This window comes from Pseudophryne corroboree, chromosome 1, assembly GCF_028390025.1.
Source record: "Pseudophryne corroboree isolate aPseCor3 chromosome 1, aPseCor3.hap2, whole genome shotgun sequence".
Lineage (NCBI taxonomy): Eukaryota > Metazoa > Chordata > Amphibia > Anura > Myobatrachidae > Pseudophryne > Pseudophryne corroboree.
In genome coordinates, this window is record NC_086444.1 from 783,784,110 (window position 1) to 783,856,198 (window position 72,089).

The 72,089-nt window shown below is 43.6% G+C and overlaps 1 long non-coding RNA gene across 2 annotated transcripts; it reads right to left on the minus strand.

The window, feature by feature from the left end:
• Positions 1-4,016: 4,016 nt before the first annotated feature.
• Positions 4,017-51,835, minus strand: LOC134945199 (uncharacterized). Of its 2 annotated transcripts, XR_010182080.1 has the most exons (5): positions 51,705-51,835; positions 23,181-23,279; positions 22,964-23,090; positions 5,082-5,190; positions 4,017-5,001 (listed from the first exon to the last, which is right to left on the minus strand). It is a non-coding gene; the product is annotated as an uncharacterized LOC134945199 (long non-coding RNA). The 2 variants fall into 2 exon arrangements; XR_010182075.1 differs by lacking the exon at positions 23,181-23,279 and having other exon boundaries at positions 4,384-5,001.
• Between the last annotated feature and the right edge of the window lie 20,254 nt (positions 51,836-72,089).

Consider the following 72,089-nt stretch of genomic DNA (forward strand, 5'->3'; position numbering starts at 1 on the left):
TTGAGCAACTGGCTCCCATATTTGTGGGTCTCTTCTAATACCTTTTAAAAAATTCCCACAAACACCAAAATACTCAATAAAAGTAGATGGTGGAAGTATACCTGAGCGCCTTCCACTTGCTCGCGCCCACGCTGGCCAATACAATGATACACTGTTGATAGCGGATCGCAATGTACCCAACTTAGGGCTCTTATCAGACCTTACACCGTAATTTCTTTCAGTGGAAGTTCTGTTTGGAAATTTTCCTGAGAGAGGCAGTGAAAATTTCCTTTTCGGTATCTTTCAACTGGAATTGTTTGTAGGGTGAAAAACAGAGAAATTAGATAACTATCCTTCACCCTTTCCAGTGAAGCCCACCAGGGAGATTTTTCCCGAAGTTATCAAAGAAAAACCCCTTTGTCTATACAATCACGTCTGCGTATGCTCTTCCACAGCAAATGTGACACAATAATATCACGTTGCGCTATGCAGAACAAACGGACAAGTGATGCAATAGCACAGCCTATAGATACTAGTTATGTATATGCCCTACGATTGTTATAGACCACCTAGTAGACCACCTAGAGTTGTATGGGATACCACTCAGTCCACCAAGACCACTTAGTCCACTTAGTTAATTAATGCAAGGCTGCGAACCCTACGCCACCGGGCCTCTACTAACCCAGTGTGTCCACCTAGACCAGCTAGCAATCCACCTAGTCCACCTAGTTCTCGGGTTCAGTATCCACTCACTCCTGCACTCGCTCACTCAGATACACTTTATATTTCTGTACAGAAAATTATCATTCAGACAAGCAGATTTACTCCCAGAGGCAATACAGTAAATAAGGGTTTTATACTAAACTTTGGAAACTGGGCAATCTTGTGTTATTGTAGCGTGGCTACTATCCCACCTTTAAAGTATACGAACTATCGTGTGGTTTTATTATGCACACACAACACAACGCAAGCTTGCGTAATTACGCAACCGTGCGTACCTTTATGCCACGTGTGCGGCCTTGCGCTACGTGCACGTTTTGTGTACGCTGTCCTCACATTCCGTACCACATGTACCAATGTGCAGACGCAATAAAACAACTCACACAATTTCTATAAATGTGAGCAATATTAACTATAATCGCTCACTTAACACGCCACACAGTTTCTCTGTATAAACCTTTATAACTAGGCCAGACTGCGTTTGTGTTTTACACTTGCTTCCTTAATATTTATATTATGAATCTAGTAATCTGAATGTTATGGCAACAATGTGGGAGAGTATGCACAGGGTATGGGTGTACACTTTTGTTGTGTACGCATTTGGCGGCAAAAATAAATTCACAGATTTTAAATAGCTTTTTTCCTGCTTACCGTATGAGTTCTACCAGCATCCCTACAAACCATACAGAGCAGACACCGTCTAATCAGCAATTAAGTAGGGTTTTCAGTGCATCCACCGACCAAGAAAAGGATACGTAGGATCCCTGTCCACCCTTATGCTGATAGATTGAGTCTGCTCGTGACCTGTTAAGCAGTAAAAATGTGGAAGACTGGAGAGCCCCCAATTGATAAAGCAGATTATCTTTACAGGAATTAAAGCTGTGCCTTAAACATACCTTAAATACACTTTAAACCTTTAGCCGCTGCGGCCGCTATTCTTAATTCACACTCTACGCACCTTTTACGCTATTAGCGTACAGAGTCCCATACAGTGTACGGACTTAGCGTACACACGCCGCGCTGACAGTACAAAGTACTCACAGCGCGAACACACCCAGAGATACACTTTAAACCTTCTACAGCAATGCAATGATAATACGCTTTAAACCTTAGCAGGGCAATGAGGACACGACACCAATTGTGATTTTACCGCTGGGTTCCGACACCACAGTGGATTATTTCTGAAAGGGGGTTTACAATACAAATTATACACTACAATACAAGACAATATATAACAGAATAATGGCTAAAGTCAATGTACATACGTGATTATATTCGCGTGCGCTTCCCGGTCCGGTCCTCCGTCATCAAATAGACAACGTTGTGAGTCTTGTGTCTGGTCGGGCTGCAGCAGGCTTTATTTATACAATTCTTCCAAAAGCAATACAATGGATACTGTAATCCCTTTGTCCATTGGACACAGGAATGCACTTTTACAGTACAGGAGAGGTCATAGGTTGATTTGAAAAGGTAGGCGATGTCTTTCTCAACTGCTCTTGTGGGTGGTCTCCTCTGGATTCCCGCCGCATACATAATATACAGTAAATACAGTTTATATCTATATTCTGCTTCTGCACATAACTATCCGCAGGAACATGCGATCTTCCATAGACCAACACCGGAATGTTACCCTTAAAAATATCCTACAGCTGGATACCAAATACCACCTTATAATCTTAGTCTGTCCCCTCTTATCCTGTAAAGGTGAATACCTTTGTTCTGCAACCATTTAAACAGCTATAACTTTCTGATGTGGTGCAAGGAGACTATGGCCAATATTTACTAATATTCGTGTTTGTGTCGGATTGTGTAGTGTTTAAACTCGTCTTGTATCGGGTGCATTTTCATGCAACTTTTTGAAACTATATACGCCAAGTTACGAAGCAGTCGACTTTATGCTTTTCGTGTTTTCCGATGTCGATGCCAGTCGGGGGTTTTTTGGCCCATTTGCGGCCGTCATTGTTGTTTGCTTACGTGTTTTTATTTTTTTTGGTGTTTTTTTTCTACGTTAAACGCTGCAGGGTAATTTTTTTCCCTCGGTCGCATTTTCACTTTTAGTTTCATTTTTCCTCCCCTTTCGTGATTGGTTGTGTTTCAGATGGTAGGAGTGTCTGTGTGAAACCATATAAATACGCCCCAAACCGTCCGCACCTCGTGGGTTTAGTTAGTGGTGAGGAGGGAGGTTGTGCTGTGGAGGTTGGTGAGTAGTTGGTTTGGTGAGGAGATTTTTGGGCGATTTCTGAGTGTAGTATTGTGTTTGAAAGTAGTCTTGTCATTCTTGTAGTTTTGTTTTTTGTGGTTTTGTCTCATTTTTGGTCCAAGGTTTTTTTTTATAGTCCCTTGTCACTGTTTGTGTGTGTGTGTGTGTGCGTGTGCGTGTGCGTGTGCGTGTGCGTGTGCGTGTGTGCGTGTGTGTGATTTGTGCAGTGGTAGTTGCGGAGTGTGTTGTTTGTCTTTTTATTTTTCTGTGTTAAGTGTTTAGACACACAATTATGTGTGACTCACAGGTGGGTGAGGTGGAGGGTGTGAGTGAGGGGGAGGAGGTCGGTCAGGTGGAGGAGGTGAGTGTGAGTGAGGTTAGTGAGGTGGAGGAGGTGGGTGAGGTTGCTGCAGCAGCCTCAAGTGACAGTGATAGTGACAGTCAGAGTGCTCCGCAGCCACGCACCACTACTAAGACTGGGCGGAATGTCAAGTTTACTTATGCAGAAAATGTGGCATTGGTGCGGGAGCTGATGAAGTATCAGCGGCAGCTATTTGGCCCTGAGTCCACCAAGGTGCCAACACGGAAGAAGACGGTGTTGTGTGCGAAAGTTGTTGCTGCTGTCAATAGTGAGGGGGTGGTCAAGCGGACGGAGGACACGTGCCGCAAACGGTACTAGGACATAAAGCGACGCGTCAAGTCCAAAATGGCCAAGGAGGCAAAGTCGGCTCGAAAAGCTGGTGGTGGCCAGCCCTATATTGCAAGATATCTGGAGTATGAGGAGCTCATGCGGAGTGTAATACCTCCTGAAGTAGTCTCTGCAACCCATGTCCGGGATTCAGATAGGCCCAGGAAGAATGGTGAGCATGTGTATTTGCATTAACATTCTATGTTTTTATTTTTATTTAATTCTAATGTGTGTCATGTGACGTTGCATATTACTCCCATCTTCAAGTGTGTGTTAGCAAATACCTTGTTTTTGGTTATGTTTTGTACAAAAGCCAATGTAACATCTTACTTTACTGTATGTCATGTTTTTTTTTTCACTATATTTTCCATGTGTAGTTTGGACTTGGTGTGTCATAGAATTGTCCTGCAATAATGTATTCCTTTTGCACATTTTGAAAGTTTACATTTTGACTAGGTTTGAGATTTATGTTATCCATGTGCAATGTTGTTAAAACTGTGGTTATCATGTTAGAGGCTGGAGTAGTGGAAAGTGGTTTTAAAACCACTTACATGTGTAATGTCCTTATTACTGAATGTTTTCTTTTTTGACAAAAAAACACTATTTGTTTGTTCAGTTTGAGGCTGTATTTGTACCCAGATACAACACTGTTTTTTTTTTTGGTGTTGTATTTTTGGTTGCCTCATATAGTGGTAATGTGTGTATGGAGTGCCACATCACAGAGCAATTTCTATATTGCATATGTAATATTTGACCTTTCATTACCAAATGAAGATGTGTGTGCTTTTGGTTGTTATTGACTGTATTTTGACTTGTGTCCTATGTCTGTGTCCTGTACATGTTTTCCTGTGTTGCACTTTCCATAGTGCATATGGCTATAGGACAATCTTTATTGTTTTATGTAGTGGTTTATTGGTTTACGGTCCTTATGTTTTTTTAAAATGCAAAACACGCTCTTTTTATTTAATTAATGTTTATAAGCATAATGGGTGGATGTATCCACAATAGCATGATTACATGATTTCTTATTTTGGTTTTACAGTGTTGGAAAAAAGCAGTACTGGTTGTCCGACAGTAACTCCCATTACATTTGATGATGTTGACTCGGCGGAAGCAGGTAAAGTGTCCATTGTAGTATAGGGTATGTTTGTAAAGGAATGGTCATAACAACATTTCACTTTCAATACTAGGTCCATCAAAAGAAGTCTGGAGCAGCAGAAGTTGGACTTCAGTAACACAACAGGCAAAAAAAATGGGGCAGCAAAGAAAGCAAGGTCTGATGTCCAGGGCCAACCACAGCAGGCTACCCCGCCACAAAGATTATCGACAGTATGTTCGGGCCCCACACTCCAAATTTTGGACACACCTCCAAGACGTGAACCACACTCCCCTCAGCTTGATTGTGAGTATCAAACTGTAAAAATTAAAAATATATTAATCAAACTTTTACTTAAACGCATTAAGTCCAAACACATCAAAATATGATATACTTACCAAAGTCAGTAAAAGATGAAATGGAATCTGAGCAAAATGGCCTTGTCCACATCCTGTAAATATATGTATGTCCACTTCAGCCATGCAGTAGCACATTGTGTGAAAGATGCTGCAACAGAAACTCATGTTTATTTTGTGAAAATAGTACGGTAATTTTACAATTTAACACATGTGTGTTTGAACTAACACGGCCAAATACATATAAAAACATTACTATGTTTGTTTAAATACAAATATAAGGTAACACATTATGGATTTCAAAGTGTTTTTATGGTGGAGTATGTGTGATCTACAAGAAAACTAATGTGTTTGCTTTCACAATGAAGTAACCAGACCCATTTGCCACACACAGGCATATGTATGTATTTAAGTTATGAGTGATGATGTTGCTATGCAGGATATCTGGAAGCAACAGTCAATGACATGTGTTCCATGTGTAGTGATTTGTTAGAATTGATCAAACATATGGATAGCTAATGTGTTTTTTTTAAATTTCTGCTTCTAGTCCTGGTAACAGCATCCCTCCGTAACATCAGCAAACAAGCAGCAGTTCTGGTACGACTACTCCAAATATCACGCCAATGTCATCACCACCAAGACGCTCCACCAGAGCACGCCAACGTGACAGTGGTAAAGGCAAAGGGCAGGACAAGCAGCCAACCAAAATCAATTAACATTGAAAACTCACATTTTTTATTTCAGAGAAGTAAATAAAAATACTTTGTACGTGTATGTTTGTTAAAAAAGATATAACACTGAGCTCCTTGACAATTTGAACAACATCATTAATTAGAAGTGGTAGAAACAGCAACAGGAATTCGTATGCACATTTATTCTTTACCATTTTTGCCATTTTTTGGAGGAGGGAAATGTTTTTGATGCACATAGATGTTAGCAGGAAGTAACCAGACCACTTGTTTTTTTTCTAATCATTACTCTTTCTAGATTCTAATCATTCTCCGATCCTGCACACACAATCATTGCCAGGCAGCCACATAGATGTTAGCAGGAAGTAACCAGACCACTTGATTTTTTTCTAATCATTACTCTTTCTAGATTCCAATCAATCTCAGATCCTGCACACACAATAATTGGCAGCCAGGCATAATCATCCATGACCAATGCAACTTACAATGTGAATTAAAACTGGTTCACATTTCTTCTGTAGACGACTTTACAAGAAAAACACAATAGAGTTGTGTAAAAGTGTCCTAATATGTTTGTGTACATTTATAATTTTTCATAACCAAAATGAATGACATTATTGTTGTGGCATATTTGTGTGTGTAAAAAAGGAGTAATCATATTTAAAAACCTGAGGCACAACCTACAAAATAAAAAAGATTTTAACTTTTAACACTAATGTGTGTAATAATGGATATATGTTGAAAAATGTGTATTGACTTTTAAAAGTCCAAATTTACTACAGCAAACATAAGGCAATAAATTATTTTGGATGAGACAAGTTTGTGTCCCTTTTATAGGCATGATAAGTCAGGTGTGAATGATTTTTAAGTGTCAGCACATGTAAACACGGCTGAAAAAAGCAGGTCTATTTTTTTGCAGATTTTTTTAACGAATCGCATAAAAATACGACCGCATTTGACCACTCAGAGACTAACACCCAAATACGAATGAATAGTGAATTCCCGTATTGTATGAAATAACAGCCGCGTTTGACCGATGGTCTATTCATTCGTATTTCTGAACTTTGCTAATCAAACCATTACGAATAGTCAAAACACTGCCGAGATTGGTGCTTAGTGAATTCCCGGATTGGGACTTAGAAAAAAAAAACACAAATCGGACAAACTCGAATTCTTAGTACATTTTGGCCTATGTGTACATTGTGCACTATTTGGATTAAATATGTAATGTGTTTTGATGGTTCTCCATGCATACATAAACTCTGCCGTAAATACCCATACCACGCGCCGATGCGCAGGACCGTGGGAGCGACCATACGCAAATTGCGGATATGTGCACGCATGGCAGAACAAGTGCACGTGCAGTGGGCATGTGTGTGCAGTTTGTACGTGATGTGTGTTCTGCAATATTTTTCGACTTTGACAATAGCCTTTATCAGGGGATCTTCCAGGTACGGGAATATGTTGACACCCATCATGCGCAATTGCAGTATCATCTCCGCCATGACCTTCGTGAATACCCTTGGGGCTGTGGAGAAGCCAAAGGGTAAGGCATGAAACTGGAAGTGTTGGTCCAGTATTGTGAACCATAGGAACGCCTGATGAGGCGGCCATATTGGGATATGCAGGTATGCATCCTTGACATCCAGTGATACCAGGAACTCCCCTCCTTTAGACTTACTATCACAGCTCTCAGTGATTCCATCTTGAATTTGAACACTTGAAAATAAGGGTTCAGGGATTTGAGGTTCAGGATCGGCCGTACAGAGCCATCCGGTTTCGGGACTACAAAGACGCTTGCATAACACCCCTTTGTGTGGAGTTGAGGAGGTACTGGAACAGGTACTCCTGTTGAAAGCAGTTTTTGAACTGCCTCTTGCAAGGTAAACCTTGCTATAGGTGAAGCTGGTAATCCTGACCTGAAGAATCTGAGAGGTGGGAGTTCCAGGAATTCCAGCCGGAATTCCTGGGATATGGGATCCCTCACCCAGGGATCCCGGCAGGACTCTGCCCATATGTGGGCAAAGTGTTGAAGGAGAGCCCCTACCTGAAAATTGCCTTGCTGCTGGGGTCACCCATCATGCGGAGGGCTTTGTGGAAGAGGCTCCTGAGGCCTGGTCCGAAGTTTCAGCAGCCGCTGGTTTACGGAACTTACTGCGAGCTCCTATAGCAGCATAGCAGGCACCTCTGGCTTTGCCTCTAAATCTGGCAGCATGAAAAATCTGCAGACAGGGCCAAGGATAGGGACATCTAGCAGGTGGCGGAGTAGATGGCAGATATGTAGATTTACCTGCAGTCGTCTGAGATATCCACTTGTTCAGTTATTCTCCCAACAAGGCACCGCCTGTAAAAGGAAGGATGTCTACCCTTTGCTTAGAATCGGCATCTGCTGACCATTGTCGCAGCCACAGAGCTCTACGAGCATCTGCTGACCATTGTCGCAGCCACAGAGCTCTACGAGCCGATACTTCCATAGCGGAGGTATGACCGTTAATGATAAAAGTTCCTTAACAGCCTCACTCATTAAGTTTGCAGCATCTTGGATATGTTGAAGCAGTGTAACTATCTCCTCCTGAGTTAGTGCATGCAATCCTTTTAAAATAACATCAGACCATTTGACCATGGCTCTGGAGATCCAGCCGCACACTATGGTAGTGTGTTGGGCTTTACTTGCCGCAGAATAAATAGACTTAAGAGTGGTCTCTATTTTGCGATCAGCTGGGTTTTTGAGAGAAATAGCCCCCCAGTACAGGTAGAACAATTTTTTTGTGACAGCCTGGATACAGACATATCCACTGCTGGGGGGGATTTACCAGATCTTCCTATCCTCTATAGGAATTGGGAAGGTATTTAGTATCCGTTTAGCAGTGTTAAACTTTTTATCAGGATTTAACCATGCTGCATTTGCCAGAGAATCTAATTCCTTAGAGACTGGGAAAGTTGCAAAGGATTTAGGCTTTACATTAAAATGCAATTCCTTTGTAGGTTCTGTTTCCTTGTCTGGAAAACTGAGAACCTCCCTAATAGCAGAAATTAGGGCCTCAACTCCCGGGGACAGGGAACAATCCTCATCCTCCCCTAGCTCTTCCTCATCAAATTCTGGTAATTCAGAATCAGAGTCAGACTGCAATATCTGAGGGAGGGTCCGTTTATAAGAGACCAATGTGGGGGGGGGGGGCTGAGGAGTCTGTCTGTGGTCAGTATTGGTTAATATGAATGTGTCTGCTGACTGTTTCAGGGTTTGCCTTTCTTGTTTAGCCATGCCTAACTTTTGATTTATGTTTGCAATCATTTTTTTAATGGAATTCATCCACTCAGGTTCCTTTCCATCACTACCCTGAGAGAGTAGTGAACATTGGGTACACATTAGAGACCCTTGTGAGGAAGGAGTAAACCTAGCCTTGCATGCAGTACACACAGACTATTGGTAGACATGCTTTTGCAGAAACAGAGTGAAAATGGAAATCAATGTGCAGACAGCACACTTCTAGTAGACAACCCTGAATGGAGTGAAACAGAGAGAAGGTTGGACCAGCACACGATACTGCAATCAGAGCAGCACCCTGCTGGGTATGTATATAATGTAATTTACCTCACAGCGGTTTAACCGCTGATACTGCGCTGCCCCCTTCACTATAACCCCCTGGTACCAGTTTCATTGGTGTTACAGTGGGTCCTGTGGAGGAGCAGCCCACCAACAGCTTGTTACAGCAGCTGCAGCAGCAGGAAATGGCACCTCAGAGCCACTGGTCCCACTCTCCGGGAAGTCCCACCCCTGTAATGGCGCGCGGTTCCTCTCAGAATTTTATACTGGTGTCTCCTTAGTATATAATAAAAATGAGTGTGGCACCCTCTTTATGGTAAATCACCAGTGTGGGTAAGCAGTGAGCACCACAGCCCATAGCTGGGTGAACACTGTCCCTTTATGCCACCATTTTGCGCCGGGGACCCGCTAACCGGGAACCCGGCATATTACTCACCCCACCACATCTTCAGCATCTGTTAGGGGTGGAGGCATGCTGCTGGTGTGGGCTCAAACCCGAGGGGTATGAGATCAGCACCTCAGGAGCTCAGTTTCCTGTCAGCGGGGATATGAGCCATTAACTCTTTAGGAAGTTGGATTGATCCCCCTCTAAGTCCCACGATGCAGGCAGACTGGTTGCCAACCAGTGTGCCTGAAAAAACTAAAATAAAATACATTTCTGAAGAGAACTCTCTGGAGAGCAACAGAATGCACCCAACTCCTTGGGCACATTTTTCTAAACTGAGTCTGCTAGCAGGGGCATAGAGGGTAGGAGCCAGCACACACTATTGATTTCTTAAAGTGTCAGGCTCCAGTGGACCCAATCTATACCCCATGGTATTCTTCAATTCCCAGTATTCACTAGGACATTAGAGAAATAACATTACACTCCCCCTGTATGCTATAAAAATTCAGGGATGCAGTTGTTAAAAATTAAAGGCACACTGCTCCTGTATGCTTTCAAATATATGGATGCTGCTGTCAAAATAACATTACACTGGCCCTGTATGCTGTAAAAATGTAGGGATGCAGTAAATTCAATGTACACTGGCCCTGTCTTGTATGCTGTAAAAATTCAGGGGGGCAGTGAAAATAAATGTACACTGGCCTTGTCTTGAGGAAGTCTCCGGTTGCCTAGGAGACGAAACGCGTTGACGCCCACTCCATATCGGTCTCTGTGTGGTCTCATTCGTCCGTGGAACGGACCTACCGCTGCACACAGCCACAGCATTTATCCGCACGCTGTACACCGGGTGCTCCAGCTGACTGCCAGCCGCAGATCACAATCCGAAAGGCAGAAGTCCAGAGCTTGAAGTCGGCGGTGTCCTGCAGTACTTCACGTCTGTCTCTTACCATCACAAAAGCCGGCGAGTATCAGCTAATTACCGCATACGGCTGTCTGCAGCGGCTTCAATCTCATCCGTTTCTCCATTTGATTTCACCGGGTGTCTGCCTATGTCCTCCGCAGTGGGGTCAATTACCCGTGGTGTGGAAGTAATCACAGCAACTGCCTGACAAGGCCATCAATCAGTGAAGCTGTTTTGCGAATGGAACGGTAACTCTATTCTATCAATTATCCACATGTGCATTTTACTGCAAAACGAACCCTGCATCCAAACAATCCAGGAATCAGCACATTGGTAATTATCTATTACAACTAATATATATTATTCACAGAGAGACTGCATTATCATATTTGCGGGACTTTTTATTATTATCCAGTTTTTTGACACTGGGACGCCAGTGCTTAATAATCCAATTTCTACCAAACAGAGCCAACAAGTTATTTTTAGAATATATAACATATTGTTTATATTGTCTATATAGAGAGCAATATTGCTACAAAGTTTATGTATGTATGTATGTATGTGTATGCTGCTAATTTTTAAGATCAAATATAAAAGTGGATATTTATAGTTGAAGTTGTACTGAGTCAATCATTATACATGACAGACTGCACACTGATATAACATAGTGTTTTTTTGGCGCAGAGTAAACTTTTTCTTTGTTTTGTATGCTGTAAAATTACAGGGGTGTTGTGAATATACAGGAGTGCTGGCACTGTCCGCGGTTGCAATGTCTAAACCTGACCTTCACAACACTGTATGGGAAGAGGAGGCTCCTACCACCATTTGCATGCCCCCTGGGGATGAAAAAGTCCATTGTCATGCCTGGGCAAAATTCCAAAAAATCCACCTCTTCGGTGTTGAATTATTTCTCCACCAATCTGGACAACAGCTGTCAAGCCATCTGTTGCCTTTGTCAATCCATAATAAGTAGGGGTAAGGACGTTAACCACCTAGAAACATCCTCCCTTATACGTCACCAGCAGCGCATTCATCATAAGTCATTGTCAAGTTCAGAAACTTTGGATAATAGCGTAAGCAGTCCACTGACACCGAAATGATGTGGTTTGTTTGTTTGTTTGAATAGTATTTCCCTGTGAGGATGAGGATGACATCTTGCCACTGTAGAGCCAGTTTGTGCAAGGAGAGATTAATTACTTCTTTTTTGGTGGGGGGCCCAAAGCAAACCAATCATTTCAGCCACAGTCATGTGGCAGACCCTGTCGCTGAAATTATTGGTTTGTTAAAGTGTGCATGTCCTGTTTATACAACATAAGTGTGGGTGGGAGGGCCCAAGGACAATTCCATCTTGCACATCTTTTCTATGTCTGCCACATAATTCCAGGGGTGCTGCCCTATATGGGGTGCTGCCCCTCTGCCCTATCAGTCCAGGGGTGCTGCCCCACTGCTGTTTAAGTCCAGGGGTGCTGTTGCCTGTCTGCTGTGCTATCTAATTCTCCAGGAGTGCTGCCTATGCTGCATAAGTACTGGGATGTTGCCGTATAACTCCAGGGGTGCTGCTATACGTGATTCTATGTTTTAATGAAAGCCTAGAGCAGATATGAAACAAGCCTCAATGTCACAGATTTGTGAAAACTAGCCGCAAAGGTGGAAATGGAAATTGCCAAAGTGTTTTTAAATAAAGTGGGGAGAGACCACATTTGTGGCTGAAGTCAGTGTGACTCAGAAGAGACTGAATCATAATACAGCCCAACTGCTGGAGAGGTAAAAGTGAGATTTTCTGCCTGAGCATTAGAGAGAGGTTCTTCTCAATTATTTCATGATAGGAACTCACTCAAATGAATGGTTCCAATTAGTCAACCTTATTTTTGATTTATTATTGATGTTCCACAATATGGGATTATTTATTTAGAAGATGCGCATTTGTTGTACAGGGATCTTCTTTTCCTAAGGGCATGGTAGGGTTATCACAAGACCTCATGGTGTTAGAAGAACAGTTTCAGTGATCTTGCATTGCATCAGCTTTCCATTGCCCTGCAGCACTAGATGGACCAGGAGCTCCTGTGAGGTACAAACAGTTACCGAATAAGGCCCAGTATGGAGTCTCATGGTGGCTTACAGCCAAGAAGACTGAGGCATGCTGTGGGTACAGAGGTTAGCATTGCTTCCTCCCACAGTCCTACTTATAGTATGAAATGAGTTTAGCTGTAGAGTGGTAAGTTCCACCAAGGCAGGGGCTCAATAACAAAAAAATTCACTGCACAGTCGTGCTTAGTACTTTACCAAACCCACCCAAACTCAACTTGCCCCATCTGGGGCTGCTGTGGGGGCTCAGGAGGGGCTGCTAAAACATACAGTATAAGGGACTGCTTTGCTTAAAAATAAAATAGGAATAAAATAAGACACAAAGGTATGCTCATGTGTGTGTAACTGGTACACACAGGTATGCACACATGCGTGTAACTGGGAGCTGTGAAAAACAAAATAAGTCATCTGCCACAAAATATGTAAATAAAAATGCAATACAAAAATGAAAAAAAAAAAAAAAAAACACGAGAATTTCACAAAATAAATCTCCAGACTGTCCAATCTTGATCCTGTAGTATACTCCAGTTTATTTGCATCCCAGCATTAAATCCGAGACAATCTTAATCCCTGAACATGGAGAAGGGGGTTACAATTTTGGAGGCTTTGGCCCCTAGTTTTCAGTTTGTCCAGTAATGTGGCAATTAATAATTATATATTTGCTTGGTTGAAGTCCTTTCTGTTCCACACCAATATAGGAGTGGAGGTGAAAGCCTGTGTGTTATTCCTGATTGCGTGTGCCTCTCTAATTTTTAATCACCTTCTTGACACTGTCCTCTTTCTCTTGTCTCTTCTCATAATGTGAAGTCATCAAAGAAGGAGGTGGTATGTTTGTAGCTAGCTATGATTCTGAGAACTTGGACTGAAATGGGAGAGAAAGAAGGCTCTTGTGTGGGCGCACTCTGTATAGGAAAGCGTTCCTATGAATATATCAAGAATTATTTAAAACATAACTTTTATTGATATCAATGTAAACATAATTTACCCATCTAAATGATCCATGAAAAAATAGGGAATTGGAAAAAATGTTAAAATGTTCTGGTCTCTTGTTACAAAGAGTGATTGGAAAGGTTGTAGACACGGAATTGTCATACCACCATTTCCCCTGACCAGTACAGATTTCTGTATTAATCGGACCGAGGAGTGGTCAAAGCATTGTTGTAAAAATATCCAACTATGATCACTAGTATTAAGTGGATATGTTACTAATCAATGATCGCCAGACTTTAGCACCTGAATCGTTTGACAAGTGTCACAATTGTGAGTAGAAGAAACATTGAACTGCACTGGGCATTAACTGACTAAATAAAGAATTGTAGAATAGAAATAGTGGTGATACTGCTGTTGGCGTGTTCTTCTCACACAGAGAGGAAACAAATTCTGAGAACTTGGCAAGCTTTTTCCAGGGGGACCACCTGTCGCTGAAATGATGGGTTTATTAAACTGTGCATGCCCTGTTCAATCAACATAAAGGTGGGTGGGACGGTCCAAGGACAATTGCATCTTGCACCTCTTTTTTTCTTTGCATTATGTGCTCTTTGGGGCCTATTTTTTAAAACTGGCATCCTGTCTGCAATTGTAATGCCACTCCTAGATGGGCCTGGTGTTTGTGACGCCCACTTGTGTCGCTTAGCTTAGTCATCCAGCGACCTCGTTGTACCTCTTTTTTTTCTTTGCATTATGTGCTCTTTGGGGCCTAGTATTTAAAACTGCCGTCTTGTCTGACACTATAGTGCTACTCCTAGATGGGCCAGGTGTTTGTGCAGTCCACTTGTGTCGCTTAGCTTAGTCATCCAGCGACCTCGGTGCAACCTTTTGGCCTAAAAACAATATTGTGAGGTGTTCAGAATAGACTGGAAATGAGTGGAAATGAATGTTATTGAGGTTAATAATACCGTAGGATCAAAATTACCCCCAAATTCTGTGATTTTAGCTTTGTTTATGTTTTTTTTTTAATCATCCAGATTCAAAACCAAAACCCAAAAGGGTGGATTTGGAAAAACCAATTCAGATCCAGACAGCGGGGATCCAGATCCAAAACCAAAACACAAAACACGAAAAGTGTCCGCCGCACATCTCTACTTAAAATACATTTATAAAAGTTTACAAACAGTGACCTAAGTGCAGTGCAAACAGTTATTTTTTTTATTGGATAGAAACAAACAAACAAACAAACAGCAAGAAGTGCGATGAAGAGATCACTCAGTCTCTCCAGTTTACAAAAGAGAATTTAATATGCAATACCATAATACTGTAACACCAATTCATTGAAATGGCATATATTATCCAGCATACAGTATAATCAAACATGGATTGAGAAAGCACATGCCTTTGATCTCAGGAGAGACGTGGAATCTAAAATATTAAATTATCTATAAAAATCATATACATTTCAATATGAATTGCAATATGACAAATAAAAGACTAAGAGGCTCAGGTTACAGACTGAATAATAATCAGTTCCAGCAAGCAAAAAATATTTAAAATAAAATACTTTTTCTGAGCCGTGCCACATAAATTTATTAACAGACCTAATGCACAAAATGTATGCATAAGCCATACTGACCATGACATTTTTTTAAATTATTACCTGAAAGTGATTTAAAAAAAAGGAAATACCCTCAAAAGATGGTACAGTCATACAGTTCATTCAATTATTTTGGCTGAAAAGTATTCCGAAATCTAATCTAAAAAGTTTTTTTATTTGGATAATTTATTAAGCATATCACCCCCTCTTGTCTTACAGCATCAGTTCAATGGCTTTATACAATATTTGAAAGATTCCACGTTACCACTATACACTTGAAAAAACAAAAAAACTTCTAGGAACACAGTGGAAAAATTCATAATATACTTAACATAGTGTTGCCTTTTTTATGTTTTCCAAATAAAAAAAATCAGGGTTTATTCATATGGGTTCTGCTGGCGAAGTTATCCCGCGCTGTACCCTATTACATAAATACCATAATATGGGAATTACAATGCAGTGAAGGCATGCACGTACAACTGCTATTATCCTGACAGACACAACTATTCTCTGTAATCAGCCATATCATAGCAATAAAGTGTTTCCTTTAAGCTAAAGGCCCCCATCCACTAGTGCGATATGGCCTGTTTTTATGCGATTGAGATGAATTGCTGAGACGGATTGCATGAAAAGTGTCACATTGCATGTCCTTTTCATGCAATTGCAATGAGAGGTGCACTCCCGTGTGCCTCACATCGCAGTTGCAGATCACACGGGCTGACCATGATATTTATCTCAATCACACAGAATAGGTCTAATAACGTTAGATTGCATGAGATAAATCACATGTAAAAAATAATCTCAAGTAGCAAATCGCAGTTACAGGGCTCCTGGGAAGCTCCTAGCCAGATTGCAGGAAAAATGGATCCAACTCATTGCTGAGATAAAACTTAGCCAACCACCCCTCCTCTCCTACCAAACAGCCGGAGACCATGCGTATGCCACCATGTGATGTTGATCTGACCTGGCCTGGCTTGCAGGCAGTCTTCTATGCCCAGCATGCTCTTCTGCCCACAGTGTCAGACACCGCTACAGTGAGTCCAGTCCTGCCGCAGCCTACCCCTCTGAAACCGGGACGCTTGGGCATCCTGAACTTTTTGGGATGCAAATCCCAATTCTTTTACTTTCCCAGTATAGCATCCCTATCTTACATCTTTAGTCAGAGGCATAGCAAGAATTATGTGGAGCCCGCAGCAACATTTTGAAAGGACCTCCACCATAACTTGTTTAGAAAGAGGCCTTTCTTGGCTGCAGTTGTTCATTTTATAAACCATATTTCCCAATATGCCACATTACAGAGCTGCCAGTACACATTACACCATACAGTGCCCACACAAAGCCCCCAATTCACATTATGATATACTGGGTCCCAAGAAATTATATCACTTAGTAGTGCCCCCAGTTCATGATATACTGTACCACCTTGTAGTGCCCCCAGGTCATATTATGCCACATTGTAGTGGCCCTATTCATATTACTCTATATTCGATTGGCCCCATTCATATTATACCACACTGTAGTGGTCACAGTTCACACTGTGCAATATTACAGTGTCTCCAGTTCATATTATGTAACATTACAGTGGCAAGTAGAGATTATGGCACATTACAGTTTCCACTTTCCATTATACAGATGGAGCCACGCTAGTCATGGCTGTGTCTGTGCGACTCCGGCTGGCCGGGTGACTCCGGCTGGCCGGACGCGCGCACTCATGATGGACAGCATCTCTGATGCACGCCTCGACGGGGATGCTCGGATGGATGGATCACCTAGTCATCCCAGGGGGTGCACGCCTGTGATGGAACAGCCTCAGATGAGAGTCGCTCCTTCTGTAACATCCAGTACACATGCCACTCATTGAAAATGGAATATCATTCCAATTAGACCTGGCAATAGGCCAAACCCAGTCACTAAGCAGCATAGGCAAATGCAGAGGAGGTTTCCATTTGCCCAGAAACCCCTCTTCCCCACAGCCCGGCCAGCGATGACTGCATGAAGTATAAAGGGTGAAATGGTGCTGCTGCACATTCCCAGCGGCAACAGTTTGTGCTCTAAGTCTGCTTTGTGTGTCTTTGTATTGGAGTGCTCAATCATCTCAACAGAGAGGGAATCTGGTAGGTAGCTTGATCGTGATTGTTGGGCCTGAATATGTCTAAGGAACTGTATTATATAAACTGTACTTTGTTTGGGTCAGACTATTGCTTGTTACATGGTAATTATTAGAGATGAGCGGGTTCGGTTCGTCAAGATCCGAACCCCCCCGAACTTCACGTGTTTTACACGGTCCGAGGCAGATCGAGGCCAAATGTCATCATCCTGCTGTCGGATTCTCGCGAGATTCATATTCCATATAAAGAACCGCGCGTCGCCGCCATTTTCACTCGTGCATTGTAGATTGAGCGGAGAGGATGTGGCTACGTTCTCTGCCTGAAAAGCTCAATATCTGTGCTCAGTGTGCTGCATTGTGGTGACCACCAGTATAGTAGTACAGTACAGTAGGCAATTGCTGTATCTTGCAGCTCTGTGTCACTTCTAGTATCCATATCTGTGCTGCATTGTTGTGCCCAGTATATAGTAGTACAGTGCAGCATTGTGGTGACCACCAGTATATAGTAGTACAGTACAGTTGGCCATTGTTGTTTCTTGCTGCTCTGTGTCACTTCTAGTATCCTGATCAGTGCTCAATATCTGCTGCATTGTTGTGACCAGTATATAGTCGTACAGTGCAGCATTGTGGTGGCCACCAGTATATAGTAGTACAGTACAGTTGTCCATTGCTGTATCTTGCAGCTCCGTGTCAGACTCAGTTCTATTCTCCGGATCAGTTCTCAATATCTGTGCTGCATTGTGGGGACCAGTATATAGTAGTACAGTGCTGTATTGTGGTGACCACCAGTATATAGTAGTACAGTACAGTTGTCCATTGCTGTGTCTTGCAGCTCCGTGTCAGACTCAGTTCTATTCTCCCGATCAGTGCTCAATATCTGTGCTGCATTGTGGGGACCAGTATATAGTAGTACAGTGCTGCATTGTGGTGACCACCAGTATATAGTAGTACAGTACAGTAGGCCATAGCGTTATCTTGCAGCTCCGTGTCAGACTCAGTTCTATTCTCCGGATCAGTGCTCAATATCTGTGTTGCATTGTGGGGACCAGTATATAGTAGTACAGTGCTGTATTGTGGTGACCACCAGTATATAGTAGTACAGTACAGTTGTCCATTGCTGTATCTTGCAGCTCCGTGTCAGACTCAGTTATATTCTCAGGATCAGTGCTCAATATCTTTGCTGCATTGTGGGGACCAGTATACTACAGTACAATAGTCCAGTGCTGTTCTCACTGCTCAGTGTCAGTTCTCTGTAGTATCATCAGTGATCAGTATAATCAGTTCTCAGTATAATCAGTGCGCTGTTAGACATGCGCCTGTTTTCCGCCATTAGTGCATTGGGATTTAGACAATTGATGAAGTTATTGTGTCCCCTGTACAAAACCCCATCTAGATTCCACTTCACTAGGCAGGCAATAGCGAGATTTTACCAATTAATATCAGTGATTTATAATTATTAATTACAGTGATCTTGCCAAATAATTCCAGTGATTTTGTCATTTTCTTCCAGTGATTTGGACCAATAATACCATTGATTAGAATTAATAATTCTAGTGATTTTGTCATTTTCTTCCAGTGATTTGGACCAATAATACCATTGATTAGAACGAATAATTCCTGTGATATTGAGGTGTTTGTGTTGCTTATCTTAGCCATCCAGCAACCACAGTGCACCTCTTTTTCTCTTTTCTCTGCATCATGTGCTGTTTGGGGCCAATTTTTTTAAGTGCCATCCTGTTTGACACTGCAGTGCCACTCCTAGATGGGCCAGGTGTTTGTGCCGCCCTCTTGGGTCGCTTAGCTTAGTCATCCAGCGACCTCGGTGCAAATTTTAGGACTAAAAATAATATTGTGAGGTGTTAAGAATAGACTGGAAATGAGTGGAAATTATGGTTATTGAGGTCAATGATACTATAGGATCAAAATTACCCCCAAATTCTATGATTTAAGCTGTTTTTGAAAAAAAAAAAACCCGAATCCAAAACACACCCAAATCCGACAAAAATTTTTAAGGGAGGTTTTGCCAAAATGCGTCCGAATCCAAAACATGGCCGCGGAACCGAATCCAAAACACAAAACCCGAAAAATTTCCGGTGCACATCACTAGTAATTATGCATCCGTCATGGGCTGGCAACAATCGTTCTCAAATCCCACTTTTGGACCCCCCCACCCCCCATACATCCTGCGTTTGCCCCTGAGAAGGCACTACCAGAAACTTGGTAGACAAATATTATGACCTTTAAACCTCTGGACTCCATAGCAATAGCTCCCACTATAGCTACACCCACATCTTTAAAGGTACTCTGTTTTGGTCTTTCCTATATATTTTAGCTTGCAGCTGCATTTTAGCATGTATACAACTAAGGTAGTATTACAATAAACTAAAAAACATTTTTTTCTTTTGAATTGTCCAAGCCAAAAATAAGGTGTTAGCTCAATATAAAACTTACAAATCTTAAATATTTATTATCACAGTAAAAATACATCTTATTTCTTTAAAGGTGAGAATTTAAGGTTTTAGGCTTATTAAACACAATATTATTGTTTTACAAAATAAGATCTGAGAGGGCTGGGTCCATTTTTTATTATTCGACAGTGGTTGCTCACATTTTTTTTCCATTTTCACTTTTTAGCTATTGCATTATGTAATTAAAGGGCAAACACCAGTGCTCTTTACAATACCTTATTAATGTGCCAGTCAATTCTATTGTTTAAAGAAGTGGTTCCCAAACGGTTTGCCTAGGCACCCTGGTGTGCCACAAGGCTCTTGCAAGGGTACCTCGGGTTGGTGGTCCAGGACCAAATCAAATTATTTACAGTCAAAACTAGTGCTAGTGGCTACCAGTCATAAAATATATGGACATAATGAATCACATCTGTACACCACCACATAATGTAACTGAACCTAAGGATGACAGGTAGGCACAATTTACTTAACTTAATATATTTTTCCAAATTTATCAATAAAAATCTTTTATCGTAGGGTTGCTGTGAATAAAATGCTGTTACTCGTTACTCTAGGGCGCAGTGATTCAAGAAAGTTTTGAAAGTTGAAACCAATGGTTTAAAGTGATTTGATTTGTTTTTACAACTGACTGATTCTCAACATATCTAAATGTAGATGTACTAAATGTACCTCAAACTAATAAACTGAAAATATGGAAAATTTCACTTCCAGCTGCTATAATAACAGCTGGAGTATTCCAAATAGCTATTGCTAGCTACAGTCTTAAAATGTATAAGTATCAATGTTATTCTCAAATTATCTATTTAAAACTAAATTCAAGAACAGAATTGTATCTACACTAAAATTTGAGATAAATGTAATGTTATACACATTAAAAATAAAGAAATTAAATTGCCCCCTAGAGCAATTCCATATAAATAAGATATTGCCAATAACTCTTCTATATACCACTTTGTCTTTAGAAAAGTATTTTTCTTTCACTATATTTTCATATTCCCATCATCCTACTATACATTATATATGATTTTCTAACTAGGTGTAAAAATAATTCCCATAACTGTCCTACATGTTTGGAAATAACACTGGGGGTAATTCCAAGTTGATCACAGCAGGATTTTTGTTAGCAATTGGGCAAAACCATGTGCACTGCAGGGGAGGCAGATATAACATGTGCAGAGAGAGTTAGATTTGGGTGGTGTGTGTTTAATCTGCAATCTAATTTGCAGTGTAAAAATAAAGCAGCCAGTATTTACCCTGCACAGAAATAAAAAAACCCACCCAAATCTAACTCTCTCTGCAAATGTTATATCTGCCCCCCCTCCCCCCCACCCTGCAGTACACATGGTTTTGCCCAATTGCTATCAAAAATCCTGCTGCGATCAACTTGGAATTACCCCCACTGACCCACAAATTTTAAATTATTTTCCAAAATTAATGTAAAACAATTGTACGCTAGTTGGCTATTTTTTTCAAATATTCAGAATCGCATACCAAATATTTTACAAAGGCTTATACTTATTTTAAATATGGAATTGTGGTGTACAAGATTGCCCATTCTACATAATTTATAACCTGTACTTAACTCTAAGTTATTTAAAATATATTTGACATGTATGGAGACCTGCATTGAAATGCAATTCTAACATGTATGTCTTGGAAAAAATATCCATATATTCCAAGATTCTATTTCATACCTATCCCCAACACAGTTGGCCATTTTTAGACCTTTGTGACGCTGCAAGTTAGATCAATGTCACTAAGCTGAGGTAGCTATAATAAAGATATTAATATTCATAAAAAGTCATACAGTATACTGTAAGCCATACACTTTCTTTTGGAAGGTTTTAATATAATTTAAGAACCAAGACAAAACTGTAGCTTATATTCTGTAGGATTTTTAACCTTCAAAATTCTATGCAAGCCTGATATATTTTTCCCAGTCACAATTTGGACACAGTTGCATTTTAGTGACATGTGAGTGTGCACTAATTAATCAAAACCAAACTACCAGACCTGTTAATAGTGAATGAATCACCTCTTTAATATTCCACACACACCCTTACTCTATTCTGCCACCAATAAGACTGGTTTTCCCAAAACTAACATCTATCTTGACAGTCTGCTATTCACCAACACTTAACTTACATGAATCAGTTGTATTGTTACACTAACAATGTCTGCCTTAAAATGTAACATTACCAGAATACCTAACTGTTCTCCTGTGAATGAGTATGTTAAATAACACAACAAAATTAACTAAATTACAGTAGGTTTAATATGACAAAAAGCAGTCACAATGCTTCAAATAAAAGTAGATAAAATATGGTCCCTGACAAATTTCCACTGGCGTTTCTATAATGGGTGCAGTGTGTGCGGTGCACATGGGCCCCTGAGTCCAGAGGGAGCCCCCACCGCACACGCTGCACCTATTTTCTAAATACTCACCCCTCCAGAGTCCCGTGCCAATGTTCGCGGCGGAGTTAAAACGCCATGAAAATGCCGCAGTGGCCATTTTCAAGGAGCTCTGCACATGCGCGGCACAAAAATCACCTGGAAAATGGCCGCCGTCCCATTTTCCCGGATTTCAGCGCATGCGTAGTAGAGTCTGAGCGCTCTAGTGCTCAGATTCTCAGCGCTGCCGGCAGAGAGGAGGGGGCCCAAATGGAGGAGGCTGCACCCGGGCCTCCTCCTCTCTTAAAGCGCCCCTGCAAACTTCACTCTATTTATTCTTCAGCCTCAGACCTTTGTTGGCGGCAATGTGGACAAAAAGTTTCATACTGTCACATTTGGTGGGAATGTCTAACGATTTCTACATTTTGAGATGACATATTATCACTGACAGACAGATTGCTTCATAAGGACCGGTTGCATGTTTTGTTATGTAAACCATTCCCAGACACTTCTACACCATGTAATGAATTATGTGGTCACATATTTAATGCTGCTAAACTTCTTATTGCTACCGTCTGAAAGCGGTCTGCCGCACCTTCTATTGCTGCTTTAATCAATAGAGTTTGGTATACTGCTTCTATGGAATATATTACTGCCCTCCTCTATGACAAAATCCCCAAACTTCACGAAGTATGGACTCCTTGGTATAATTATAATAGGCACATACCTCGCCTTGAATACTTTTTCTTGCAGTTATTAGGCATTCCTTATTGATTGCTTAAAGTCCAGAGTCTACTTGTCTATGTACAGTATTTACCCCTTTTTACCATATGATTAGTGCTTTCGTGAAGCCGCTGCATGGTGTTCCCCGTCTTCTTTTTTTTTCCTTTCTCATCCTCATTTACTTATTTTACCTTTTCTCTGATGTTTTTGTTTGTTGTGATTCCTGTGTTCCTACAAAACAGACAAAATTGGTAGTAGGACAATATTTACCAATATCTGGGTTTGCGGATACTATTATTTATGTAGCAGTTGTATGGTTACCTATATTGCCAGATATTTTTTATTCTTTATTGCTATGTTCTGTTAGAAGCAGTTATATGTTCTTTGACTGTACAAATGTCCTTTTTGTTTATCATCTACCTTTACAAATGAAGAGAATGAGAAAAATAGATAACAAAAATAGACACAGTAATAGATTGTAAACATTCGTAATGAAAAAAAGGGATATAAAACAGAATATTAATTGACATTTAAAGTATATAGCTTTTGCCTAGGAAGAGTGTTCAAAGCTGATGGACAGCCAAATCTTTTGATACAGTAGATTTTGCCAGAACGGACCATTTATTTTAGCAGAAATTTAGATTTATACTAGGAATGAGTGGGTTTGGTTCCCAGAGAACCGAACCCCCCCTCCCAAACCCAGGGGATTCGGGGTGATCAGAGCCACATCTTGGATCTCTCTGCCTGCCGCAAATCCCCAAATCGAGGCAAAACCTTAGGATTCCGCTGTCGGATCATGAGGTTTTGCATCGGACGCCGGTCTCCATAGTAACCTATGGAAGACATCTGAGAGAGCTGTCTGTCACGAATCTCAGTCAATCAGCGGGTCTACATAGGCTACAATGGCCCCAAGATGGATGCCCCCACAGCACTTAATAGCGCCACCTGCACTGTCAACACCACCACCCGCACTGCCGACACTTCTGCCGCAGTGCCGATACTCCCTCACTGTCGGCACCCCCACACTGCCCACACTGCTGGCACCCTGCACTGGGAACACTGCCAGCACTCCTGCACGGAGGACACCACCTGCACTGCTGACACTGCCGGCACCCATGCACTGAGGAAACTTACAGCACTCCCACACTGCTGACACTTCCGGCACCTCTGAACTCCTGCACTGAGGACACATCCAGCACTCCCACATTGCCGACACTGCCAGCAAAGCTACACTGAGGACACCTCCGGCACTCCCGCATTGCTGACACTGCCAGCACCCCAGCACTGAGGACACTTCCGGCACTCCCACACTGCTGACACTCCTGCACTGAGAACTCTGCTAGCACTCCTGCACTGAGGACACCTCTGGCACTCCCGCATTGCCCACACTGCTGACACCCCTGCACTGAGGACACTTCCAGCACTCCTGCACTGAGGACATCTCCGACACTCCTACATTGCCAACACTGCCAGCACCCCTGCACAGAGGGCACCTCCGACACTCCCACATTGCCGACACTGCCAGCACCCCTGCACTGAGGACACTTCTGGCACTCCCACACTGCTGACACTACTGCACTGAGGACTCTGCCAGCACTCCTGCACTGAGGACACCTCCAGTACTCCTGCATTGCCGACACTGTCGGCTCCCCTGCACTGAGGACACTGCCAGCACTCCTGCACTGAGGACACCTCTGACACTCCTGCATTGGCGACACTGCTGGCACCCTTGCACCGAGGACACCTCCAGCACTCCTGCACTGAGGACACCGGCACTCCCACAATTGCCGACACTGCCAGCACCCCTGCACTGAGGACTCTGCCAGCACTCTTGCACTGAGGACACCTCTGGCACTCCCGCATTGCCGACAATGCCGGCACCCCTGCACTGGGGACACCTCTGGCACTCCCGCAATTGCTGACACTGCAGGCATCCCTTCAGTGCCGACACCGCTGGCACCACCACACTGAAGATGCTGCTGACAACCCCGCACTGAGGATCCTCTGTCACAGTAAGTGCCCCAACAGGTGAAGTCAAAGGGGACACCTATAACGTGCCCCAAGGATTAGAGGGGCCCCAGGTATACACCACTTAGTGCCCGGCAGGAATGTGAGATGTCATGTCCAGATAGGGAAGCTAGCTATAGGCGGTGTGGGCACCACCTCAGAGTGACAGTAGCCTCTCACACACAATGACTGTGCAGTGCAAGTGTGCAACCGCTCTAATGGGTCCAACTCTGTTGCAGGCAGTAATGGGACATGGCACCAGCTCCACTGGCCAGGATCCATGTGCCCTGCACCGACCTTTTCTGGTGGGGTGTGAAGGATGCATGTTACCTGATGTGCGGTGTTCGGGTCAGGATACTGGCGAGTGTAGCACAGATGAGTCACAGGGTAAGAGTGGATTGGTGAAGAGATACAGGGCTTTGGGATGGGGTGAGGGAGCTGGGAATGAGGCATAGAGACTGGAGAGAGATAGACTGTGGGGTGTGTGGGAGGAAGGAGAGAGGGAGACACAGACTGTAGGGTGTGTGGGGGAGGAGGGAGAGATATACATATTTATATTAGAGATGAGCGGGTTCGGTTTTATTCGGCTTTACTTGGATTTAACTGAATCTCCTTATTGGCTATCAAATGTCACGTGTTTTGGTTAGCCAATAAGAAAAATCCAGAAAATAAGAAATGGAGATAAATCTGGCGTTAAGAACCGAGTAAATCCGAACCTGCTCATCTCTAATTTATATATGTGTATAGATAAATATATATATGAACACTTTCTTGAATAGCTCAACAAATTCCGTTGCACTTTAATATATAAACATAAATATAATCTGAGGGGGCCCCAGAAATGGGATCCGGTCTGAAGATCGACAGTGTCTAGGTCGACAATGTTTAGGTCGACCACTATAGGTCGACAGTCACTAGGTCGACATGGATGGAAGGTCGACAGGGTTTCTAGGTCGACATGTGCTAGGTCGACAGGTCTAAAGGTCAACATGAGTTTTTCACATTTTTTTTTTGGGGGGGTTTCATACTTAACGATCCACGTGGACTACGATTGGAATGGTAAAGTGTGTCGAGCGAAGCGGTAGCGGAGCGAAGGCACCATGTCCGAAGCATGGCGAGCGAAGCGAGCCATGTGAGGGGACGCGGTGCACTAATTTGGGATCCCGGTCACTTTACGAAGAAAACGACAAAAAAAACCCCAAAAAATCCTCATGTCGACCTTTAGACCTGTCGACCTAGCACATGTCGACCTAGAAACCCTGTCGACCTTCCATCCATGTCGACCTAGTGACTGTCGACCTATAGTGGTCGACCTAAACATTGTCGACCTAGATACTGTCGATAAAACGAACCACACCCCCCAGAAATATCACTGTACAGGGCCCCAGGATTTCTGTATCTTACTTTCACTGTATCCAACCTGCACTGTAACTAGGGATGAGCGGCTTCGGTTCCCTGAGAACCGAACCCCTCCAAACTTCACGCTCAGAGCCTGAATCCGAGCCTGGCATGGGACTTTCGCCAGACTCGGATCCCAGAACGAGGCAAAACATCATCATCCTGCTGTTATATTTTTGCGTGCTTTTTATCCCATATAAACAGCCGCACGGTGCCTCCATTTTCACTCTGGATTTGGAGAGTGAGGGAGACAGACTTCTATCTCTCTGTAGGTGGTGGCATGGGGTTAGTGTGTGCTCTGTTGGGGTGCTGCTGCAGTCACTGTGGTTTATCTGTGCTGTGTTAGGGGTGCTGTACTGACTGTCCCTGCTGTTCTGGCTGTCAGTGGTGTTACTGCTGGGTGCTGCAGCTGTACCAGTGTGTTACTGTCCTGGCTGTCACTGTGTTGTACAGGGGGCAGGGGCACTGTGAAATATAGTGGTGCTGGTATCTTAATAACATTACACTGGCCCTGTCTGCTATAAAAGTTTGGGTGCAGTTAAAAATTAAAAGCACACTGTTCCTGTATGCTGTGAAATATAGGAGTGCTGATGTCTTAATAACATTACAATGGAACTGTCTGCTATAAAAGTTTGGGTGCAATTAAAAATTAAAAGCACACTGCTCCTGTATGCAGTGAAATATAGGGGTGCTGATGTCTTAATAATATTACACTGGCCCTGTCTGCTATAAAAGTTTGGGTGCAGTTAAAAATGAAAAACACACTTCTCATGTATGCTGTGAAATATAGGGGTGCTGATGTCTTAATAACATTACACTGGCCCTGTCTGCTATAAATGTTTGGGAGCAGTTAAAAATTAAAGGCACACTGCTCCTGTATGCAGTGAAATATAGGGGTGCTGATGTCTTAAAAACATTACACTGGCCCTGTCTGCTATAAAAGTTTGGGTGCAGTTAAAAATTTAAAACACACTACTCCTGTATGCTGTGAAATATAGCGGTGCTAATGTATTAACATTACTCAGGCCATGTCTGCTATAAAAGTTTGGGTGCAGTTAAAAATTAAAAGCACAATGTTCCCGTATGCTGTGAAATGTAGGGGTGCTGATGTCTTAATAACATTACACTGGCCCTGTATGTTGTATATATTCAGGAGTGCTACTGCTGTTAAAATAACATTACACTGGCCCTGTCTGCTATAAATGTTTGGGAGCAGTTAAAAATTAAAGGAACACTGCTCCTGTATGCTGTAAAATATAGGAGTGCTGATTTCTTAATAACATTACAATGGCACTGTCTGCTATAAAAGTGTGGGTGCAGTTAACAATTAAAAGCACCCTGCTCCTGTATGCTGTGAAATATAGGGGTGCTGATGTCTTAATAACATTACACTGGCCCTGTCTGCTATAAAAGTTTGGGTGCAGTTAAAAATTAAAAGCACACTGCTCCTGTATGCTGTGAAATATTGGAGTGCTGATGTTTTAATAACATTACACTGGCCATGTCTGCTATAAAATTATGGGTGCAGTTAAAAATTAAAAGCACACTGCTCCTGTATGCTGTGAAATATAGGGGTGCTGATGTCTTAATAACATTACACTGACCCTGTCTGCTATATAAGTTTGGGTGCAGTTAAAAATGAAAAACACACTTCTCCTGTATGCTGTGAAATATAGGGGTGCTGATGTCTTATTAACATTACTCTGGCCATGTCTGCTATAAAAGTTAGGGTGCAGTTAAAAATTAAAAGCACACTGTTCCTGTATGCTGTGAAATATAGGGGTGCTGATATCTTAATAACATTACACTGGCCATGTCTGCTATAAAAGTTTGGGTGCTGTTAAAAATTAAAAGCACACTGATCCTGTATGCAGTGAAATATAGGGGTGCTGATGTCTTAATAACATTACACTGGCCCTGTCTGCTATAAAAGTTTGGGTGCAGTTAAAAATTAAAAAGCACACTGCTCCTGTATGCTGTGATAATATAAGGGTGCTGATGTCTTAATAACATTACACTGGCCCTGTCTGCTATAAAAGTATGGGTGCATTTAAAAATTAAAAGCATACTCTTCCTATATGATATGAAATATAGGAGTGCTGATTTCTTAATAACATTACACTGGCCATGTCTGCTATAAAAGTTTGGGTGCTGTTAAAAATTAAAAGCACACTGCTCCTGTATGCAGTGAAATATAGGGTTGCTGATGTCTTAATAACATTACACTGGCCCTGTCTGCTATAAAAGTTTGGGTGCAGTTAAAAATTAAAAGCACACTGTTCCTGTATGCTGTGAAATATAGGGGTGCTGATATCTTAATAACATTACACTGGTTCTGTATGTTGTATATATTCAGGGGTGCTACTGCTGTTAAAATAACATTACACTGGCCCTGTCTGCTATAAATGTTTGGGAGCAGTTAAAAATTAAAGGCACACTGCTTCTGTGTGCTGTGAAATATAGGGGTGCTGATGTCTTAATAAAATTAAAATGGCACTGTCTGCTATAAAAGTTTGGGCGCAGTTAAAAATTAAAAGCACACTATTCCCATATGCTGTGAAATATAGGGGTGCTGATGTCTTAATAACATTACACTGGCCCTGTATGTTGTATATATTCAGGGGTGCTACTGCTGTTAAAATAACATTACACTGGCCCTGTCTGCTATAAATGTTTGGGAGCAGTTAAAAATGAAAAACACACTGTTCCTGTATGCTGTGAAATATAGGGGTGCTGATGTCTTAATAACATTACCCTGGCCATGTCTGCTGTAAAAGTTTGGGTGCTGTTAAAAATTTAAAGCACACTGCTCCTGTATGCAGTGAAATATAGGGTTGCGGATGTCTTAATAACATTACACTGGCCCTGTCTGCTATAAAAGTTTGGGTGCAGTTAAAAATTAAAAGCACACTGCTCCTGTATGCTGTGAAATATAGGAGATACTGATGTATTAATAACATTACACTGGCCCTGTCTGCTATAAAAGTTTGGGTGCAGTTAAAAATTAAAAGCACACTGTTCCTGTATGCTGTGAAATATAGGGGTGCTGATATCTTAATAACATTACACTGGTTCTGTATGTTGTATATATTCAGGGGTGCTACTGCTGTTAAAATAACATTACACTGGCCCTGTCTGCTATAAATGTTTGGGAGCAGTTAAAAATGAAAAACACACTGCTCATGTATGCAGTGAAATATAGGGTTGCTGATGTCTTAATAACATTACACTGGCCCTGTCTGCTATAAAAGTTTGGGTGCAGTTAAAAATTAAAAGCACACTGCTCCTGTATGCTGTGAAATATAGGAGATACTGATGTATTAATAACATTACACTGGCCCTGTCTGCTATAAAAGTTTGGGAGCAGTTAAAAATGAAAGGCATACTGCTTCTGTGTGCTGTGAAATATAGGGGTGCTGATGTCTTAATAAAATTAAAATGGCACTGTCTGCTATAAAAGTGTGAGTGCAGTAAAAAATTAAAAGCACACTGCTCCAGTATGCTGTGAAATATAGCGGTGCTAATGTCTTAAAATTACTCTGGCCATGTCTGCTATAAAAGTTTGGGTGCAGTTAAAAATTAAAAGCACACTATTCCCATATGCTGTGAAATATAGGGGTGCTGATGTCTTAATAACATTACACTGGCCCTGTATGTTGTATATATTCAGGGGTGCTACTGCTGTTAAAATAACATTACACTGGCCCTGTCTGCTATAAATGTTTGGGAGCAGTTAAAAAATTAAAGGCACACTGCTCCTGTATGCTGTGAAATATAGGGGTGCTGATGTCTTAATAACATTACCCTGGCCATGTCTGCTATAAAAGTTTGGGTGCATTTAAAAATTAAAAGCACACTCTTCCTATATGCTGTGAACAATAGGAGTGCTGATGTCTTAATAACATTACACTGGCCATGTCTGCTATTAAAGTTTGGGTGCTGTTAAAAATTAAAAGCACACTGCTCCTGTATGCTGTGAAATATAGGGGTGCTGATGTCTTAATAACATTACACTGACCCTGTCTGCTATAAAAGTATGGGTGCATTTAAAAATGAAAAGCACACTCTTCCTATATGATATGAAATATAGGAGTGCTGATTTCTCAATAACATTACACTGGCCCTGTCTGCTATAAAAGTTTGGGTGCAGTTAAAAATTAAAAAGCACACTGCTCCTGTATGCTGTGATAATATAAGGGTGCTGATGTCTTAATAACATTACACTAGCCCTGTCTGCTATAAAAGTTTGGGTGCAGTTAAAAATTAAAAGCACACTCTTCCTATATGCTGTGAAATATAGGAGTGCGGATGTCTTAATAACATTACACTTGCCATGTCTGCTATAAAAGTTTGGGTGCAGTTAAAAATTAAAAGCACACTGCTCCTGTATGCAGTGAAATATAGGAGTCTGGATGTCTTAATAACATTACACTGGCCTTGTCTGCTATAAAAGTTTGGGTGCTATTAAAAATTAAAAGCACACTGCTCCTGTATGCAGTGAAATATAGGGGTGCTGATGTCTTAATAACATTACAGTGGCCCTGTCTGCTATAAAAGTTTGGGTGCAGTTATAAATGAAAAACACACTTCTCCTGTATGCTGTGAAATATAGCGGTGCTAATGTCTTAACATTACTCTGGCCATGTCTGCTATAAAAGTTTGGGTGCAGTTAAAAATTAAAAGCACAATGTTCCCATATGCTTTGAAATATAGGGGTGCTGATGTCTTAATAACATTACACTGGCCCTGTATGTTGTATATATTCAGGGGTGCTACTACTGTTAAAATAACATTACACTGGCCCTGTCTGCTATAAATGTTTGGCAGCAGTTAAAAATTAAAGGCACGGGGCGTGGCCTGGCAGGCAAGCAGGGAAGTCGTGCCTGTGGAGAGCTCCTGCACAGTACAATAAAATATAACTTTTCTGGCCCTGTTTCACCCTATATTCACCCCTCCCTGCTCCCTGCATTACGCCCTTACCTCCCCTGTTCCTGGTGTGTGAGGTCCCGGAGCCGGAGGGGGCCTCCTGCCTCCTTGCGGGATGGGGCCTGCACACCCTCCTGAAGCAGGGGGCTCAATTCCCGCTACGCTCCGTGCCTGGCGACCCCTGACGTGGAAACCGCAGCTGCACCTGATCTACCTGGCCTCCTATCGTCCGCGGCTCCCTCCACCTCTGGGCTGACCTGTCTCTCCCTCCTGCTTGTGCCTGGTGGAGCGGACGAGCGGGCTCTGTTCCTGGCGTCCGCCTCGAGGCATACATCCGCATGCTGGACCGGGTGCTGGGGTGACGGTGGCCGCCGCGCGCACGCTCCTGGCGGCCTGCTTCCGGACCGGAGGCCTCCGCGGCTGAGAGGGGTGAGCTCCCTCCTGCTGCAACAGACCTATCCATAGGCTCCGGGCGCCAGGGGAGCGCGCGTGGCGGCCACCGTCACCCCAGCACCCGGTCCAGCATGCGGGCGCCAGGGTGCTGGGCTCAGGATACCTCACCTTCCCCTGACGCTGGTGGCCATTTTGGTTGTGGGAAAGCCAGAGCTCCTGCTTTCCCAGGCTGTTGGGGGTACTTGGGGGGTGCCCTTGGTACTGGCTGGTCCGTGGCTGGGGCCCTCTATTTGCTAGGCACTACCCTTTGTTACCTGGGATCTTTTGCAAAGTGACGTGGGGATGGAAATGAGATCTCCAACCTTCATAGCATTCATCCCTATCCCCATCCTAGCTGGATTCCCCCTATACCTTCCCCACAGTTGGGGTCCTGTACACTCTGCACCACAGTGTAGGGTTTCAGGTGGGGGCTCTTCCTTTTTATTATTATTACTTTTCTTTTTCAGGTGTGCCCCACATGCTGGGATTATTTCTATTCCTATTATACACCTTCAGAGCCCAGGTTGTGTCACATCACCTATGATAACTAACACTGGAGCTCCACCTGCTGGCGGCTTTTCTAGTTGGATTTACTTTGCCTGACTGAAGCTTGCTTCCCTTAACATGTGATCCTTTGGAACATGCCCTGAGTCTTGGGACTTCCTCTTACCGATATCTATGTCTGAATAACTACAGGACTGTCTCACTACTACCGAGATTTACCTAGCTACATATTGCAGTGACTTTTCTCAGGTGTTCAGTCTCTGGGTTCCACCATGCCTAGAAATAATAAAAAAAACAACGTGGAGCGGACCTGACTCAAAGCAGTAAAGAAATTGCCTACTCCCATGCTACCTCTCCAGGTCCAGAGACCCCCTCGCATCCTGATGTCTCCGACTCGGAGGACACGGACCACTCCCCGTTGACCCGGAAAGATTTACAACTGCTCTTCCGTGAGATAAGGGAGACGAGGAAATCCATCCAAGCGGTACAGGTGGAGGTGCACATGGCAATAGCCTCTCTCAAAACAGATGTTGCCGACCTTGGGGACAGAACGGACCACCTGGAGACTAGAGTAGATGAAGTGGTCACTACCCAACAGGGCATGAGCGATGACATTCACGGTCTAAAGAAGGAGATCCAGCATATCTTGGAACATCAAGAAGACCAAGATAACAGGGCACGACGTAATAATCTGTGCATTAGAGGCGTCCCTGAGGACGTTGACATGGAGTCCCTGCAAGATTACCTCAAAAAACTGTTTGTGCATTTATCGCCATCGACTCCAGAGGACCAGCTCTTGTTAGATAGGGCCCATAGGGCTCTACGCCCTCGATCACAAGACTCTGCTCTACCTAGGGATGTCATCCTGAGATGCCACTACTACTAAGGAGGCCATCCTTAGGGAAACTAGGAAGATCTCCAACTTACTATTCCTGGGCCACTCACTCCAAATTTTCCAAGACATTGCTCCCACTACTCTGATCAGGAGAAAAGATTTCAGGCCTATAACCTCGGTGCTCTGGGACAATGGCATTTGCTACAGATGGGGTTTCCCTTTCTGCATTTTGGTGTGGCACCACAACCGCCTCCATTCGGCTAGAGACCTGGCCGAAGCACACGGACTTTTGCACACCTTGGGCCTCCCCCCTCCACCGGCCTCATCTGTTTCCCCGCAGCGGGCACATGTGGCCTCGCCTATGGAGTCGGCAACCACCCCTCGACGATCCTTGAACCGGGACTAGACGAAAGCACCCTCTGCGCGGAAGTCTGCTTCCGCTGGCCCTGCCACCTGATGTCGTACATGTCTTTATGTCGTTTCATTCTGTGGTTTTCTATTTCTGTTTATGCATATGTTGTGAGGGGCTACTTTAATTTAACTTAATTAATTTCTTTATTTTTCAGCCTTAGCCTTTAGACCCGCCCTGCTCAGCGCCTTCTATGTGCGTTTGAGAGCAAACGCACTTTTCTTTTGTGATTGGTTCACTTTCGGTGTTTATCATGTCTTGCCCCCCCCCTTATGGGGGTTGTACCCCCCCCCCATGTGGGAACTGACGCCCCTCGCTTAGTTGTAGATTAGCACAGACTTAACCTGTTTTAGCCCTGGATAGTTTCGTTTTTGTTACTAGTCGCCTTAAACGGTAGTAGATTTTGGGACACTAAGTCCCGTATTTTCCCCTTTTATCACTGGTCCCTGGACTCAGGACACATGTTGTTGTGTGTCTGTTGTGCTTGATGTGCCTGGCCAGGCTGGGCCGCGTCCCCCCTCCTGGGTCTTATACCCGAGTCCGGTTGTTGTCACTTAGTGACTTTTCTCTGTCATTTCCTGACCGGCATGTTAGACCAGGTGTCGCTTCTGGTCCCCAACATTCCCCTCTTCCCTACTCTCCCTGAACTCTATCTGTCTTGTTCTCTTTTCTTTTTTCTTTCACTCAGCCGCTCATTGATGTTTGCCGATTGCCATGCCTGTTTCAAATGTTTGTAATGTTCTCTGTTTGGTTTATTGCAGTGAAGCGATGTCCGGAGGGAGGTAAAGTGGCGTTCCAGAGAGCTGATTGTCATGGCCCTTAGGATATTTTCCCACAACGTCAAAGGTTTGAACAGCCCCTCCAAACGCACCAAGCTCTTTCTTTCCCTTAAACAGGCCAGAGGTGATTTGGTCTTCTTGCAGGAAACCCACTTTAAAAAGTCCCTCCACCCTGAATTAAAATCGAAATCGTTTCCATATACATTCCATGCCTGTGATGCAACTCACAAAAAAAGGGGGGTCTCCATCTTGCTCGCTGCTCACCTCACATTTGAATTGTTGGACAGTCATGCAGATAAATCTGGTAGATGGCTAATCCTTGTTGGGAAACTTAACAACACCCTGTGTACTCTTGTTAATGTCTATGCTCCGAACCAAAATCAGGCTGCCTTTTTTAGGGGTTTGAATTCACGCATAACTAGGCTCCGCCAAGGGGAGATTATAGTGACCGGTGATTTTAATGAGGTTCTAGATGCTTCGCTAGATAGGTCTTCCACTCTCTCCTCTCTCTCTTCTACCCCCAAATGTCCATCCCCGGGATCTCTCGCCCTGTTAGACCTTTTGAAGCTCCAATTGTTATACGATTCCTTTAGACTCACTGACCCACTTACTAGGGACTACACCTTCTACTCCCCTGTACATAAATCCTACTCTAGGATCGATATGATCCTACTCAGCTGGGACCTTTCCTCTAAACTAAAGTCTACGCGTATACTTCCTATGGTATGGTCTGACCATTGTCCGATCACTGCTGCGCTCCATTCTATTGCTCCTCGCCCCCCTTCTGCCTCTTGGCGATTGAATGATTTCCTATTACATAATCCAGAAATTACTAATTTGATTAGAAGTCACATTACTGATTATTTCTTACTTAAATGACCTCCCTGAAACTTCACCTATTATATTATGGGAAGCTCATAAAGCTGTTCTCCGCGGCCATTTGATAAGTCAGTCTGCTAGGTACAAAAAGTCACAGGAATTGAATTTCCTCTCCCTCTCCACTAAACTACAGGTGCGTGAAAGACAACATAAGCTTTCCCCTACCCCTGCTAATTTAGAGATTTTGCTGAGGGCGCGGTCTGAGTTGTCGCTTTTCCTGTCAGAGCGCACAGCTAAGACCCTCCAGAGGCTTGGCCAGTCCTTCTATGAGAAAGGAGATAAAGCAGATAGGATGCTGGCATCCCGTCTACGGGCACAACGCTCCCGGAATAATATCTTGGCGGTGCATACTACGTCAGGCGAGATCACGTATGCCCCGGATGCCATAAACAAGGCATTTCAGGAATTCTATGCTTAGCTCTATAATTTAAATCCTGTCAATCCAGGTTCTGGCCCCCCAGATGTCTTGATCTCGGAATTCTTGCGTAAGGCTACACTCCCGAAACTTTCTGACTGTGCTTCTTCGGAACTGAATAAAGATATAACAGATGAGGAAATTGCTGCCGTCCTGAAGTCCTTTAAATCTTCTAAGGCTCCAGGGCCCGATGGCTTCTCGGCATCATATTATAAGAAATTTGCCCCCATTTTGATCCCACATCTTAGAGTATTGTTTAATGCTGTACTACATGGCACCCCATTTCCGAGCACCATGCTGGAGGCCAGAATAATAGTTATCCACAAAGAGGGCAGAGATCCTCGAGACTGCGCTAGCTATCGGCCGATATCCTTTTTGAATCTGGACATTAAGCTCTATGCCAAAATTTTAGCTACCCGTCTCAATGGTGTGCTCCCTTGGTCTCAATGGTGTGATCCATTATGATCAGGTCGGTTTTATCCCTGGCCGTCAGGCAAGGGATAACACTAGAAGAGCGGTAGACCTAATACAACAACTGAACTGCAGACACACCCCATCTATTGTCCTTTCGCTTGACGCTGAAAAGGTGTTCGACCACATATCGTGGCGCTTCATGTTTCGGACCCTGCAGGCATTTGGGATATCGGCTGAATTTTTGACGGGGGTCTCTGCTCTCTACTCCTCCCCTATAGCTAAGGTTCTTACTAATGGAGTGCTGTCCGCTCCCTTCCCATTGTCCAATGGTACGAGGCAGGGTTGCCCTCTCTCCCCCCTGGTGTTTGCCATGATCATAGAACCCCTGGCTGCTGTGATAGGGAACTCTGGTGGAATTCGGGGAGTGAAGATGGGCTCACATGAGTTTAAGATCTCACTTTTTGCAGACGACGTACTGTTGTCCCTCACTCAGCCACGGTCTTCGCTCCCCGCCTTGTATCAGATTATAGAGGATTATGGTTCCCTATCGGGATATAAAATCAATTTTGTCAAATCTGAAGCTATGTTATTACACATATCAGGGGATCTTAAACGAGCTCTACAGTCCTCCTATGACCTTCGCTGGCAAACAATTAAGATTAGGTACTTAGGAGTCTATATCACATCTCACTATAGCTCCCTATATTCTGAAAACTTCCCACGTATGTTCACTAAGATTAAATCTGATCTGGCGAGATGGAAGTCCCATATCATATCCTGGCTGGGTAGGATAGTTGCCCTCAAAATGACAGTCATGCCGCAACTTCTTTACCTCTTTCAAACTTTATCTGTCAAGGTCCCGGAGAGAGTTCTTAGGGATGCCCAGGCCTCATTTGTGAAGTTTGTATGGAACGATAAACCTCCAAGAATAGCTTTTTCAGTTCTTCGACACCCTCGTTCCGCAGGTGGCCGGGGATTCCCGGATATCAGGTTTTATTACCTGGCTAGCCACCTGAGTCAAATAGTGACCTCCTTTGTACCCCGTGGCTCTATTGCCTGGGTGGACATGGCGGCTCTATCCTTGGGGATACGTTCTTTGCCTTCGCTATGGGGTCTGGGCAAACTGTACCAGCTCACTCTGACAGACTCTCCTCCTTCTCTCAAATTCCACCTCTCTATCTGGCATTACTCCCTCATGAAATATAAATTGTCCTCCCCCTGCTCCCCTCTCTCCCCCCTCTGGGATAACCCTGCTTTTCCCGCTGGGGTTTCAACACTTCGTTTCACCCCTTGGTCTAGTGCAGGAGTTCATGTGGTGTATGATCTCTGCCTTCAAGACCGCTGGATGACGATAACCGATATCAACTGTAAGTTTCCTACTCTCTCCCCTCCCTTTTTTGAATATTTCCAGATCCGACACTTCCTATTCTCCCTACCTCAACCCGATGTTCAGCGGGATCTTACCCCCTTTGAATCTCTATGTACCAAAAAACCTATATGTAGAGGGCTAATTTCGCTAATATATTCAATGTTAGTGGGGACTTCCTCGGGCCCGCAGACTCACCATGAACGGGAGTGGGAGAGGGACTTGGGCCCCCCGCTGGACGATGCCTGTTGGGAGGAAGTACGAGAGGGCATAGCTAAAAGCTCTATCTCAACTACACTCAAGGAAACATCCTATAAACTGTATTACCGGTGGTATTACACCCCGGATAAATTGTCTAGGATGTTCCCTTCTGCCACCCCGGTTTGCTGGCGAGGATGTGGACATCGGGGAACCCTCCTCCATATTTGGTGGACCTGCCCCCGTATTGCTCACTTTTGGAATAAGGTGCTTGATTTATTGAAGTCCCTCTCTGGCCTTCCCCTCGCATTGGACCCTTGGGTATTTTTGTTGGCACGGCCGTATCCAGATCTTGACCCGCTTCTGAATAAATTGTTTTCCCATATAGTGGTGGCAGCTAAATCCTTGATAGCCAAGAACTGGAAGTCTCCCGATGCCCCTACTGTCTCTGCGCTAATTAATTACATTTGGTTTGTTGCTAACATGGAAAGGATCACTTATTATCTGCATGACTGTCCGCACAAATATGAACGCGTATGGAATCCCTGGTTGCTTAAGATGTCCCCCTCCACTTGATTCTCCAACTGCCCCTTTGTTCAGACCTTCTGGAACTGTTCGCCACGTTACGCATGGTTCCTCCCTCCGGACGCTTACCTACTGTCCCTAGCAGTCTCTCAGTTAATAGGTAGTAACTTTCTTACATGTATATTTGTATACTGTTATGTTTATACACTGCAAATGGTTATGTTTGGTATAACTTTTAACTTATGGCTTAGTTCGGCCTGGTTTGGCTCAATTGTGTCTTCCCTTTTCTCCTTCTTCTTCTCCCCTCCTCGTTTCCTCCTTTCCCTCTTCTGCTGCTCCCTTTCATTTTCGTTGCCCCCGTCTGTCGTCCCCCATAGTGGGACCCCCCCGCTTCTTACCTGTTGAATTTATTCTTGAAAAATATGTAGGAGAGCTTTTTGGACTGTGTTGTACATCTAACTATATTTTGTTCACTTGATTGATTCTATTACAAATAAAGAGTTTAAAAAAATAAAAAATAAAGGCACACTGCTCCTGTATGCTGTGAAATATAGGGGTGCTGATGTCTTAATAACATTACAATGGCACTGTCTGCTATAAAAGTTTGGGCGCAGTTAAAAATTAATAGCACACTGCTCCTGTATGCTGTGAAATATAGGGGTGCTGATGTCTTAATAACATTACACTGGCCCTGTCTGCTATAAAAGTTTGGGTGCAGTTAAAAATGAAAAACACACTACACCTGTATGCTGTGAAATATAGCGGTGCTAATGTCTTAACATTACTCTGGCCATGTCTGCTATAAAAGTTTGGGTGCATTTAAAAATTAAAAGCACAATGTTCTCGTATGCTGTGAAATATAGGGGTGCTGATGTCTTAACATTACACTGGCCCTGTATGTTGTATATATTCAGGGGTGCTACTGCTGTTAAAATAACATTACACTGGCCCTGTCTGCTATAAAAGTTTGGGTGCAGTTAAAAATTAAAAGCACACTCTTCCTATATGCTGTGAAAAAAAGGGGTGCTGATCTCTTAATAACATTACGCTGGCCCTGTCTGCTATAAAAGTTTGGGTGCTGTTAAAAATTAAAAGCACACTGCTCCTGTATGCAGTGAAATATAGGGGTGCTGATGTCTTAATAACATTACACTGGCCCCGTCTGCTATAAAAGTTTGGGTGCAGTTAAAAATGAAAAACACTCTTCTCCTGTATGCTGTGAAATATAGGGGTGGTGATGTCTTAATAACATTACACTGGCCATGTCTGCTATAAAAGTTTGGGTGCAGTTAAAAATGTAATGCACACCGATCCCGTATGTTGTGAAATGTAGGGGTGCTGATGTCTTAATAACATTACACTGGCCATGTCTGCTATAAAAGTTTGGGTGCAGTTAAAAATTAAAAGCACACTGCTCCTGTATGCAGTGAAATATAGGGGTGCTGATGTCTTAATAACATTACACTGGCCCTGTCTGCTATAAAAGTTTGGGTGCAGTTAAAAATTAAAAGCACACTGTTCCCATATGCTGTGATATATAGGGGTGCTGATGTCTTAATAACATTACACTGGCCCTGTATGTTGTATATATTCAGGGGTTCTACTGCTGTTAAAATAACATTACAGTGGCCCTGTCTGCTATAAATGTTTGGGAGCAGTTAAAAATTAAAGGCACACTGCTCCTGTATGCTGTGAAATATAGGAGTGCTGATGTCTTAATAACATTACAATGGCACCGTCTGCTATAAAAGTGTGGGTGCAGTTAAAAATTAAAAGCACACTGCTCCTGTATGCAGTGAAATATAGGAGTGCTGATGTCTTAATAACATTACACTGGCCCTGTCTGCTAAAAAAGTCTGGGTGCAGTTAAAAAAGAAAAACACACTTCTCCTGTATGCTGTGAAATATAGCGGTGCTAATGTCTTAACATTACTCTGGCCATGTCTGCTATAAAAGTTTGGGTGCAGTTAAAAATGTAATGCACACCGTTACCGTATGTTGTGAAATATAGGGGTGGTGATGTCTTAATAACATTACAGTGGCCATGGCTGCTATAAAAGTTTGGGTGCAGTTAAAAATTAAAAGCACACTGCTCCTGTATGCTGTGAAATATTGGGGTGCTGATATCTTAATAACATTACACTGGCCCTGTCTGCTATAAAAGTTTGGGTGCAGTTAAAAATGAAAAACACTCTTCTCCTGTATGCTGTGAAATATAGGGGTGCTGATGTCTTAATAACATTACTCTGGCCATGTCTGCTATAAACGTTTGGGTGCAGTTAAAACTTAAATGCACACTGTTCCCATATGCTGTGATATATAGGGGTGCTGATGTCTTAATAACATTACACTGGCCCTGTATGTTGTATATATTAAGGGGTTCTACTGCTGTTAAAATAACATTATACTGGCCCTGTCTGCTATAAATGTTTGGGAGCAGTTAAAAATTAAAGGCACACTGCTCCTGTATGCAGTGAAATATAGGGTTGCTGATGTCTTAACAACATTATACTGGCCCTGTCTGCTATAAAAGTTTGGGTGCAGTTAAAAATTAAAAGCACACTCTTCCTATATGTTGTGAAATATAGGAGTGCTGATGTCTTAATAACATTACACTGGCCATGTCGGCTATAAAAGTTTGGGTGCAGTTAAAAATGAAAAACACACTTCTCCTGTATGCTGTGAAATATAGGGTGCTGATGTCTTAATAACATTACACTGGCCATGTCTGCTATAAAAGTTTGGGTGCTGTTAAAAATTAAAAGCACACTGCTCCTGTATGCAGTGAAATATAGGGGTGTTGATGTCTTAATAACATTACACTGGCCCTGTCTGCTATAAAAGTTTGGGTGCAGTTAAAAATGAAAAACACACTTCTCCTGTATGCTGTGAAATATAGGGGTGCTGATGTCTTAATAACATTACTCTGGCCATGTCTGCTATAAAAGTTTGGGTGCAGTTAAAAATTAAAAGCACACTGTTCCCGTATGCTGTGAAATGTAGGGGTGCTGATGTCTTAATAACATTACACTGGTCCTGTTTGTTGTATATATTCAGGGGTGCTACTGCTGTTAAAATAACATTACACTGGCCCTGTCTGCTATAAATGTTTCGGAGCAGTTAAAAATTAAAGGAACACTGCTTCTGTATGCTGTGAAATATAGGGGTGCTGATGTCTTAATAACATTACAATGGCACTGTCTGCTATAAAAGTTTTGGTGCAGTTAAAAATTAAAAGCACACTGCTCCTGTATGCAGTGAAATAAAGGGGTGCTGATCTCTTAATAACATTACACTGGCCCTGTCTGCTATAAAAGTTTGGGTGCAGTTAAAAATTAAAAGCACACTGCTCCTGTATGCTGTGAAATATAGGGGTGCTGATGTCTTAATAATATTACACTGGCCCTGTCTGCTATAAAAGTTTGGGTGCAGTTAAAAATTAAAAGCACACTGCTCCTGTATGCTGTGAAATATAGGGGTGCTGATGTCTTAATAATATTACACTGGCCCTGTCTGCTATAAAAGTTAAGGTGCAGTTAAAAATTAAAAGCACACTGTTCCTATAGGCTGTGAAATATAGGCGTGCTGATGTCTTAATAACATTACACTAGCCATGTCTGCTATAAAAGTTTGGGTGCTGTTAAAAATTAAAAGCACACTGCTCCTGTATTCAGTGAAATATAGGGGTGCTGATGTCTTAATAACATTACACTGGCCCTGTCTGCTATAAAAGTTTGTTTGCAGTTAATAATTAAAGGCACACTGCTCCTGTATGCTGTGAAATATAGGGGTGCTGATGTCTTAATAACATTATTATTATTATTATTATTATCATCATTATTATCCTTTATTTATATGGCGCCACAAGGGTTCCGCAGCGCCCAATTACAGAGTACATAAACAAATAATCAAACAAGAAAATAGCAACTTACAGTTGATGACAGTATAGGACAAGTACAGGATAAATAAAGATAGTTACATCAGCAGATGACACTGGAATAAGTTTCAGGTGGCAGAAGACTGATGGATTTGGTGCAGTTGAAGATTATTAAAGTAAGAAAGGATAAGCACATGAGGGAAGAGAGCCCTGCTCGTGAGAGCTTACATTCTAAAGGGGAGGGGTAGACAGACAGTGGTGACACAGACGGGGTACATAGAGAGCGTAGAACAGAGGGTTAGGATGAGATTTGGCTGGGTTTGGTGAAGAAGTGGGTCTTGAGAGCCCGTTTGAAGTTTTGTAGAGAGGTGGAGAGTCTGAGTGGGAGAGGTAGGGAATTCCAGAGAAGTGGTGCAGCACATGAAAAATTTTGGAGGTAGGAGTGGGAGAAAGTAATCCGTAGGCAGGAGAGTCGGCGTGCATTAGCAGAGCGAAGAGGACGGGTGGGAGTGTAAAGGGAGATAAGGTCAGAGATGTAGATGGGAGAGGAGTGGGAGAGGGCTTTGTAAGCGAGTGTGAGAAGCTTGAAATGAATTCTGAAAGGGAAGGGGAGCCAGTGAAGGTCTAGTAAGAGAGGGGAGGGGGACGTAGTGCGTTTGGTGAGGAATATGAGCCGGGCAGCAGCATTGAGGATAGATTGGAGTGGAGAGAGGTATTTGTCAGGAATGCCAGTCAGGAGCAGATTACAGTAGTCCAGTCTGGAGATGACCAGTAAGTGGATAAGAATCTTAGTAGCATCCTGAGTCAGAAAGGGTCTGATCCTGGAAATATTTTTTAGATGAAAATGGCAGGTTTGTGAGAGGTGCTGAATGTGTTGTTTGAAGGAGAGGGAGGAGTCAAGGATTACTCCAAGACAGCGCACTTGGGGGCTAGAGGAGATAGTAGTGCCATCAATAGATAATGAGATTGTAGGAGGTGAGGTTATGCGGGAGGGAGGGAAGATGATCAGCTCGGTCTTAGACATGTTAAGTTTAAGAAAGCGCTGGGACATCCAGGAAGAGGTAGCAGAGAGACAGTTGGAGATACAAGTGAGGAGAGCAGGGGAGAGGTCTGGAGAGGAAACATAGATTTGAGTGTCATCAGCATAGAGATGATATTGGAAACCAAAAGAACTAATGAGCTTACCTAGTGAGGACGTATAGAGAGAGAAGAGAAGAGGACCAAGGATAGAACCTTGGGGTACCCCTACAGTTAGTGGAAGTGAGGGGGAGGTGGAGTCATGAGAGGAGACAGAGAAAGAACGGTCAGAAAGGTAGGCGGACAGCCAAGAGAGGGCAGTGTCATGCAGACCAATGGAGTGAAGAATTTACAGTAGGAGAGGATGGTCCACAGTGTCAAAAGCAGCAGAGAGATCAAGTAGAATAAGTATAGAGTAGTGTCCCTTAGATTTAGCAGCATGGAGGTCATTGCATACTTTTGTAAGGGCAGTTTCAGTGGAGTGGAGAGGACGGAAGCCAGACTGGAATGGGTCAAGCAGTGAGTGTGAGGAAAGAAAGGAAGTAAGGCGGTTGTAGACAATACGCTCAAGGAGTTTGGAGGCAAAAGGGAGAAGAGAGATGGGTCGGTAGTTGGAGAGAGTGTTTGGATCAAGTGTAGGTTTTTTAAGAATATGAGAGATGAGTGCATGCTTGAAGGCAGAGGGGACAGTGCCTGATGAGAGGGATAGATTGAGAAGGTGGGAAAGATGGGAACAAGCAGAAGGAGAGAGGTAGCGGAGGAGGCGGGAGGGGATAGGGTCAAGTAGGGAGGTGGTGAGGGGACAGGAACGAATGAGGTTCATGACTTCCTCTCCAGATGCATGGGAGAAAGATGTCAGAGTAGGTGCGAGGGATGGGGAGGGTTGGTAAGGGATGGGAGAAAGCTGGTTACTGATGGTCTGGTGTGATGTGATGTCTTGACATATGGAGTCAATTTTGGATGTGAAGTAAGTGGCAAAGTCAAGAGCAGAGAGTGAGGAAGGGAGACGAGGTGGAGGTGGGCAGAGGAGTGAGTTGAGAGTGACAAAGAGGTGCCGGGGGTTGGAAGACTGAGAGGAGATGAGGTTCTTGAAGTATGACTGTTTAGCAAGAGAAAGGGCAGCACTGAAGGATGAGAGCATAAGTTTGAAATGGAGGAAGTCTGCCTTAGAGTGTGATTTCCTCCAGTGTCGCTCAGCCGTACGTGAGCATTTTTGCAGATATCTGGTGCATTTGGTGTGCCAGGGTTGAGGTGTTAATTTGCGAGGGTGAATAGTGGTTGGTGGAGCAACAGAGTCAAGAGCAGAAGTAAGGGATGCATTGTATGTGGAATTGCTTGTTCAGGGCAAGAGAGAGAGAGAGAAAATAGGAGAGAGAAGTGAATCAAACAGGGAGGAAAGGAATGTGGTGTCAATAGCTTCAATGTTACGCTTAGTGATGGTAGCCTTAGGAGGTAGAGATGGGGAACTCGAGAGAGATAGGTTAAAGGAGAGCAGGTGGTGGTCAGAGAGGGGAAATGGGGAGTTGGAAAAATCAGAAATATCACAGCGGTGAGTGAAGACCAGATCCAGTGAGCTCCCATTAACATGGGAGGGTGAGGAGGTCCACTAGGAGAGACCAAGTGAAGAGGTGAGGTTAAGGAGTTTAGAGGCAGGGGATTGTGTGGGGATGTCAATAGGGATTTTGAAATAGCCTACGATAATGGAGGGAATGTCAGAAGAGAGGAAGCCAGGAAGCAAAGTTGTCGATGAATTTGGAAGCAGTGCCAGGGGGGCGGTAAATGACAGCTACTCTAAGATGGACTGGTTGGAAGAGGCGTATGGCATGGACCTCAAATGTAGAGAATGTAAGGGATGGTTCTGGTGGTATGAGTCGGTAGGAGTAACTAGAAGCTAAAAGGACCCCAACACCACCCCCATGGCGACCCCCAGGTCAGGGTGTGTGTGTGAATGTGTGGCCCCCAGCCGAGAGAGCAGCAGGAGAAGTAGTGTCAGAGGGCATAATCCAAGTTTCAGTAATGGCTAGTAGGTGTAGGGAGTTGGAAATGAAAAGGTCATGAGTGGGGACCAGTTTGTTACAAACAGATCTGGCATTCCAGAGGGCACAGGATAGGGGGTATGAGATTTTCAGGGTTGCTGTAGCGATGAGGAGAGATTAACTTTGAGGGCAGGGATGATGAGAGAGTAGTGATGGTGCGGGTGCCTGAGCTAGGAGGGGAAACTGCAGGAGGTGGGCAGGGAGGGAGGTCAGTGTGATGTGGATGGGGGTGTGACAGGGAAGGGAGAGAGGGAGCAAGGCTGAGTTGTGGGGTAGCAGGACCATGGGGCAGAGGTAAATGACAGTGGTGTAGCAGGAAAGGAGGGGGAAGGAAACAGAGGGATGGAGGGGATACAAAGGAGGGGAGAGAGGAGGAGGTGTAGGAGACTAGGGGGGGTAGGATAAAGATACATCATTAGGTAGACACTGAGTGATGTGGGGAGTATAAGAATGCCTTGACATAGTGTTAAGTAGGTAAATAGGTTGAGGGAAAGTGGAAGTAGGAGAGGAGACTGTAAGGGAATCAGAGCAGAAGAATTGCAGAAATACAGGTGAGAAAAGTAGTGTAGGCTCAATGGGTGTAGATTTAGTCTGAAATGATTCAAAAGCGTAGATAAAGTGGGTGCAGAAATGTATTTGGGCTGTAAGAAATAAAAAGGATTGTGAGAGGGTTAAGAAGCAATGGTAATTCTGTTAGATTTTGTAAGTGTTTGTAGGTGAGAAGATGAACTCACAATTGTCCCAAAGAAGATCTTTGTGATCCTGATTATGGGGGTAATTCCAAGTTGATCGCAGCAGGAATTTAGTTAGCAATTGGGCAAAACCATGTGCACTGCAGGGGAGGCAGATATAACATGTGCAGAGAGAGTTAGATTTGGGTGGGTTATTTTATTTCTGTGCAGGGTAAATACTGGCTGCTTTATTTTTACACTGCAAATTAGATTGCAGATTGAACACACCCCACCCAAATCTAACTCTCTCTGCACATGTTATATCTGCCTCCCCTGCAGTGCACATGGTTTTGCCCAATTGCTAACTAAATTCTTGCTGCGATCAACTTGAAATTACCCCCTATGTTCGTTTCTGCAAATGGGTTGCATAGTGTTCACAGAGTGAAAGTTGGAGGGTCATAAATTTGCATATGCAGTTGATATTGATAAGTAGTTCATCTGTTGTTGTTGTTTGAAGTTTTCTTTCAGTTTTTCGTCCAGTTTAAGTCCAGGCTAAGTCCAGGCTTTGATATTAAAGTTATATATCTGCTCCCTTTGAGCCTCCTCCCTTAGAGTCCTACACCCTGGATCAATCAGCCAGGCTTAATCAGACTGCTATACTCTAATATGAACTAACATTAACATGTGTAAGGTATAGGTTCACTGATTAAAACCCCACCCATTGCCCAACACCCACTGGTGGGCAATAAAGCAAAAACAAAAATAATGATATGGGAGGAGGACATCCCAAATTCCCCAAATATCTAACAATTAAACAGGCTAAATTCTGCACACAACAATAACTCCAGATTACCTAAGCAAACAGACACTGCAGAGTATAGCATCCTAGCTCAATGTGCATCTGCTGAGAGTTGTAGTAATTGTTTTGATTACCTAAGCAAACAGACACTGCAGAGTATAGTATCCTAGCTCAATGTGCATCTGCTGAGAGTTGTAGTTACACTGGCCCTTTCTGCTATAAAAGTTTGGGTGCAGTTAAAAATTAAAAGCACACTGCTCCTGTATGCAGTGAAATAAAGGGGTGCTGATGTCTTAATAACATTACACTGGCCCTGTCTGCTATAAAAGTTTGGGTTCAGTTAAAAATTAAAAGCACACATTTCCTATATGCTGTGAAATATAGGAGTGCTGATGTCTTAATAACATTACACTGGCCATGTCTGCTATAAAAGTGTGGGTGCTGTTAAAAATTAAAAGCACACTGCTCCTGTATGCAGTGAATATAGGGGTGCTGCTGTCTTTATAACATTACACTGGCCTTGTCTGCTATAAAAGTTTGGGTGCAGTTAAAAATTAAAAGCACACTGTTCCCGTATGCTGTGAAATATAGGGGTGCTGATGTCTTAATAACATTACACTGGCCCTGTATGTTGTACATATTCAGGGGTGCTACTGCTGTTAAAATAACATTACACTGGCCCTGTCTGCTAAAAATGTTTGGGAGCAGTTAAAAATTAAAGGCACAAATATCCTGTATGCTGTGAAATATAGGGGTGCTGATGTCTTAATAATATTACAATGGCACTGTCTGCTATAAAAGTTTCGGTGCAGTTAAAAATTAAAAGCACACTGCTCCTGTATGCTGTGAAATATAGGGGTGCTGATGTCCTAATAACATTACACTGGCCCTGTCTGCTATAAAAGTTTGGGTGCAGTTAAAAATTAAAAGCACCCTGCTCCTGCATGCTGTGAAATATAGGGGTGCTGATGTCTTAATAACATTACACTAGCCATGTCTGCTATAAAAGTTTGGGTGCTGTTAAAAATTAAAAGCACACTGCTCCTGTATGCAGTGAAATATAGGGGTGCTGATGTCCTAATAACATTACACTGGCCCTGTCTGCTATAAAAGTTTGGGTGCAGTTAAAAATGAAAAACACACTTCTCCTGTATGCTGTCAAATATAGGGGTGCTGATGTCTTAATAACATTACACTGGCCATGTCTGCTATAAAAGTTTGGGTGCAGTTAAAAATTAAAAGCACACTGCTCCTGTATGCAGTGAAATATAGGGGTGCTGATGTCTTAATTACATTACACTGGCCCTGTCTGCTATAAAAGTTTGGGTGCAGTTAAAAATGAAAAACACACTTCTCCTGTATGCTGTGAAATATAGGGGTGGTGATGTCTTAACATTACACTGGCCATGTCTGCTATAAAAGTTTGGGTGCAGTTAAAAATTAAAAGCACACTGCTCCTGTATGCTGTGAAATATTTGGGGTGCTGATGTCTTAATAACATTACACTGGCACTGTATGTTGTATATATTCAGGGGTGCTACTGCTGTTAAAATAACATTACACTGGCCCTGTCTGCTATAAATGTTTGGGACCAGTTAAAAATTAAAGGCACACTGCTCCTGTATGCTGTGAAATATAGGGGTGCTGATGTCTTAATAATATTACAATGGCACTGTCTGCTATAAAAGTTTGGGTGCAGTTAAAAATTAAAAGCACACTGCTCCTGTATGAAGTGAAATATAGGGGTGCTGATGTCTTAATAACATTACCCTGGCCCTGTATGTTGTATATATTCAGGGGTGCTACTGCTGTTAGAATAACATTACACTGGTCCTGTTTGCTGTAAGAATACAGGGTCACTGTGAAAATAAAGAGGTACTGTTCTGTGTGCTGTAATAATAAAGGGGTGCTGTCCTGTACAATGGAGAACAATAGGAAAAAATAGTGGAAGATCAGGAACCACTTCCAGTTCCTAGTACTAGTGCAGAAGCTGCTGCTGCCACCAGTCATGACACTGACAATGCAATTCCATCAACATCGTCTGCTAAGGCCGATGCCCAATGTCAAAAGGGTGTGTAAAATCCAAGAAGCAAAAATTAATTATCAGAATAAAAAGAAATTTTCTGATGAGAAACATAAAATTGACAATACTGTATGCCAGTCACTACACAAAGTGGCAAGGAAAGGCTAAGGCCTTGGCCTATGTTCATGACTGGTGGCTCAGCTTCTCATGCTTAGATTAGCCATCCAGCAACCTAATTGTACATCTTTTTTTCCTTGCATGATGTGCTGTTTGGGGCCTAGGTTTTAAATCTGCCATCCTGTCTGACACTGCAGTGCCACTCCTAGATGGGCCAGGTGTTTGTGCCGCACACTTGTGTTGCTTAGCTTAGCCATCCAGCTACCTCATTGCACCTCTTTTACTTCTTTGCATGATGTGCTGTTTGGTGCCTATTTATTAAAACTGTCATCCTGTCTGACACTGCATTGCCACTCCTAGATGGGCCAGGTGTTTGTGCCGCACACTTGTGTCGCTTAGCTTAGCCATCCAGCTACTGTACCTCATTGCACCTCTTTTTCTTCTTTGCATGATGAGCTGTTTGGGGCCTAGTTTTTAAAAGCGCCATTCTCTCTGCCACTGCAGTGCCACTCCTAGATGGGCCAGGTGTTTGTGCCATCCTCTTGTGTCGCTTAGCTTAGTCATCAAGCTACCTCGTGCAAGCTTTTGGCCTAAAAACAATATTGTGAGGTTTGAGGTGTTCAGAATAGACTGGAAATGAGTGGAAATGAATGGTATTGAGGTTAATAATACTGTATGATCAAAATTACCCCAAAATTCTGTGATTTTAGCAGCTTTTTACCTTCCGCACTGTATTTGACCTGCGCTGTTTCCAACCCACACTGTATCCAACCAACACTGTATGCAACCTGCGCTGTATCCAACCCACATTGAGTCCGACCTGCGCTGTATACAACCCACACTGTATTTGATCTGCACTGTAACCTGCACTTTATCCAGTCCACGCTGTATCTGACCCACAACATATACAACTTACAGTGTATGCGACCCATACTGTATCTGACCTGCACTTTATTTTGCACTGTATCCGACGTGCACTGTGTCTGACCTTGCACTGTAGCCAACCCTCACTGCATGCAACACACACTGTATCCAACCTGCACTGTAGCCTACACTGTATCCAACCCACACTCTGACTTGCACTGTATCCACCCTGAATCGTATCCCGCACTGTATCTGACCTGCACTGTATCCAACATTGCGCTGTAGCCAACACGCACTATATCCAACCCGCACCCGACCTGCACTGTATCCAACCTGCATTGTGTGCGATCTGCACTATATACAACCCGCAATGAATTCCATCTTCACTGTATCCAACCCGCTTTGTATCTAACCTGCACTGTAATCCGCACAGTGTGTGAACAGCACTGTATCCGACCAGCACTGTAACCTGATCAATATTTAACTGTGTGTCCCAAAGTATTCCACACTGTACTACGCAGGTACTGAATGCTGTTTTTTTGTGATTGGGGAGAATTCGGGGAGCTGCTCGACAAAATGGCTGATCGGGGCTTTACATGGGCACAGGGTGCCAGTCATCAGTGACCTAGGCCCCCAGGAGGGAGGTATAGATTGGGCACTGAGAATAGACATGTGCTGGGGATGGGTGTGGATCATTAGCTCAACAGAGTCTAGGTCGACAATGTTTAGGTTGACCACTATAGGTCGACAGTCACTAGGTCGACAGGGTTGGAAGGTCGACAGGGTTTCTAGGTTGACATGTGCTAGGTCGACAGGTCAAAAGGTCGATATGAGGGTTTTTTTTGTGTCATTTTCTTAGTAGAGTGACCGAGATTACTGTTCCAATCGTTGTCCACATGGATCGTTAAGAATGAAAAAGTAAAAAAAAAGTTAAAAAAAAAAACATGTCGACCTTTTGACCTGTCGACCTAGCACATGTCGACCTAGAAACCCTGTCGACCTTCCAACCCTGTCAACCTAGTGACTGTCGACATATAGTGGTCGACCTAAACATTGTCGACCTAGACAGTGTCTATCTTCCGACCGGATCCCCTGGGGGCATGCACACTTGTGTAGGGGGCATCAATGTTCGCTGTTGCTATTTTACACATGGTTTAGTTTTTTTTCTTTGCTGTTTGGTAACTACTTTAGAGCAATGATATTGTACACACGACATACTTGCCTACCTGACCCTCTCCATGAGGGAGAAAATGCTCTGTTCCTGGACTTTCCTGGTAATGTATGATTGCCATCACCTGTGGTGAGCTAGTTAATTGATAAGAAAGGTGTTTCACCACAGGTGATGGCAATCATACATTACCAGGAAAGTCCAGGAACAGAGCATTTTCTCCCTCATGGAGAGGGTCAGGTAGGCAAGTATGACACAATTCTCAGGAAATTTCAGTGTTGGATTGTTTTCTATTGATAGTACTTGTGAGTTGGTTTGATTGGTTATTGCTAACACAGTACTAATTTGTAAAACATTTTTAACAGAAATAACTGCTGTGTGTTTGTGCCGCTGCTCTGTTGCTTAGTTTAGCCAGCCAGGCTTTGGCCTAGGGGGGTCATTCCGAGTTGATCGCTCGCTAGCTACTTTTAGCAGCCATGCAAATGCATAGTCGCCGCCCATGGGGGAGTGTATTTTCGCTTTGCAAGTGTGCAAACGCCTGTGCAGCCAAGCTCTGATGCAGTTTAAGAATTTTGTCTGTGCATTTGTTATTAGTAGCCATGTCCAGACTGTACAAAATAAATGACAAGTTTAAAGTTGAAATTACCTGTTTGGGGATGTTGCTCAGTGTTTGATATATATATATAGATATATATATATATATATATATATATATATATATATATATATATATATATATTTTTTTTTTTACTAATCAGGAATCACACTGTGTCCTTTATACCATGAATACACCTCCCTAAATGTAAAGATATAGTACACCTGACCACAATGACCAAATGATCAAAGGAGGTAAACACCAGAGAGCATGCAATAATAAACTATGTTTCACTTGCAACTTCCCCACACATGCAATGCCAATTACAAGCCAATCATTACATCAAAAAACATACATGAGTTTGCATAAGAGAGAGCTGTAGTGAGCAGATTGGGGATGTCTTTTCATAGTGTAAAAAGACAGATAACATTGGTACAGGTGAGAATTCAGATGGTTTTGGTAAGCTATAGCCATAAATGAGTAGTTGTGGATGAAGTGGAAAGGTCTAGCAGCGTTCCTACCACAGATTTAAGTTATAAGTATGGGTTACTCAGGCTGGAGTAGTTTGATGTGTAGAGGAACTGGACTCACATTTGTTTGAAAGCTGTCCTTTAGTGGTCCAGATTGTGGATAGGTTGTTGTCCTTCTGTTTAACGTCGAAATTATTTTTAAATTTGTAGTTATCCTTTGAAGTAATGGCTCACAAGCCTACGGCCTAAGCCTTCCTCATGCTCTTTAAGTAATGGACCAAGCATGTGAATACACTGATTACACCCAAACTCTAATGAACCCTCCCCCAGCAATGACTAGTAATAAAAGTTTTAAGAAAACAAGTGAACAAACCAACCGAGATTTATCACAGTCATGCCCTCATGCCTATACTCAGGAGATAACATTCCAATTTATCAATAGCAACCCATCATGTGCATAAGCAATCTAATATAAAAGCAGATGCCTTATGCCTATATGCTATAATTCTTAACACCCAATTTGCTAATTACTATTTCAGTGCAATCAGTAGTGATAATCTGCAGCTCTCATTTACAATAAACCTAGACAAGTATATATTCACCAGCAGTTATTTGAGTGCAATGTTCTGCAGGAGTGTAGAAGATGGAATTACCAGCAGTTATTTGAGTGCAATGTTCTGCGGGAGTGTAGAAGATGGAATTACCAGCAGTTATTTTAGTGCGATGTTCTGCAGGAGTGTAGAAGATGGAATTACCAGCAGTTATTTGAGTGCAATGTTCTGCAGGAGTGTAGAAGATGGAATTACCAGCAGTTATTTGAGTGCAATGTTCTGCAGGAGTGTAGAAGATGGAATTACCAGCAGTTATTTGAGTGCATTGTTTCTGAGTAAGTCTGGACTTACTCAGCTCTTGCAATCACTTCAGTCTTTTTGGTGCTGGAATTGACGTCTGACACCCGCCCTACAAACGCCTGGACATGCCTGCATTTTTCCAAACACTCCCAGAAAACGGTCAGTTGCCACCCACAAACACCATCTTCCTGTCAATCTCCTTGCGATCACCCGTGCAAATGGATTCTTCATTAAAACCATAGCTCAGCAACAATCCGCTGGGTACGACGCGCATGCACATTGCAGTGCAAACGCATGCGCAGTAGAGACCTAATCGCTGCGCTGCGAAAAACGGCAGCGATCGATCAATTCGGAATGTTGGTGAACAATATTGTGAGGGGTGAGTGGTCAAAATTGACTGGAAATGATTGGAAATGAATGTTATTGAGGTTAATAATACTGTAGGAACAAAATTACTCCCAAATTATGTGATTTTAGCGGTTTTTATGTTTTTTTTCAAAAAACATCCAGATCCAAAACCAAAACCCGAAAGGGTGGTTTTGGCAAAACCAATCCATATCCAAAACATGAGCGGAGATCCATATCCAAAACCAAAACACAAAACCCGCAAATGTCAGCCGCACATCTCTAATTTATACTATCTTTCCCCATTGACCCACTTTCCTCTTCTATCCTTACTGGAGAGGTATCACAATAGTGAATATTATGGAATGCTGAATAAGATATTCTGAATAAGATAAAGAATGCAAAATGGTGCTTATTAGTAAAATATAATAAATCAGGTTGAGCTGACTCTAGAAATGTGCACTGATCCCAGTGTTTTTATTTTGGTTTTGGATCTGTATTATTTTGTGTTTTGGTTTAGGCTCTCTATTTTTTTTAACTTCTAAAAACATCTAAAATCATGTAAATTAGGTCTGTTTTTGTTCTTGCATTCATTATTAGTAATTTCCAGTCAATTTTGACCACATAAAAGCTCACAATATTCTTCACTAATATTGGCCAAGGGCTGGCTGGCTATACCAAGCAACAGAACGGTGGCACAAGAACACGGTAAAGAATGTGGAGAGAATATACAAACGCCACACAGTTAATGCCATGGTGGGAATCAAACCTGTGAAGCAATAATACTAATCATTAGAGATGAGCGCCTGAAATTTTTCGGGTTTTGTGTTTTGGTTTTGGGTTCGGTTCCGCGGCCGTGTTTTGGGTTCGAACGCGTTTTGGCAAAACCTCACCGAATTTTTTTTGTCGGATTCGGGTGTGTTTTGGATTCGGGTGTTTTTTTCAAAAAACACTAAAAAACAGCTTAAATCATAGAATTTGGGGGTCATTTTGATCCCAAAGTATTATTAACCTCAAAAACCATAATTTACACTCATTTTCAGTCTATTCTGAATACCTCACACCTCACAATATTATTTTTAGTCCTAAAATTTGCACCGAGGTCGCTGTGTGAGTAAGATAAGCGACCCTAGTGGCCGACACAAACACCGGGCCCATCTAGGAGTGGCACTGCAGTGTCACGCAGGATGTCCCTTCCAAAAAACCCTCCCCAAACAGCACATGACGCAAAGAAAAAAAGAGGCGCAATGAGGTAGCTGTGTGAGTAAGATTAGCGACCCTAGTGGCCGACACAAACACCGGGCCCATCTAGGAGTGGCACTGCAGTGTCACGCAGGATGGCCCTTCCAAAAAACCCTCCCCAAACAGCACATGACGCAAAGAAAAAAAGAGGCGCAATGAGGTAGCTGACTGTGTGAGTAAGATTAGCGACCCTAGTGGCCGACACAAACACCGGGCACATCTAGGAGTGGCACTGCAGTGTCACGCAGGATGTCCCTTCCAAAAAACCCTCCCCAAACAGCACATGACGCAAAGAAAAAAAGAGGCGCAATGAGGTAGCTGTGTGAGTAAGATTAGCGACCCTAGTGGCCGACACAAACACCGGGCCCATCTAGGAGTGGCACTGCAGTGTCACGCAGGGTGTCCCTTCCAAAAAACCCACCCCAATCAGCACATGATGCAAAGAAAAAGAAAAGAAAAAAGAGGTGCAAGATGGAATTATCCTTGGGCCCTCCCACCCACCCTTATGTTGTATAAACAAAACAGGACATGCACACTTTAACCAACCCATCATTTCAGTGACAGGGTCTGCCACACGACTGTGACTGATATGACGGGTTGGTTTGGACCCCCCCCAAAAAAGAAGCAATTAATCTCTCCTTGCACAAACTGGCTCTACAGAGGCAAGATGTCCACCTCATCTTCACCCTCCGATATATCACCGTGTACATCCCCCTCCTCACAGATTATCAATTCGTCCCCACTGGAATCCACCATCTCAGCTCCCTGTGTACTTTGTGGAGGCAATTGCTGCTGGTCAATGTCTCCGCGGAGGAATTGATTATAATTCATTTTAATGAACATCATCTTCTCCACATTTTCTGGATGTAACCTCGTACGCCGATTGCTGACAAGGTGAGCGGCGGCACTAAACACTCTTTCGGAGTACACACTTGTGGGAGGGCAACTTAGGTAGAATAAAGCCAGTTTGTGCAAGGGCCTCCAAATTGCCTCTTTTTCCTGCCAGTATAAGTACGGACTGTGTGACGTGCCTACTTGGATGCGGTCACTCATATAATCCTCCACCATTCTATCAATGTTGAGAGAATCATATGCAGTGACAGTAGACGACATGTCCGTAATCGTTGTCAGGTCCTTCAGTCCGGACCAGATGTCAGCATCAGCAGTCGCTCCAGACTGCCCTGCATCACCGCCAGCGGGTGGGCTCGGAATTCTGAGCCTTTTCCTCGCACCCCCAGTTGCGGGAGAATGTGAAGGAGGAGATGTTGACAGGTCGCGTTCCGCTTGACTTGACAATTTTGTCACCAGCAGGTCTTTCAACCCCAGCAGACCTGTGTCTGCCGGAAAGAGAGATCCAAGGTAGGCTTTAAATCTAGGATCGAGCACGGTGGCCAAAATGTAGTGCTCTGATTTCAACAGATTGACCACCCGTGAATCCTTGTTAAGCGAATTAAGGGCTGCATCCACAAGTCCCACATGCCTAGCGGAATCGCTCCGTGTTAGCTCCTCCTTCAATGCCTCCAGCTTCTTCTGCAAAAGCCTGATGAGGGGAATGACCTGACTCAGGCTGGCAGTGTCTGAACTGACTTCACGTGTGGCAAGTTCAAAGGGCATCAGAACCTTGCACAACGTTGAAATCATTCTCCACTGCACTTGAGACAGGTGCATTCCACCTACTATATCGTGCTCAATTGTATAGGCTTGAATGGCCTTTTGCTGCTCCTCCAACCTCTGAAGCATATAGAGGGTTGAATTCCACCTCGTTACCACTTCTTGCTTCAGATGATGGCAGGGCAGGTTCAGTAGTTTTTGGTGGTGCTCCAGTTTTCTGTACGTGGTGCCTGTACGCCGAAAGTGTCCCGCAATTCTTCTGGCCACCGACAGCATCTCTTGCACGGCCCTGTCGTTTTTTTAAAAATTCTGCACCACCAAATTCAAGGTATGTGCAAAACATGGGACGTGCTGGAATTGGCCCAGATTTAATGCACACACAATATTGCTGGCGTTGTCTGATGCCACAAATCCACAGGAGAGTCCAATTGGGGTAAGCCATTCCGCGATGATCTTCCTCAGTTGCCGTAAGAGGTTTTCAGCTGTGTGCGTATTCTGGAAAGCGGTGATACAAAGCGTAGCCTGCCTAGGAAAGAGTTGGCGTTTGCGAGATGCTGCTACTGGTGCCGCCGCTGCTGTTCTTGCGGCGGGAGTCCATACATCTACCCAGTGGGCTGTCACAGTCATATAGTCCTGACCCTGCCCTGCTCCACTTGTCCACATGTCCGTGGTTAAGTGGACATTGGGTACAGCTGCATTTTTTAGGACACTGGTGACTCTTTTTCTGAGGTCTGTGTACATTTTCGGTATCGCCTGCCTAGAGAAATGGAACCTAGATGGTATTTGGTACCGGGGACACAGTACCTCCAACAAGTCTCTAGTTGGCTCTGCAGTAATGATGGATACCGGAACCACGTTTCTCACCACCCAGGATGCCAAGGCCTCAGTTATCCGCTTTGCAGTAGGATGACTGCTGTGATATTTCATCTTCCTCGCAAAGGACTGTTGAACAGTCAATTGCTTACTGGAAGTAGTACAAGTGGGCTTACGACTTCCCCTCTGGGATGACCATCGACTCCCAGCGGCAACAACAGCAGCGCCAGCAGCAGTAGGCGTTACACGCAAGGATGCATCGGAGGAATCCCAGGCAGGAGAGGACTCGTCAGACTTGCCAGTGACATGGCCTGCAGGACTATTGGCATTCCTGGGGAAGGAGGAAATTGACACTGAGGGAGTTGGTGGGGTGGTTTGCGTGAGCTTGGTTACAAGAGGAAGGGATTTACTGGTCAGTGGACTGCTTCCGCTGTCACCCAAAGTTTTTGAACTTGTCACTGACTTATTATGAATGCGCTGCAGGTGACGTATAAGGGAGGATGTTCCGAGGTGGTTAACGTCCTTACCCCTACTTATTACAGCTTGACAAAGGGAACACACGGCTTGACACCTGTTGTCCGCATTTGTGGTGAAATACCTCCACACCGAAGAGCTGATTTTTTTGGTATTTTCACCTGGCATGTCAACGGCCATATTCCTCCCACGGACAACAGGTGTCTCCCCGGGTGCCTGACTTAAACAAACCACCTCACCATCAGAATCCTCCTGGTCAATTTCCTCCCCAGCGCCAGCAACACCCATATCCTCCTCATCCTGGTGTACTTCAACACTGACATCTTCAATCTGACTATCAGGAACTGGACTGCGGGTGCTCCTTCCAGCACTTGCAGGGGGCATGCAAATAGTGGAAGGCGCATGCTCTTCACGTCCAGTGTTGGGAAGGTCAGGCATCGCAAACGACACAATTGGACTCTCCTTGTGGATTTGGGATTTCAAAGAACGCACAGTTCTTTGCGGTGCTTTTGCCAGCTTGAGTCTTTTCAGTTTTCTAGCGAGAGGCTGAGTGCTTCCATCCTCATGTGAAGCTGAACCACTAGCCATGAACATAGGCCAGGGCCTCAGCCGTTCCTTGCCACTCCGTGTGGTAAATGGCATATTGGCAAGTTTACGCTTCTCCTCCGACAATTTTATTTTAGGTTTTGGAGTCCTTTTTTTTCTGATATTTGGTGTTTTGGATTTGACATGCTCTGTACTATGACATTGGGCATCGGCCTTGGCAGACGACGTTGCTGGCATTTCATCGTCTCGGCCATGACTAGTGGCAGCAGCTTCAGCACGAGGTGGAAGTGGATCTTGATCTTTCCCTAATTTTGGAACCTCAACTTTTTTGTTCTCCATATTTTATAGGCAGAACTAAAAGGCACCTCAGGTAAACAATGGAGATGGATGGATTGGATACTAGTATACAATTATGGACGGACTGCCACGGTTAGGTGGTATAAAAAAACCACGGTTAGGTGGTATATATTATAATAATAATACAATTATGGATGGACGGACTGCCTGCCGACTGCCGACACAGAGGTAGCCACAGCCGTGAACTACCGCACTGTACACTGGTTGATAAAGAGATAGTAGTATACTCGTAACAATTAGGATGACACTATGACGGTATAAAGAATGAAAAAAAAAACCACGGTTAGGTGGTAGGTATATAATAATAAATAATACAATTCTGGTCGGACGGACTGCCTGCCGTGTGCCGACACAGAGGTAGCCACAGCCGTGAACTACCGCACTGTACACTGGTTGATAAAGAGATAGTAGTATACTCGTAACAATTAGGATGACACTATGACGGTATAAAGAATGAAAAAAAAACCACGGTTAGGTGGTAGGTATATAATAATAAATAATACAATTCTGGTCGGACGGACTGCCTGCCGTGTGCCGACACAGAGGTAGCCACAGCCGTGAACTACCGCACTGTACACTGGTTGATAAAGAGATAGTAGTATACTCGTAACAATTAGGATGACACTATGACGGTATAAAGAATGAAAAAAAAACCACGGTTAGGTGGTAGGTATATAATAATAAATAATACAATTCTGGTCGGACGGACTGCCTGCCGTGTGCCGACACAGAGGTAGCCACAGCCGTGAACTACCGCACTGTACACTGGTTGATAAAGAGATAGTAGTATACTCGTAACAATTAGGATGACACTATGACGGTATAAAGAATGAAAAAAAAACCACGGTTAGGTGGTAGGTATATAATAATAAATAATACAATTCTGGTCGGACGGACTGCCTGCCGTGTGCCGACACAGAGGTAGCCACAGCCGTGAACTACCGCACTGTACACTGGTTGATAAAGAGATAGTAGTATACTCGTAACAATTAGGATGACACTATGACGGTATAAAGAATGAAAAAAAAAACCACGGTTAGGTGGTAGGTATATAATAATAAATAATACAATTCTGGTCGGACGGACTGCCTGCCGTGTGCCGACACAGAGGTAGCCACAGCCGTGAACTACCGCACTGTACACTGGTTGATAAAGAGATAGTAGTATACTCGTAACAATTAGGATGACACTATGACGGTATAAAGAATGAAAAAAAAAACCACGGTTAGGTGGTAGGTATATAATAATAAATAATACAATTCTGGTCGGACGGACTGCCTGCCGTGTGCCGACACAGAGGTAGCCACAGCCGTGAACTACCGCACTGTACACTGGTTGATAAAGAGATAGTAGTATACTCGTAACAATTAGGATGACACTATGACGGTATAAAGAATGAAAAAAAAACCACGGTTAGGTGGTAGGTATATAATAATAAATAATACAATTCTGGTCGGACGGACTGCCTGCCGTGTGCCGACACAGAGGTAGCCACAGCCGTGAACTACCGCACTGTACTGTGTCTGCTGCTAATATAGACTGGTTGATATTTAAAGAGATATTAGTAGTATACAACAATACTATACTGGTGGTCAGGCACTGGTCACCACTCCTGCAGCAAAAGTGTGCACTGTTAATTAATATAATTGTACTCCTGGCTCCTGCTAACAACCTGCAGTGCTCCCCAGTCTCCCCCACAATTAATTATAAGCTTTTAATTTATACATTGATGACTGTGCAGCACACTGGGCTGAGCTGAGTGCACACAGACTGAGTCACACTGTGTGACTGACTGTGCTGTGTATCGTTTTTTTTTTCAGGCAGAGAACGGATATAGCAGAGAGAAGTGAACGGATATATTATATTAAATAAAAGTTAACTAGCAACTGCACTGGTCACTGACTGTGGTAAACTAACTCTGTCTGCGACTCTGCACAATCTCTCTCTCTATCTAATCTATCTCTATTCTAATGGAGAGGACGCCAGACACGTCCTCTCCCTATCAATCTCAATGCACGAGTGAAAATGGCGGCGACGCGCGGCTCCTTATATAGAATCCGAGTCTCGCGATAGAATCCGAGCCTCGCGAGAATCCGACAGCGTCATGATGACGTTCGGGCGCGCTCGGGTTAACCGAGCAAGGCGGGAAGATCCGAGTCGCTCGGACCCGTGAAAAAAAACATGAAGTTCGGGCGGGTTCGGATTCCGAGGAACCGAACCCGCTCATCTCTACTAATCATTACACAGTTGGTTTAGTATATCTAACAGATGTTCAAACCTTCCTCACCTGTGTCCAAATACTAGAAAAAGATCTTATTATGGGTACCACTACTGAAAATTTGGTTTTGGGAATTTCTGGCAACTCAGGAATACCTAGATGCCTGCCATACCCCACAAAAACTGTGACTGCAAGGTCATGGTAATGTGTTAATGGTTGCTGTGACCATACTCAGCTAAAGGCAGCATGTTTACCCAGTTATCATGGATGGATGATGAGTACAGGCAAAGAAAAGTCAGCCTGGAGAAGTGATAAAGCAGTGATAACTCACCAGCCAATCAGCTCCAATATGTAATTTTACAGTTAGGAGCTGAATGGCTGTTGCGTTATCACTAGAGATGTGCAGTGCACACTTTTCGGGTTTTGTGTTTTGGTTTTGGATCTGGATCTCCGCTCGTGTTTTGGATCTGGATTGGTTTTGCCAAAACCACCCTTTCGGGTTTTTGTTTTTGTTTTGGATCGGGATGTTTTTAAAAAAACAACAACATAAAAACAGCTAAAATCACAGACTTTTGATCCTACGGTATTATTAACCTCAATAATATTAATTTCAACTAATTTCCAGTCTATTCTGAGCACCTCACACCTCATAATATTGATATTAGGCCAAAAGGTTGAACCGAGGTAGCTGGATGACTAAGCTAAGCGTCACAAGTGGGCGGCACAAACACCTGGCCCATCTAGCAGTGGCACTGCTAGGCAGTGGGGCCGGTGCGTCACTTCTGCCCTTGGCTCTCCATCCCCGGCTGGTTGCTTGGCAACCAGGAACACCAGGCAGCCGCCCTGCACTGCGATCCCGGCTGTTGTTAAGCAGCCGGGACGCTGTGCGCCGCTCACCCAGAGACAGGTGCGATAATCAGGGTCTGGGCTGCTGGGTCTCCTCTCATTAGTCTGCAGGGCCTTTTTATTGGAGTCAGGACAGTGAATCCCCACCGGTGATAGCTTCCTGTGGAGCCTGTACCCTGCCTTTGGAGTGTTCCTGCTTTCAGCCAGTTTGTTTCTGCATCCTGTGTCCCAGTTTTCAGATCCTGGTAATGGTAATATGTTCCAGCCTTCCAGTTTAGTGATCCTGAATCTTCAGACTTAGGGTCCTGTTGCTTCTACGTGCACCTTTTACGGCTTTTCCTGAAGCCGTATTATCCTAATTATCTTGTTGTGTTTTCTGCTGAGGTTTCGCCACTGTTGTCCTTGCCGAACTACGACAGATTTGTATTCGGCATTTGGGCAGCGTTACTTTGGTTACAGTTTTTCTTGGCGGCAGCGCCGCACATAAATTAGTTAATTATTTACTGTAGTTTCCCCTTTAGTTTTTGTGTCTGTCTTAGTTAGTTTTCCCCTTGTTCTCTCTCAGTCTCGGTTAATGCCTGGTCACCCATTAAAACCGGGGGGCATCAGAGTTCAGGCAGACCTAATCCACCTGTTCAAACGCGGCTGCCGTGGGCACAAGAAACCATAGTCTCGTAGGCGTTAACCGACCACTAGGGAAGGACAATGTAGTCAGGGTTTTCCATTAGGGGTTGCTGCAAATCTCAGTTTGTACTGCAGCATCACGTTTCTGTATTCGGAGTTCACCTATTGCCACCCAATCTCTCGGATTCCAAGTATATAGATCATAACACAGACAGAATGGCAGTATTAAAAAATAGGCCCCAAAGATCACATCATGCAAAGAAAAAATGAGGTGCAACCCTTATTTTGTATAAACAGGACATGCACACTTTAACATGCACACTTTATCAAACCAATCATTTAGGCGACAGGATCTCCCATACAACTGTGACTGAAATTATTGGTTTGTTTGGGCCCCCACTAAAAAAGAAGCAATTAATCCCCCCACCAAAAAAGAAGCAATTCATCTTTCCTTGCACAAACTGGCTCTACAGAGGCAAGATGTCGTCCTCATCCTCCGATTCATCACCCCTTTCAGTGTGTACATCCTCATCCTCACAGAGTATTATTTTGTCCCCACTGGAATCCACCATCACAGGTCACTGTCTACTTTCTGGAGGCAATTGCTGGTAAAGGTCTTCCTGGAGGAATTATAATTCATTTTGATAAACATCATCTTCTCCACATTTTGTGGAAGTAACCTCCTACGCTGATCGCTCACAAGGTTACCGGCTGCACTAAACACTCTTTCGGAGTACACACTGGAGGTGGGGCAACTTAGGTAAACTAAAGCCAGTTTGAGCAAGGACCTCCAAATTGCCTCTTTTTACTGCCAGTATACATACAGACTGTCTGACATGCCTACAGTGATGCTGTCACCGATATAATTCTTCACCATTCTTTCAATGGTGACAGCATCATATGCAGTGACAGTAGACATGTCAGTAATTGTTGGCAGCTCCTTCAGTCCAGACCAGATGTCAACACTTGCTCCTGACTGCCCTGCATCACCGCCAGTGGGTGGGTTAGGAAATGTTATCCTTTTCCTTGCAGCCCAATTTGCGGGAGAAAATTATGGAGGATCTGTTGACGGGTCACAAAATGTAGTGCTCCTATTTCAACAGATTAATCACCCTTGAATCCTGTCAAAGCGAATGAAGGGCTCCATCCACAAGTCCCACATACTTAGCGGAATCGCTCTGTCTTAGCTCCTCCTTCATTTTTTCCAGCTTCTTCTGCAAAAGCCTGATGAGGGGAATGACCTGACTCCGACTGGCAGTGTCTGAATTGACTTCACGTGTGGCAAGTTCGAAGGATTGGAGAAACTAGCTCAACACAGAAATCATTCTACACTGCACTTGAGTCAGGTGCATTCTCTCTACTTTTCCTAAATTGTAGGTGGATGTATAGGCTTGAATGGGGTTTTGATGCTGCTCCATCCTCTGAAGCATATAGAGTGTTGAATTCCACCTCGTTACCACATCTTGCTTCAGGTGATGGCAGGGCAGGTTCAGGAGTGTTTGCTGATGCTCCAGTCTTCGGCACGCAGTTGGTGAATGTCAAAAATGGCACGCCCCTGTTATTTTAAAAAAATTCTGCACCACCAAATTCATTGTATGTGCAAAACATGGGACGTGCTGGAATTTGCCCAGATGTAATGCACACAGAATATTGGTGGTGTTGTCCGATATCACAAATCCCCAGGAGAGTCTAAGTGGGGTAAGCCTTTGTGCAATGATGTCCCTCAGTTTTCATAAAAGGTTGTCAGTGGTGTGCTTCTTACAGAAATCGGTGATACACAGCATAGCCTGTCTAGGAACGAGTTGGCATTTGTGAGATGCTGCTGCTGGTGCCACTGCTGTTGTTGCTGTGGAATGCAATACATCTGACCAATGGGCTGTCACAGTCATGTAGTCCTTAGTTTGCCCTGCTCTACTTGTCCACATGTCCATGGTTAAGTGGACAGTGGGTACAACCGCATTTTTCAGGACACTGAGGACACTTTTCTTAATGTCCCTGTACAGTCCGGGAATCGCTTGCCTAGTGAAGTGGAATCTAGATGGGATTTGGTACCATGGACACAGTACGTCCATCAACTGTCTAAATCCCACTGCACTAATGGCAGGTACCGGACGCATGTAACACCAGCATACTTGTTATGGCCTCAGTAATCTGCTTTACAACAGGATGACTGCTGTCATATTTCATCTTCCTCGCAAAGTACTGTTGGACAGTCAATTGCTTAGTTGAAGTAGTAGAAGTGGTCTTCCGACTTCCTATCTGGGATGATGATTGACTCCCAGCAGCAACAACAACAGCAGCTGCAGCAGCAGCAGTAGACGTACCACTCAAGTATCCTCTGGAGGAATCCAGGTTAAGAGAGGACTCGTCAGTCATGCCAGTGACATGGCCTGAAAGATTACTTACATTCCTGACTGAGGAGGAAATTGACATTGAGGGAGTTGGTGGTGTGGCTTGCTGGAGCTTGGGTACTAGAGGAAAAAGGGATTTAGGTGTCAGTGGACTGCTTATGCTCTTACCCAAAGTTTCTGAACTTGACAATGACTTGTGATGAATCCGCTGCAGGTGACGTATAAGGGAGGATGTTCCTAGGAGATTAATGTCCTTACTCCTACTTATTATGGATTGACAAAGGGAACACACGGCTTGACACCTGTTGTCTGGATTTGTGGAGAAATAATTCCACACCGAAGAGGTGGCTTTTTTAGTATTTTGCCCAGGCATGACAATAGGCTTTCTCATCCCATGGACAACAACTGTCTCCACTGGTGCCTTATTCAAACTAACCACATCACCATCAGAATCCTCACTGTCAACTTCCTCCCCAGCGCCACCTACACCAATATCCTCCTCATCCTGGTGTTCTTTTACAGTGACATCCTCAATCTCAATATCAGCAACTGGACTGGCGGTGCTCCTCCCAGCACTTGCAGGGAGCGTGCAAATGGTGGTAGGAGCCTCCACTTCCCATAAAGTGTTGTGAAGGTCAGGCCTAGACATTGCAACCATAGACAGTGCCAACAACCCTGTATTTTCATAACACCCCTATAATTTTACAGCATACAAGACAGTGTTAGGTTCCTGGTGCTCAGAACAAGGGAGATGTTATGAAGCGAGTCCAGAGCACCAGGACGTAATGCTGGGAAAGGGGAATGGAAAGGGAATAGCCCCATGCGCCCTATCTCTGTTGTCTCGCCCGTGCTGTCAGTACACTCTTGCGAGACTATGGTTGCTTGAGCCCATGGCAGCCGCGTTTGAAGCGCGGATTACGTCTGCCCAACTCCGATGCCCCCTCAGGTCTTAATGAGAGACAAAGAGTGTACCGAGACAGGGTGATAACAAGGGGCCCTCTTACTGAAACAACCAAAGCCAGGGGCTACTAACTAGCCTAAAACTAAATGTATGTACGGCTTGCCGCCAAAGGAAAAGAACAACAAAGGAAATGCTGACCACACGCCGACACAATACTTTTGTGTCCCGGCGGTGACAGCATAAGCAGAACCCTCTGCAAAACACCAGTGACAGAAATAATAACGGAATACAGCGGCCTAGGCCGACGGACGTGGCAGAGCCGCTACTCACGGAACCGGTACGAATACTGGCAAACGGACAGGAACTCCAAATGCTGCTGACACAGACTCTCAAAACTGGAGGACCGGCAGAATCCCAAACAACAGACCGGTGGACACCAAGAAGCCAGAAACTTGAGCAGGCACAGGCAAAGCCACTGGACCTCAGGACAGGAACGCCTCACGGCAGGACACGGGATCAGACACAGGAATCGACACAGGAAGCAGTTCGACTGACACTGCTACACAGGAGCTCAGGAACTAGCAGGAACCAAGCTCAGAACTCAAGCAGACTGGAAACCTAGAAATATCACCAGCGTCTGTGAATAGCACTGAGCCAGCATATAACAGAGAGGCCTAATTAATAATCTTATGCAGCTGCCCTGTTGCATGACTCCAAACTGACAAGATGCAATTAGCAGCCAGGTGAGGCAGAACACATGGGAACAAGCTGCAATTACACAGACTCACCAGCGGCAGCAACCAAGAGTACTCTTAAACAGAGCAACGGGAAATCCTGGCCTGCTAAACAACTTATAAACATAAAATACCTAACTGACATGCAAAACAGGAATGAGCCACAGCCGTGGCTCATAACAGACAGGGCCAGTGTACATTGATTTTCACTGCACCCTAGAATTATTACAGCATACAAGACCAGGCCAGTGTTTTTTTATTTTCACTGCACCCCCGAATTTTTATAGCATACAGGGTCAGTGTAATGTTATATCTCTTTCATCCTAGGGGATACTAGGAATCCATTTAGTACCATGGGGTATAGACAGGTCCACTTGGAGTCATGGGCACTATAGAAGTTTGATAATGTGCGCTGGCTCCTCCTTCTATGCCCCTTCTACCAGGCTCAGTTTAGAAAATGGAGCCGGACACATCTCTGGAAGCTCCTGAAGAGTCTTCTGCATTTATTTTAAAATGTTCTTATGTTCAGGCAGGACTGGATGGCACCAGCCTGCCTGTTTCATGGGACTTTGGGGGGGGGTCCCAACCCCACTAAGGGTTAATGGTCCTGTTCCCCACTGACAGGACGCTAGCTCCTGAGAGAACTATTTGCAAGCCCCACCACAACGAGCGTACATTCCCGCAGCATGCCGCCTCCCCTAACAGAGCCAGAAGACAGAAGAGTGGTGAGTACTAAGCCGGCCATTATGGCGACATTAGGGTATGGAGACACACGGCTTTTAACGGGGCGGACTGAGTCTCCAGACCAGAGCCGGCCCTAACCAATATGATGCCCTAGGCAAGATTTTGGCTGGTGCCCCCTAGCACCACTTATGGTTCTGCCTCTGACCCTGCACCCCTTACCCAGTACCATCACCCCTCACCCATAGCAGTCCTCATTTTGGTGTTTGTAACCCCTATATTTTAAATAGGAACAGTTCGCACATTTGGTGCACAGCCCAAAAGGGGCGTGTTCTTGCTGGCAAGAGGCATGGCCACACAATAGTAACCCCAATTCAAATTACGCCACACAGTAGGGCAACTTTATTCACATTATATCATGCGATAGTGTTTCTAATTCACATTACATCACACATTAGTACCAATTTACCTTATAAACGTTATTTCTCACAGTAGAGCCCCTTATTCACATTAAATCACACTGAATTGCTCCTTATTCACATTATATCACACTGAATTACTCCTTATTCATATTACACCACACCCTATTGCTCTTTATTCACATTAGATGACACAGTAGTGCCCTTTCTATATGCAATGCCACATAGTAGAGCACCTTATACACATAATGCCACACATTAGTAATGCAGTTATACATATAATTCCACACAGTAATGCCCCATACACATATGACACACATTATTAATGTCCTTATAAACATAATGTGCCTTACACATTATGACAACCTTTATTAATGCCCTTTTACACATAATGTCCCTTACACATATGCTGCACATTATTAATGCCCTTATACACATAATGACACACACAGTGCCACTTACACATATGTTGCACATTATTAATGCATTTTTACATGACACACATAATGCTCCTTACACATATTCTGAACACTACTACACAACCAACCCACTCACATGCACACAGCACTCAAACTGCCACTAACACTGTGACCTCTGTCTCTGCTTGGATACAGATGTGTCCTCATAAATCTTGCCTCAATGCTAATGTCGGGCACCTTTTTATAGGAAAATGCATCCTATTTCCATTGCTATGTTGCTAGGATGCACAAGCAGCTTCTGCTGATTAAAATGATATGTGGTATACTTATATTCTGTGTGTGACTGCGGCTGTATCCGCATACAAAATGCTACGTTACAGTGATTTCCAGGAATACACTGTAACATAGCATTTCATATGCAGATACAGCCACGGTCACACAGAATATAGGCATGCCGCATATCATTTTAATCAGCAGAAGCTGCTGATGCCCCTAGGCATATCAAATGCCCTAGGCAACTGCCTAGTTTGCCCATGCCTATGGCCGGCTCTGCTCCAGACTTAGTACACAGTAATGTACACAGTACCCAGACTGGCATTGCAGCTTAAAAGGTGGTTTACTCCACTTTATGCACTTAGACACATAATGCCAGTATAAAGAAGAGTGGGAAGACTGCATGCCATTGAAGGGGCGGGGCTTCACTCTGAGTGGATCCAGCAACTCACAGGTGCCATTTTACCCTACTGCAGCTGACACAGATACAGACTGACAGGGAGGTGCAGCTCCTCCGGAGAGCCTCCAGATTACCTCAGCGGTACCTGGATTGGATTATAGTCGGGATGGCCTTGTCAGGAATCCCTCTCCTGGCTTGAATCAGCCGTTCAACTTCCATGCTGTCAAACGTAGCCATGGTAAGTCTTAATAAACAAAAGGGGCACTGTTGCAGAAGATCCTCTTGAAGAGGCAGAGGCCACGGATCTTCGATCAGCATCTCGAGAATATCCGCATACCAGGCCCTTCGCGGCCAGTCCGGAACAATGAGAATTGCTTGATCTCTTTCCCTTTTAATTCTTTTGAGAATTCTTTGGATCAGAGGAATGGGGGGAAACCAGTACACTCGGTAGACCCAGAGCAGGCAATATTCTACAGTGGAATTTCATCTGGGACGTTTCCTGCTTTTTCTACAGTTGGGAGTTGATGTGGGCCTACGCCTAGGCTCCATAAAAGGTCAGATTTCGGCCTGGTCTATTTTCTTTCAGAAACAATTGGCTTCTCTCCCTGCGGTCCAGTCGTTCTTAAAAGGTGTTCTTCATATTCAACCTCCCTTTGTGCATCCCACGGCACCTTTGGATATCAATTTGGTTCTGCATTTCCTCCAGTCGGACTGGTTTGAACCGTTACAGGAGGTAGACGTAAAGTATCTTACATGGAAGACCGTCATGTTGTTGGCCTTGGCTTCAACAAGGCGCGTGTCGAAGCCGGGGGCGTTGTCTCACAAGAGCACCTACTTGATTTTCCATGAGGACAGAGCTGAACTTAGGACTTGTCCACAATTCCTTCCTAAGGTGGTGTCGATGTTTCACATAAACCAACCAATTGTGGTTGTTACTGACACTTCTGCAAAGTCTTTGGATATTGTAAGGGCTTTGAAGGTATATGTAAAGTGAACTGCTCGTCACAGGAAATTGGACTCGCTGTTCATACTTTATGATGCCAATATGACTGGGTGTCCTGCTTCAAAGCAGTCAATTGCATGCTGGATCAGGCTCACTATCCATCATGCTTATTCCACAGCAGGTTTGCCGATTCCGAAATCTGTACAGGCTCACTCTACTAGGTCAGTGCGTTCCTCTTGGGAGGCTGCCCAGGGTGTCTCAGCATTATAACTCTGCCGAGCAGCTACTTGGTCAGGTTCGAACACGTTTGCCAGGTTTTACAAGTTCGATACCTTGGCCTCTGAATACCTACAGTTTACTCAATATGTTCTGCAGGAACCTCAGCATTCTCCCACCCGGTTTGGGAGCTTTGGTTCTTCCCCATGGTACTAAACAAATTCCCAGTATCCCCTAGGCCTAGAACATTAGAGAAAATAGGATTTTAATTACCAACCAGTAAATCCTTTTCTCGTAGTACATAGGGGATACTGGGCGCCCGCCCGGTGCTTCGTTCTTCCTGCATGGTTACTTGCTTACATTTGGTTCAGCTGCTGCTGTCCCTGTTTTCAAGTTGGTTAGCATGGCTTTACTCTTGTTCTGGTTGTGCTGGTTCAAAATCTCACCACTTTCCTTATCTATTTCCTTCTCTCAAAGTACTGTATGTCCGTCTCCTCGGGCACAGTTTTCTAGACTGAGTCTGGTAGGAGGGGCAAAGAGGAAGGAGGCTGCACACGTTATCAAACTTCTATAGTGCCCATGGCTCCAAGTTGACCTGTCTATAACCCATGGTACTAAATGTTTTCCAGTATCCTCTATGGACTACGAGAAAAGGATTTACAGATAGGTAATTAAAATCATATTTTTTTCACTTTACTTTGTTCCAGTGGTAATTAGGATGCTTGCTCATCCACCCAACAAGTTTTACTAGGTGGCAAGCCTCCTGATGAATAAGAAGGTGTAATGCGGCTTAGGGCTTTGATGTAAAATAAATACATGCTGCTACAAATGGTTACAAAGTAATACTTTCCATTTAATAACAAAATAGAATTTAGGAAAATTTTGAGCCCTGTCTGACTCATGTGGTCTGTCATAAATGCTCTGACCTGACAAATTTAGTTTGTCAGGGGAAACCAAGTTTCTTTCTTGGGCCCCATTGTTCAGAAATGTTTCACATATGTACTTAGACATTTCTAGAGTTATTTTTTTTTTTTAAATCCTTTTAGGTATTTTGAAATAACAAATTCTTTGAAAATGACAAAAAAAATAAGTTCTAAACCACCTGGAGCACTGTGAAAAGAATCTTCTGTCATTACTTAATTCTTGTTAGATTAATGTTAAATTTTCATTAAAAATGCAAATTCTTCACTTTACCATAGATAGATAAAACTTCTTTTAGTAGTTGTTTTGATAGTTTTAGTAGTTCGGAAAGCAGGTCATTACCTTCTTTTCATTCAATGAAGTAGAATGTAGAGTACACTTAGCATTTATATGCTTAAAGTTGTTTTTGATCACCCATGGACTCATTATTTTTATAATGTGTCAAATGATTTCTTATAAGTACTTAGAGTATGTTTGTGCATAGAAAAGTTGTTTTTATATATATATATATATATATATATATATACACTGCTCAAAAAAATAAAGGGAACACTAAAATAACACATCCTAGATCTGAATGAATGAAATATTCTTATTAAATACTTTATTCTTTACATAGTTGAATGTGCTGACAACAAAATCACACAAAAATGATCAATGGAAATCAAATTTATTAACCCATGGAGGTCTGGATTTGGAGTCACCCTCAAAATTAAAGTGGAAAAACACACTGCAGGCTGATCCAACTTTGACGTAATGTCCTTAAAACAAGTCAAAATGAGGCTCAGTAGTGTGTGTGGCCTCCACGTGCCTGTATGACCTCCCTACAACCCACACAAGTGGCTCAGGTAGTGCAGCTCATCCAGGATGGCACATCAATGCGAGCTGTGGCAAGAAGGTTTGCTGTGTCTGTCAGCGTAGTGTCCAGAGCATGGAGGCGCTACCAGGAGACAGACCAGTACATCAGGAGATGTGGAGGAGGCCGTAGGAGGGCAACAACCCAGCAGCAGGACCGCTACCTCCGCCTTTGTGCAAGGAGGAACAGGAGGAGCACTGCCAGAGCCCTGCAAAATGACCTCCAGCAAGCCACAAATGTGCATGTGTCTACTCAAACGATCAGAAACAGACTTCATGAGGGTGGTATGAGGGCCCGACGTCCACAGGTGGGGGTTGTGCTTACAGCCCAACACCGTGCAGGACGTTTGGCATTTGCCAGAGAACACCAAGATTGGCAAATTCGCCACTTGCGCCCTGAGCTCTTCACAGATGAAAGCAGGTTCTCACTGAGCACATGTGACAGACATGACAGAGTCTGGAGACGCCAAGGAGAACATTCTGCTGCCTGCAACATCCTCCAGCATGACCGGTTTGGTAGTGGGTCAGTAATGGTGTGGGGTGGCATTTCTTTGGGGGGCCGCACAGCCCTCCATGTGCTCACCAGAGGTAGCCTGACTGCCATTAGGTACCGAGATGAGATCCTCAGACCCCTTGTGAGACCATATGCTGGTGCGGTTGGCCCTGGGTTCCTCCTAATGCAAGACAATGCTAGACCTCATGTGGCTGGAGTGTGTCAGCAGTTCCTGCAAGACGAAGGCATTGATGCTATGGACTGGCCCGCCCGTTCTCCAGACCTGAATCCAATTGAGCACATCTGGGACATCATGTCTCGCTCCATCCACCAACGCCACGTTGCACCACAGACTGTCCAGGAGTTGGCGGATGCTTTAGTCCAGGTCTGGGAGGAGATCCCTCAGGAGACCATCTGCCACCTCATCAGGAGCATGCCCAGGCGTTGTAGGGAGGTCATACAGGCACGTGGAGGCCACACACACTACTGAGCCTCATTTTGACTTGTTTTAAGGACATTACATCAAAGTTGGATCAGCCTGTAGTGTGTTTTTCCACTTTCATTTTGAGGGTGACTCCAAATCCAGACCTCCATGGGTTAATAAATTTGATTTCCATTGATAATTTTTGTGTGATTTTGTTGTCAGCACATTCAACTATGTAAAGAACAAAGTATTTAATAAGAATATTTCATTCATTCAGATCTAGGATGTGTTATTTTAGTGTTCCCTTTATTTTTTTGAGCAGTGTATATATATATCTATATATATATGTCTTGTACAAGTAGGTGAGAAAGATTATCCTACTTTTAAACACCTAACTTAAAACTATTGAGTCAAAATTTAGAAATGTTAAAAATTCTTGTCACTGTATTTACATTATTGTTAGGGCAAAAGACAGTTGAGCTAATGAGTTCCTTAGAACCACCTCATGAGGCCATGTCCTATACTTTAGCTAGCCTCATTCTCCATTGA